This window comes from Falco peregrinus, chromosome 14 (assembly GCF_023634155.1).
Source record: "Falco peregrinus isolate bFalPer1 chromosome 14, bFalPer1.pri, whole genome shotgun sequence".
In the NCBI taxonomy this organism is placed as follows: domain Eukaryota; kingdom Metazoa; phylum Chordata; class Aves; order Falconiformes; family Falconidae; genus Falco; species Falco peregrinus.
In genome coordinates this window covers 17,520,480-17,592,568 of record NC_073734.1, presented here as the reverse complement: position 1 = coordinate 17,592,568, position 72,089 = coordinate 17,520,480, and the positions used below count along the sequence as shown (strand labels likewise).

General features: G+C 37.1%; 1 protein-coding gene across 4 annotated transcripts; it reads left to right on the top strand.

Moving 5' to 3' along the window:
- The first annotated feature begins 26,282 nt into the window (after window positions 1-26,282).
- Window positions 26,283-47,831, top strand: N4BP1 (NEDD4 binding protein 1). Of its 4 annotated transcripts, none has more exons than XM_055818798.1 (7): window positions 26,307-26,568; window positions 29,590-31,352; window positions 38,476-38,606; window positions 39,056-39,152; window positions 40,936-41,043; window positions 42,579-42,686; window positions 44,737-47,831. In XM_055818798.1, the coding sequence occupies exons 1-7, from the start codon at window positions 26,350-26,352 to the stop codon at window positions 45,071-45,073; spliced, it is 2,763 nt and encodes a 920-aa protein (XP_055674773.1). In that variant the 5' UTR covers window positions 26,307-26,349; the 3' UTR covers window positions 45,074-47,831. The 4 variants fall into 4 exon arrangements, with proteins under 4 accessions (XP_055674772.1, XP_055674773.1, XP_055674771.1 ...); XM_055818796.1 differs by having other exon boundaries at window positions 26,308-26,700; XM_027781577.2 differs by lacking the exon at window positions 26,307-26,568 and adding an exon at window positions 26,751-26,971.
- Window positions 47,832-72,089: the final 24,258 nt, after the last annotated feature.

The following is a 72,089-nucleotide window of genomic DNA, read 5'->3' as shown; positions in this document are numbered from 1 at the left end:
TCCCTGCTCTCTCTCTTCTTTTCACCCTAACCTTTTTTCTGTATCAGTGCCAGAAGCACAGTTCTTGCTGCCAGACCTCAGTATTGTTACCTATTCCTATTTTACATTCTATTCATAAAACAGAGGGAGCCCTTCCTTCCTTGAGGAAGGTCTTGAGCTCCCTTTCTTACCATAGCAATTGCAGAGAATCCCAGGATCCAGTATCACCTCCTGTATCCCACTGCTGCCATAGGGCCATATCCTGTACTCTTACTCTTGTCCTCATTGCCCACAGTATTCCTCTAATACTTCAGCTATCAGATTCGCAGCATTCACCTTTCTGTCTCAGATTTCCTAACTCCTCAGTCCAGGATCCTGACCCCCCCAAAACAAGAACTGTACTGAGTCAAACCAAAGATCCATCTATCCCAACACTTTATTTCCAGTGATGACAATAAGCAGATTTTTAATAAAAAATGAGAACAGGGCAAATGTATAAGACAACTCCTAGTCTAACAGCCTCTTAGCCTCCAAATAATTTCAGCTCAGAGGATTTCCTAACCTGATTATCTGATTAGAAGGACCATCCCAAAGGATGTCTCTCTCTCTCCCCTTTTAAGTCCACAAATTCCTGCGATGACAACATAATTTAGACATTTCCCATCTTTCCCATCCCTAAAAAAAACATTTTTTTCAGTCTGAAAAGTTTTAATTTATTCAATCTTTCTTGTACAGAAGAAGAAGAAGCATGGAGAAGTCACTTCCAATTATCCTTGATATCTTTTTCTGAATCTTCACCAATTCTAATATATTGTTTTTTAAATGGATGTTGCATCAACACCAAATCCTCTTTTATTTAACCTTTTCTGTTACTTACGGTGTTGGAGATAAACCACTCTTACACACCAAATTTATTTTAACTATTTATCTCATCTGGAATAACCTGTGTTATTTTGTAACTTATGCTATACGAGTTCCAATGATTCTTCAATGATCCAGACACAGAATTTGCCAAAAATGAAAAATGAAAACCATTTTTCCTCTTTCAGAAAATAGTTTCCTAAGCCAAACCAGGTATCAGCCAAAGCACATCCTTAGGGAACAGCTCTGTGAGATATAAAGCAAATGCAGAAAATGGCTTCCAAGAAAGATATACCTAGAGCAGGGATCCTCAAACTTTTTAAACAGGGGGCCGGCGCACGGATTAAGTGGCAGGCAGTCATCTGCAGCTGCTTGGTTTCCACCCCCCAGCCCCCGGGGGTGGGGGGGGTGGGGGGGTGTTCTGTAAATACCAGGGGGCAGATTGAGGACCCTGGGGGGTCGTATCCAGCCCACAGGCTGTAGTTTGAGGACCCCTGACCTAGAGCAATGATTCCTTGGCCTGAAACACAGAGAACATGGCAACAATTTACTAACAAATCTAATAATAATTGTAACTATAGTAGGTAGTATGTATCAATAGTAACATGTACTTCACCTCTCTTACTTTTTCAGTTTACACCCTGTTTATTACTACCACTTGATGATGCCTACAGCACCCTGTCATCTCAAGTCCTCCTCTGTGATCTCCAAGCATTCATGTGTAAAAGTGTTCTAGTTGGGTCAAAATCTGAGAAGACACAAGGCTCTTGAAGAGGCTTGCATAAGCATATTCTGGAGCAAATCTTACACACAAGCAGGGAGCTACATCATATAATCTTCAAAAAGATCAGATCTTCTTTCAGTTAGTTTTAATTAAACTACATTAAGCAGCAAGAATTTTACCAAAGTCTAAAGATCTGAATTCTACACTAATTTCAGTAAAATCATTCATACTAACTTCAGTGTGATAATGATCAGAATCAAGTATTCAGTATGAAGAAAATGAGATTGTTTAAATAGGTAAGAATTATTTACAATTCTTTATGCTAGATACTTTATAGGTAACTATAAAAACTTCTTAGTAATCAGGAGGAAAGAAAGCTTGCTCAAGCATCATTCTAATCTACCCTATCTGATAATTATTAAATCATTTGTATTTTTGTCAGAAAAAAATATTCATATTGTCTTATTTTAACAACACCCATAGTTTTCTAGCACTTTACTAGTATAAACCAAGCAAAGTTACCAGTACAAAAAAGTTACAGGAAGGAAAATATAAGCAGAGGAAGAAATGAACAAGATAATCTTCTACCTTGCAAACTTCATTCACTTAAACTTAGGAATCTGGATGGGTCCGCTGAGGACACTGACAATACTGAGATATGTAATACCAGAGACAAAATGACTCAAGTGCTAGCTAGCACATCTTGCAAGTTCTTGTTAGATTTCTGTGGTTGATAGATTACTACTAATTTATCAGTGATGCAAAATTATGTCATCAAGCTCAAATCTTTGTTTTGCTAGGTACAATTATAATACACAGTAAAATATGTCCCTGCTCCAACAACTTCACATTAGTAACAGATTATAAAGCTATGGGATTGATTTCCTGAAAAGCACAGGAAACCTTTTAAATTAAACAATCTTTATTTAGAGACACTGATCTGGATCTAAAGCCCACATAGCTTTCAAAAGCTGCTGAACAGAAACTCTAAAGTAGTGCTCTTGGAAGGCTGGTAACAGAAGGGTTGTGAGCGTCATGTGAAAGTAACCCAAGATTTAACCAATGTTAGTCTGACTATTACAGCACTCTAACAACTGAGCAGCAGTAATGTTTGCCTGAAACATTCCTGCTGAGTCTCTTGACTAACTGAAGCAACTAATTTTTTCCCAACTGGATAAAGGCAAAAATAGCTTTAAGGGAGAAAGGACACAGAGCCAAATATTTTTAAGCTAGAATCCCCTCATAAACAGCCACCCCTGTGAGGAACTAAGATTGATTCTGTCTACTTTATTGTTACAAATAAAATGAAACACCAAATAAGAGAGAGACTTTACACAGCATGCGGATTGGATTAGTGGAGCAGGTTAGGAAACGTTCCTGCTTATCATATCTCACAAAATAATGCGGGAGGAGATGGAAACTTCACCTATTTTATTCTTTAATGTAAATTAATTCTTTTCCTTGTCAAAATTATATCAAAACCCCAGTAGAAAGAACAGATTATTCTTTTAAAAAGTAAACAAACAAACAAGACAGCTTTGATTTGAAATGAAAACAAACAGCTATGAAAGGATAGGCTTTCATTATTTTGGAGGCCTTGGCATTCTTGCAGATATATTCATGAATTAATCATTGAAACACTTAAATGCAAATAAATCATGCATTTTCCAATGCCAATATTCTCTAAAGAGTACTAGAAATGTTTATTAAATAATAGTTCTTTAAACTCCTTGCATCAGGAACCTTTTTCACATACAATTAAATGAAAGAAATGTGTGACATTAAAGTCCCTGTAATCTTGCAAAACCAAAGAAAATTGTGAGTAGACACTAGCAGTATGTCACCATGTATTAACAGTACTAAAATCTGCTAACGAAAAGTACTATACATATAGTAAACAGCAGGAGTTTTGGAATGCAATGCAGCTTTTAAATTATTAGCACTAATTAGCCAAATCAAAAAAAGATCAGGAAACACATTAGAAGTGAAGACAAGTCTACCTGTATTGCTGTGTCAAAATTACATTTCCAAACAACCAATTAGTAAAGACGACCTTTCAGCCCAATAAGCCATATGTAAAGTGGGACAGCTTCATTACAGTGGCTCCCTAATTAAAATGTAAAGGCTGCTGATCATAGCATAATTAAACAACATGTCATGTGGTTTCATCTGGCAATTGCAAGCAGCTAGGCCTAAAATCATTAATGACTAAGACGTCGTCTAAATGAGTCCAGAGACTGTAGAACTACATTCTGTCAGAACCAAGAGCATCCTATGGTCATTATGGAGATAATATCCTCCAAAGGGACTGTTATGTACAAAATGTTGAAGTTCTTTCTCTCAAAATGACTTTGACTTTTTTATATCCAGTTTTCTTACTAATTAGCCTAAAAGAAAAAGACTAGCAGGGCTAATTAACTTCCAGCTACTGTAATCTAAATATGAAGCTTCAGAACCAAAGATTTTCCCTGTGGATATTCTTAAAGTTTTTCATAAGTTAAAGCTCTACTATTGAGAAATTATTTGTTAGGTAACCTTATGCCTTGATTGAGAATCCCTTACATGGCTTCTCACTGTACCGAATGCCTGATGAGCAAAATTATTTGCAGCAATAGCTCTCTATGTTCCCTATACCACAGACAGTCCATTCATCTTTCAGTGATGATGCATGTAAATACTAAGAACGAAACTGAATTTGTAGTACTGTGAATTTACTGTTGAATTTTGGGAGTGGGAATTGTTTTGCAAAATAATAATGCCAGTCACAACTACAGCATGTATTGTGACAACATACACACCTCCTCATCTATACTTTCAGAGCTTAAAACAGTAATGGGCAAAAGTAAGACTAGTTCAAGTTCCTTTGAAAAGCAGAGTAGACAGGATCTTTTATAAGCAAACAGAAACAGCATCTGTTCCACATCTCAGACAATGCTTTACAGTTCATCTTCTGCTTTTCTTGCATCTCCCATGTGTATCCTTCACACACACCTTTACTGCAACAGGGAATTCAGATGCCTTCTTTTGATCACTTTGATGCTAAATCTCATTCAAGGGCTTTGCCATTTGGAAGTAAATAACACCGGATCTAATTGAACTTGAAAGAAAACAACTTGGCAGAAAAATTTACAGATTTACAGATAATAAAGAACTTAATTATTTTAGGGGAGAAAATAAAAAAATATAACAACAATAAATATTTGAAAATAGTAAGATGGATAATGATCTGAAACTAAAGGTGAACATTTGATAAAATGCAATGCACATTTTATTTCACAGCTCACAATACCTATTTTAAGTTGTCAGCCTCTCACCAAGGCTTGGTGAATGGAAAAAGAATCAGTTCAAGATCTCCACTTGAATTTAACTTTTGTTTCTTTCTCTTATATGTACAATATGTACATTTTTCTTGTTCCAAAACATCAGACACTGGGCACAAAGTAAACTACCAAGATGAACACTAAAAGTGAGAGAGACAACTCTGAAAAAAATACTACCTCTTCACAAACTTGATAGTGGAAATCCACTTTAAGTGTTATTTCCAGCATTTTTACTGCTGTCTCTCTCTTCAGAAATTCTGTGGACTTACACAGGTCTAAAACTGATACAGCTAAAATAATTCAGCTTCAACCAGTGTAAAGTACATGAGAAAGACAAGAAATTGGCCAAATGCTTCTTCCTGATTACTAGGCTTGTACTTCATACAAGCAATTTGCCTCAAAAAATGCAAACAAGAGTTATTTCCACTCTAATTAAAGGATGCATTTCCTCTCTGAGGTTTCTATATTTCTTCCAGTTTAAATTTTGTTGGTCCTATGGCAAATTGTTATGATTGTTTTGATTACTCCTCTTCATTTCTGGTCTAATAATTGCAATCAACTTGACACCAGGAAATCGCCCTTGGTATTTCTTCTGTTGTCTCTAACATAAATTAAGTTTTGCTCTAGATAGACACAGAACTGTCCTCTTTGAGCTTGCTAGAGAACAGTTATCAACTGTAGTGTAATGCTCTGCAGATCTTCTCTGTGGTAGAAACACAAGTCTGAAAATTAATATAGTAGGAAATCCTACTGTTTCCTCATTAAGCCTCTTATTAAGACAAACTTTTGCCCTTTGTGTCTAATGGCTTTACTCCTCACAAAAACTAGAGACCCCTTTACAGTAGATCAGTTAAACAATGGTGCCATCAGAAATATGGACCACAAGACTTTAAAATACTATGCTATTCATAATGAAGTTTACATACAGTCAAATTTGCCTCTTCTGAAAGAGGAAGTTCATGAAAGAAAGGTCTTATTGGATCTCTCACTACTGGGAAACATTTCCCATGGATAAAATATAAAAGGATGACATCTCTTTTTTTTATTTTGCTAAAAGATAGCACTCTTAATTAAAAGATATATTCATAGTGGAGCCTTTTGATTCAAGAAGAATAAACTTACAGTGAGATTGCCTAATTATTAATGTACTTCCACAAAATAGCTAGTGAATGCTCATAAATTCTTATTTGCATTCATGATCCACCATCAGGTCTGGACTTTCCATTTTCCTTTTAAAAATTCAGTAAAAAAATAATGCCCTTTTATGAAAAGCTAAGTGTATGGGGTCAAGTAGACTATGCACCTGAGAACTCTAAACAGCAAAGGTTTTTAAAGTGCAGACCACTGTTGACTTGTTTAGTTAAAAAGACAACTGCTGCTGACTAGAGTTAACTCCATCGTGGGGCTTACAAAGTATTCAGAATGCCAGTTACCCTGTTTCATCTAAGAAGACATTTTATATTGTATATTCAAATTACCAGTTTACACACACTATAAATGTGAAGTGTCAAATGAGATTCTTACAGCTGTCTTAAGATTTTAATTTTAGAAATATAAAATCATAAAATAAGGTTGATGTTCCCTCAAGAACACACACATCTTTCATGTATCCATCTTTGAACAGGGAGTAACAAGCAGAAAGTTATCCTTAGTCAAACTATTTTGTCTTGTTCTGACAAGGGTGATGATTTTTCCCATTTCTTTGTCCTACCATAAAATAGAACATAGACCCACAAATGTAATCTGACAGGCCACCCACCTCGCCACTTCTGAGTTTCTCTGTTAATTTTTTTTTCCTGTTTTCTAATTGATAAGCAATGAAGACAACAGTTTCAGGAATTCCTGGAATTCCAACAAAAAGTATCAGATGATGACTGTATTATTACGTGTTCTTTGTCCAAACACTTCTATATCATACAGATTTTCAGAGAAGACTCAGGAGGTAGAGAAGGCGCAGGGCATGTCACACAGCTAATCAAACCTTTTATCTCCCCTCTGCATGGTATGAAAAAACAAAGACCTGCATGCACATGATCTAGGGATGGAAAATACATATTTTAAATGTTAGAGCTGAATGAATAAAGTATGAAGTAGGAGTACATACTTCCTTCATTTGAGGATGGAGAGAACCTCAGAAAATCCCAAAATCTTTAACATAGAAGGGAAGAATTTCAGTAAAGGCCAGGAGCATTCAAGGTTTTGAGAATGGTTTTCTAGTAGTTAGTAAGTCAGTAGTTAGCGGTTAGTAGTTAGTACAGAAAATGGCAGAGCTGCCTAATAATACCAGTACATTTATTTATTACCATAGCACTGTCACCATTCCAATATTACGTCTATTACTAACCATGAGACTTTTCAGAAACATATGTTAGCATTGTTACTTCATGATGCTCTGATACTTTCATGTTGTTGCTGTTGTGAAAGATTCAAATGTTATTACCCATCATTTTTCATAAACAAAATAATGCAAAGCTTCTTAAAGCAAAGATTGAAAATGGAAGAAAATAATAACACTAAAGAAGAAAAAGAGCTATCTATTGCAACAAGTACTGTATACCATTTCTGATAAATACATTTTCAAATGATAGCAACAGAGTAGGAATGAAGGAAGCAAGAGAAAGTGAGACAGAGAATAATGACAGCGTATGGGGAGACAGAGAGGAACAAACTGTGAGAAGTTACACAGCAATTGCTGTGGTTCCAGATAAAAAATAACTGGTCTGCGAGTTCAACAATCCATTAGATGTGCTTAGTTTGTAACAGACATATCCTATTATCACTCTCAGTCTCACAGCACAGCTTAAAGTCTGACCCTTAAATTTGGAATTCTTTAAGCTGTTCCCAGAATCAACCAAGATCGCAGCCATTATTTAACATGGAGTTAAATTCCAGACCAGTAAAATTAACTTGCATGTAGTTTTAAATAATAGAATATGATCAAGCATGCTTTTTCTTCTTTATATTATTCACTTTTTTCACCACAATTTACACTGGATTCTTCCTCTGCTAGGAACAATCTGAGAGCTGGCAACATTTCAATAAAACTCTGGCAGACAAGCCTGCCCTTTCCCTGTTCCATGCAAACACTCTTTCAGGTTCGAATACATCAATCGTAGCACAGCTAATTAATGTTATCTTACAAATAGATTAAAAAAATTTAAATATAAAACCACGGTGAACACAGAGATATGCCTCTTTTCCATATAACGTATCACTTGCAGCAAACCCTAGGATTTCTCATGCTTATTAAATGTACCCGAATAAAGTTTTCCTCCATTTATCTGCACTAACTAGATAATGCTTATATGTACTGTGCATAGCTGACTGAAAACAAATGTGTGCTATATGACACTGTGTACATTTCATGATACAAATGCATTCCTTTTCTCATTCTCACTAAAACTATAGCAGGCCAATTCCATTTAATGAACTTTTATAAGGAAAAGGTATGGCCAAATCATTATCCCTTGTGGTGAACATTAGACTCCCATAAGAAACTACCTGTTTCAGAATCTAAACCTTCACAAAGGCAGAGAAACCTGCATGAAACCATTCTGTTACTGGGAAATTGTTAGCACTGGCAACATTGCAAAATGTAAACAATAAATTATAGTGTATAATTTCTCTATAAAACTAAGAATTCTTGAATTCTTGAAGCATATTGAATATAAAAAAAATCCAGAAGGTAAACTTCCAAGAATTTTAGCAATAGCAATTCAAGCTTGTTCTGAGGAAGCTATATATGCTGCAGGGCTGGTAGCATTTTTTCCTATCTACAGTCATTCTTTCTAAATGGCTAGAGTAATTGATCCAAAATCTGTTCAATAAACTCATTGCTGCCCAAGCACTAGATACAGTAACCAAAGAAGATTCCCCTTATAGCTGGATTCTGGAAAATATGTTTAAGGTAAATACCCTAAGTACTCCTTTGCATCTTTCCATCAACCTTTCTCAAACATTATCACAGAAAACAAATCTTAGCCACGCAGTGTGTAAGAAAATAGTGGACTGTTAGAAGGTTAAGTAAATGGGCACTTTACAATATTTCAATATCATAGAATCATCATAAATCATAGAATAGTTTGGGCTGGAAGGAACCTTAAAGATCATCTAGTTCCAACCCCCGTGCCATGGCGGGGGACACCTTCCACTAGACCAGGTTGCTCAAAGCCCCATCCAGCCTGGCCTTGGACACTGCCAGGGATGGGGCATCCACAGCTTCTCTGGGCAACCTCTTCCAGCGTCTCACCACCCTCACAGTAAATAATTTCTTCCTAATAACTGATCTAAATCTACTCTTTTAGTTTAAAGCCGTTCCTCCTTGTCCTATCACTGTATGCCCTTGTAAAAAGTCCCTCTCCAGCTTTGTTGTAGGCCCCTTTAGGTACTGGCAGGCTGCTATAAGGTCTTCCTGGAGCCTCCTCTTCTCCAGGCTGAACAACCCCAACTCTCTCAGGATGTATTCACAGGAGAGCTGCCCCAGCCCTCTGATCATCTTGGTGGCCCTCCTCTGGACTCACTCCAAAGGCTCATGTCCTTCTTACGTTGGGGGCCCCAGAGCTAAACACAATACTGAATGCAATACATTCTTAACAATTATTCTTCTAAAATCAGTCAAGCAGAGTGCATAGTTACAAACTCTTGACAGATCATAGATAATATATGGATGCTGATTGTGTGGGTTTTTGTTAAGGAATAACAAAAATGAAAAAGTAAAAACCTTTCTGCAGCATACCTCAGAGGCAATCTCACAAAATCTAAAGTTTGTAAATAGATGGCTGAAGATTTTCACATAAAATATCTGAAACAAAAGGAACATGAGTTGGGATACTTCCCATCCTTACATGTAATTCTTTGCCACCTCTTGAATGCTAGCTGAAAATATAATAGATATGCATTTGATTGTGACCCATTAAAATATGAAAGAGTAGATACAAATGTTCACAAAAAACTTCCAGCATTTCAACACATCAAAATATCAGAATATTTCTAATGTACATGCAGATTTTATGCTACTGTAATCCCATTATTTTTATGGGGTTTTAATTTTTTGCATAGCAAAAGTTGTAAAAAAAAAACAAAACATTTACTGACAATACTATGGAAAGAGGACAAAAAAAATCCTGAAATTTACTACATAAAATGAACACCCTTTACCCCTGAAAAGACTATTCATCTGAAATAACAGAATTGAGACTGGCAGTGACACTGAAATCATTCATTAAAACTCTTGCAGAGCTCTTGAGGAGACATAGCCACAAACTTTTGAAAGGGGGAATGTTTTATATATGGTCATGTATTTATCTTCCCTGTAAATAACAAGATCCACAAAAGTTTAACTTCAGAGATGTGTACTTAGCTTCCATTTCCTGTAGAACATGGATCATGTGCCTGCTTTACCCAGCCCACAGAAGTGATTGTTTCCAAGACCAGCTTCACCCCCTCTGCTCACATTCCCTCTGTCTTCCACTCCCTGTCCACCCACAGATCACTCAAATTGCTGAATTTGTTTCACCAGAAGTGATGCCTCTTTATAGTCTGAAATTGCAACAAGTTGGGTGTTTTTTTTGCCATCGGAGACACTTCGATTGCCAGCTCCAACCAGGTTCTTGAATGTAGAGATATTACTTTTGTAGCACAGGCTGGACATCCTAGAGAATTACCATGGTTTAACATTGTTACCTCTATGCAAAACATCCAACTCTAGCATGTAATGAAATTAGTGCATTGCAACCACAAAGGGTCACAAGCAGTACTCTAGGATCTAACGGGAGCCTTCTGTTATGCCAGTACTGTCCAAAACATTATTTGTTTTTTTTTGCTAGCACCATGTATCTTCACTTCAGTGCTGCATCCAAACTTAATTACTTGGCTTCCCCCAGGGCTGCAAACTGAGGCAGCTTCAAAATGAGGGTGGCTTATATTAAATATATTTTAATTACTGTCACCTGCATCCGTAACAGTAAAGGTGGTTCTGTTAATCAAGGGGAATGAATTTTCCTTCACTCAGATCAGTAGTAAGTCCATTTTGGACTTTCACAGGGAGAAATACCTGTTCTTTTTTTTAAAAAATGAAATATATAACTGCTTGCTTAAAAATTATTAACACCCATGGAAAGTGGAATCACAGGTCTGTAAAGACAAGTTGCACCCTGATTTTCAACTATCTCCTGGATGGCTTCATTATTATTACAAAATAAGAGCTATTAATTCATTTTGATCTGCAGAAATTCAAGCTTCTGTGCAGAGGACTACTGTTAAAAGCTGAGAAAGGGCACTGTGCTTATTCTTCCAGGTTTTATTTTCAAATCCATTTTCACATTTAAATAAAAATCTTCAATGTACCTAAAGACATACCTATGACTTATTTGACTCCAAATGAAGAACCAGAATGATATCCATACTTCAACTGAATGAAACCTGCCAAGCTTGAGTTTAAATTCATCCCAGCTATCTCAACAAGTAAAATAATTCCTAAATATCAATTTCAGGGTTTGGCAGCTAAAAAACAAATCAAACTGACCTTCATAATGTCATGAAGGTACAGAAGAATGAGTACGAGAATCTGAGAGGTCCAGAACCCTTCAAACAGTGCTGGTTGCTATAAAGCATGACAATATCAGAGAATATTGAGAGACTGATTCTACTGGTCACTCTTCAAATATGCTGGATTGGAGAAGACGAAAGCAGATTTTGCTGTGCTCAATTTAGCGCTCAATGTAAAGCAAATAGTAGTTTAACTGAACTTTCAAACTCTCCTGTTTTAGAAATGAAAAAATATTGTTTGAAGGAAGATAATTGCTTAGTTATTTGTGGAGTTTCTGTAAACTAATATCTGCACTTGTTGCAGCTCTTCATACTGCTATGCAGCATTAGTGCTACATTTCTATCCCTATTTGTAATACTATATACTAGCCTTGGGCCTGACCTTGAGCAAATGACAAGTCACATAGCACTGTCACTCAGAAATTGCTACTCCTAACTAATACAGTTTTTAAAACATGAAAGAGATGAAAGTGACTAATCCAAGGTTTAAAATGTCAACCAAAAGGGAAAGAATGTAAAGGAAAAACCAGTGGAGAAGGCTATTTAAAATTAAAAGTAGAGGCTCCCCAGAGATGGTGGAAGTGGGAGGGACAGCATCATTTCTCTTCTTAAATAATACAGTTTAAAATAAAACAATCATCATGTAGGCATATATCGAGAAAACTCCAGCACTCCACTGGCTAGAAAAACTACTGGGCTTTTTTAGAAAATAGGTTAAGATACTTATGAAGTCTAAAACAATTCCGAAAATTATCACAGACAGAGCTTAAGGCACCTGGACACTTTTTTACATAATTTAGCCAACTCTAAACTTCATTTTCTCCAACGTATTATGTCAACTAACTGGGGGTTTGGAAGCTTGTATATTACCTATCTAAACAGTTTTGTTATTTCAGGATTAACTCATTTTTCCTTAGTAACTTGGGTGATTTTGACTTTTCTTTTTTAAAATAATGTCTTGGAATTGAAACAATTAAAGCAGTAGGGAAAGAGAAAATTCTTGTCCTGGTTTCAGCTGGGATAGAGTTAATATTTTTTCTTAGTAGCTGGCACAGTGCTGACGTTGATAACACACTGATGGTTTAGTTGTTGCTAAGTAGTGCTTACTCTAAGTCAAGGACTTTTCAGTTCCCCATGCTCTGCCGGGGAGCAGGGGCACAAGAAGCCGGGAGGGAGCAGAGCCAGGACAGCTGACCCAAGCTAACCAAAGGGATATTCCATACCATAGAACATCATGCTCAGTATAGAAACTGGGGGGAGTTGGCTGGGGGCCAGTGATCACTGCTCAGGGACTGGCTGGGCATCGGTCTGTGAGTGGTGAGCAACTGCATTGTGCATCACTTGTTTTTTTCCCTTGGGACTTACTCTTCTCTCTCCCCTTCCTCTTCATTACAATTATTATTGGACTGGGGGGTTGGGGTTGTTTTTTTTTTCATTTGGTTGGTTGGTTGGCTCTTTTTTTACTTCAATTATTGAACTGCTCTTATCTCAAACCATGGGGTTTACACATGGAGGGAGGCAGGCACAGCAGGGAAAGAGTGAGCAGCTCCACGGTACTTAGCTGCTGGCTGGAGTCAAACCATGACAATTCTCAAGCTATTCAGATCATGGTCCTTTTATGGAGCTTCTCAATTATATACCATATGTATCTTTTGGTATTCTAGAACTACAGTGGAAAAAAAGCATCAACCTAAAATATCCTACACCTTCTGACAGTAACGTGACACTTAGAACATGATTCAAAGTTCACTGAAATCAATGGCAGTCTTCCTAAAGTTGTAACATTTGTCTTCATGCTCTTCAGTTATTCATCCAATACAAACAAATCAAAGAAAAAAGACAAAATTTGCAATCTTTAGTTAGGAAGGTGCTGCCTGTATACTTATGCTATTTCCAAGTCACCTACCACCATGTTCATCAAACATTTAATTTAAAAAATCATATATACAGCATATTCTTTCAGTTTTGAGCAAGGTGACTGTTCCAAAAAGTCTTGCAGAGATGCATAGAGACTGGCAATTCTTCATACAGCACTGAGACAGTATTAAAGTTTGACATTTCAAATATCATTATTAAAAATGTGTACTAAATTCAGTGGCTAGTTGGATTACAGTTTTACTGACCACATTTAAACTACAGTCCTGACTATGCAGTTATCCTAGATATCAGAAGGTTACCTAAAGTAAACCCACAAACTACAGTGCTCCTGTTCTCCTAATGATATGGTTAGAGGTCTCTGCACAGCACTTAGTAATAAAGAACTTTCTCTTACAGAAAATAGCTGCTGAACAATGACATCTGCTGATATTGCAACCTGTTATACATCTTATTAGAAACCCCCTATTCTCTCCCTCCTTCATATCCCCATAGTATCCTGTAGAGTAACTTCAGTGCATCTAAGAAAGTGTAAAAGCTTTGGGTTAATAATTCATTCTGAATAGTCTACATTTTCATGCAGTGTGTATCCAGGTGATACTACACTTAATATAAATTCAAAATGTCAGCTTTAAAAAAAAAAATAAAAAAGAGAGAAGCATTTCTGCCTTTGTTTTAAGTGTGAACCCTGGAATAATTTATTCGTAGTACCACAATAAACTGTCAGCTATCTTGACAACTAAAAATGAAGTGTACTGTATGCCTTGGAAATTCCCAGAAATATTTTTTTGTGTTACAAAAAGAATGTAGAGAAAAGACAACACATTAAAACCCACAGCCAGACTCCACATGCACAGAAACTTCATTCAGATGCCACTGCATTAGGAACTGTAGAGCCCTTAAGTCATAACAACCTATCAGAAAAAATCAACTGAAGTGATCTCAGCATATCTTAAAATGTCCAACTGTCGTTTTCAAGCAGTAATTCAAGTATTTAAACCCAGAAAAAAAATCTTGACGGAAAATACAAGGAAAAAAGCATGTTAGTGGAAGAGAAACTGCCTTAATTGGGTAGTTAAGAGTATTTCATAGGATTATAAAAAGGCAAAACTGTCAGAATACAATTCTTCTCCTGGCCACTAGCCAAAGCAATGCAGATTTTAGAGAAGAGAATAAACCGCCACAATTACTACAGTGTCTCCCACACAAGATAATTTCAAAACAATTCTCAGCATTTCACTTTTATTTGCAAGAGAGGTAATTTTCACTCATTTTATAGCTTCCCACTGAATTTCTTCAGCATTTCAGGTCTTTGTCCATAAAATGGAACACATCCCAATGAAAAGCCATTGATAGCCAGCAGCACCAACACTTATTTCTAGTGTGAACAAGGAACTATTCTAGTTTCATCAGAATTTATTCTTGTTTGAATCATTCCACTCATGCAAAGTATCTGTACCAGAAGCTGCATCAGCGTAGGTACACCAGTGACTCAGCTGCAGCTGGAGCAAAGGTCCACCACAGAAAAGCTTTGGGAAGATTAGAGGTAAGGGGTCAGCAACAGCTCCCTGCTGTGAGACTTTTATTCATCTTCAGCTACCAAAGTGCTTCTTTTCTCCACATGAGCCACAACTTTCTTTTTCTCCAAATTTTAACCCACAATTTTTAAAGGCTAACCAGTCTTCTGACCTAAAAAAACATGCTATAAGTAAGGAGAAACTCACCAGGAAAGTAAGATAAAATGAAGATCCCAATACCTATTCAGCACTGCTAAGACTGGGGTTTTTTTCAAAAAGAAAAAAACTCTTGATATAAACCCTGCAAAGCTGTCAGAATTACTATCCACCCAGTGGAAAGAGGACATTTCCACTTAGTAAAATGAAGTCTTATGAAAGACTTTCATGTCTGCTGTCTCTGAAAAGTAAGGAAGCTTTCCACCCTTGCATAGGAGACAAACTTATTTCTAAGTATTCTGTGATTACAACTTCTATATCAAAAGGGCACAAAGGAACACATAAGAAAAATTGGGTTGTATATTCACAGGCTTAGAGCTACATTTCGTTTGACCTTAGCCTTTAAATGGCTACCAATACTTTGTTAATTTTGTTTGTTTCTATTTATATATTTAAATAATTTTATGTACGTATGTATTATACATATATATGTCTTACCCACAGCAGACATCACATCATGCAGATAGTTTGCTCATTGTTTTCTCAAATTTTTTCCTTTGTTCAAAGAAAAACATATTTGAATTAAGAAAGAGGCTTCAAAGCTACATTTTTGTAATAGTATCTGCCATTTGTTACAATTCAACACATTCTGAGAAAGGACATGAGGGATGAAAGTCCAGCAATGCACATGTAGGACTAATATCTCCAGATCACTATTCCTCTTTCCATTCCCTTCCCTCCTACTACCATGACTTTCTCAATCAACATGGGAAAGGTACATTGACAGCAAAAGAAGTAGCAATGATGTTCGCAGCATTTCTGTTGGGTACACAGGGACAACTTCTTTCAAGCAGATGAAATACATGGCATTCCTGCATTTCTCATGATCCTCGTAGACAAGGCAGCACTTTTTTAGTAAAGGAGGCATCCAAGACAGACATTTCACAAGAATTATCTGTCTTGTGAAGAGTCCCAGGATTTTTTCCTATATTGTTTTATCATAACTGGACATTAAGTATTAATAACTGCAAATATGACAGAAAAAAAAAAAAAAAGTCTCTTGACTTAATCTGAGGATGGCTGCAAAGTAGGAACCATGGCATTTTGCAGTATATACCTCTCCGTACCACTTTCAGTAGCAGACTAATGCTTTTAAGCAACATGTAGTATCCTTGCATTTTGTGTCCTTTATTGGAGATATTAAATTTCTGGATTGGGATTTCCAAACACAACAGTTCCGATAACATTATCAGATATCCAGAATCCTGGGGAAAATAGCTGCTATGCAAAACCCAATCATCTCTGTATTGTATGTTCATGACTCAAATTCATATGTTCATGGCATGCAAAAACATATCTATCTTTTCAAATTTCAAATTTTCATAGGTATTCTAACAACTGGTCAATAGGCAAAGTTTATTATCATTAGCTGAAGAATTTTCCTTTGGTTCAAGTGGAAGTTACCGTACCTTGATGCTCCAACACTGTGAGGACAATTACCATTCTTAGGTTTTTATATCTATTGCAAATATTTAATTTGATATGGTGTGTTACAGTATGAATAACAGCTTAGTACAATTCATTTTCTTAGTTCACCAACAACTAGCACACCCTTCACTATTCACACAGCTCTTCTGCTTTCACATAGCAGCCCAGCCTATTAAAAAACAAATTAATCTTTTTAATGTCACATGTGACATTTAAAAAAGAGTACTTCTTTTCTTCTTTCCTTTTTCCGTAACTATCACTAGAATAATTTCTACCTCCATAAGTCAAATTTAAGCACATTCTACTCAGCATAGTTGTAGTGTATGAAACTAGCATAAATGATGGCATCTTCCATTCTTACTATTACATCTTCATTATTTAAAATAATTCAAACTTAAGGGAAACTACAAAGTATATCTATGCAATGCAGGCCACAGGAAAACTTTCAAAATTATCCTTCTAAGACTGTAAGGAATGTAATTACTCCGACAATTCATCATTGTCTGTTTTGTGTCATGAGATACAGCTGGTACTGTTGGTTTCACAATCTACCCCTCTCTTACCTATAACTAGCCAGCAAGGGCTGAGCTAATCCACTAACTGCTTTTTGTTGTGAGCAAGCTCAGCCAAAAGACAACTTCTAGAAAATGAACTAGTGAAGATTCAAATACCAGCTGGAAGTTTCTTTAGTTGTTAAGCAATTAAAATCAGAAGCAGGATTGAAACTATCACCAAGTAGCCCTTAGTGTTACGAAGACCATATATAGTGATCATGGGCAGTCCTGCCATGCAAATTATGTGAATGCACATGTATTTGCTATATAGGATTTCATGTGAAGGGCCTATAAACAGTTGGAGGTCTTAAGGCTGCATGATTTAACTTCTTGTTCCTCCCAAAACAATAAATCTAGGCTGAAAAATATATTTTAGAATCCTACCAAACATTAGTACTCTTCAAAAATGGCATTACTTAGCTTTTATTTTATTCAAGTTTTTCTGCCATTTAACTTGCACATACTCCATAAATACTGACAAATACTTCTATGTGATCATTGCTATGATAAAAACAGGTCCTAATATCAAACTATAATAAGGCCTGAGGTGTGGGAAAGAGAGATTCAATGTTCTGGTCTTACTGAGGATCATGAGCCTGAATCATTCTACCTAAATAATCCTACCCTGAAACTGAAACATACTTTATGAAATCAGCATATACCTCACAGCCCACCGCCCACCCAAACATATTTGATGAATCAGCACGTCCTCATCATGGAGAAACAGATTTAGTATTCATAGCACACATAATTACAAAATATATTCTTTTTCTTGCTTGAAGAGCATGATAAATTTGTTCTTCAATTATAAACCAAAAAGCAAAATAAACATTTAATGCAAATTAAAAAACAGTGCCTTAAAACCAAAAATTTAAAACTGTTTCACTTACAATTAAAAAATAATGGGTTTATAAATGATACCTATATAAGTGAATGGCAATGGCTGCAAAACCAATATATTTACATGCTGCTAGTTATATAATCACCTTTACATTGTCTTTGAAATCTAATTTTAAAATGCTTTCCTGATCACAGTTACTTAGCCCATAAATCTTATGAATATGAATACCTTGCTTGCTTTGTTTCCACACTTCATAAACTTCCTATGATTCCAGGATTTATATTTACTGGTTTGAAATTTATGTGAAGGACCAAACATTCTATGAATTACAAAAATTGACTAAGACATCAAACAAAGAAAAAATGTTTGTACTGTTTAAAAGACATAATCAGAGATAAAGAACTAATCTCAGACAATAAGTAAATTAGATTTATGTTTTGCATGTAAAGATCACTGATATCAAGTGCTCACTTGTCTCAATTTATCTTAAGCAGAAGTGAGAGTAATGGCACTTTACAAGAGTCTAGAAATGATAAATTACATCTTATTGTATGAAGTCAAAGGTTAAACTTATTATTGCTTACCATAGGCCAACCTTAACCCCAGGATTAATGCCATAAACAAAACAGAAAATTCAGTTTGCACACATAATGCACTGGGATAATGTCTCTGAAGAACTACAAAAGTGAAATGATGCCCTCTACTGCTCCCAGAAAATGTTCCTGGATAAACAAGGTCTTTTGGTTCAAGGGAAATTATCATGTAAAACCAATGAACATGTATTTTCAAACTAACCAGTGCTCATTAGCATGACATGTGCCAAGGACAATTTATTTCTTCTCTGCGTTTTAATTAAAATATATGAAGGGCCTTGTAGAGGAAACTCAGGGACATAAACAGCTAGAGTGAATATATGTTTCTCAGAAGTTATGTATTTGGGTAAAGAAAGTATGAAGATCTAATTCAATCTTTTTTCTTGATGTATTTCTGAATACATCAAATTTCAAATAATAACTTTTATATAGTAATGATATTTTGCAAATAGTAAAGTTGATAGGATTGATTTTGCTGTCAGGTAGCAAGTGGACACAATTCATTAGCAGCTAAGAGAGATCATACAGTGCCTTTGAGTTGTGGAAGACCACAGTTCAATTCCCAACTCAGTTGTTTAGTTCTGGTATCACAACTACTGTTGTAATGAATTTCTTGATGGACAGGTAAAGCAACAGGGTTATTGTTTGAAACACTTTTCAGGGAAAGAGAACGCTCAAATACTGAAAAGCTATTACCAAAGCCTCTTTTATTTGTTCTGTGTTTAAGCTACAATAGACCTAATGATATCAATACTGTTAACTCTTGATTTCCACCAGTGTAAGTGAAAATTAACCCCCAAATCCTTAAAGGTATTTGGACAGATTGAACTTTTCTATTTCAAGGTAAACTAGATATATAAATATATATTGGGTATGTTATTACCTTTGATGCTCTGATCTCCAGAACCCCTGAGACAATTGTTAAAAATAAATCTTAAAATTGCTATGACCTGTCTTTGTTCAAGGCTTGCATAGTGAAATGGCTACAGTTCACAAGTGTTTATGGCACAAAAATAAACAAAATTAAATCAGTAAGCAATGTTAATCAGCTGACATGAATAGGCATACTTTTTTATTACAAAGTCCTATTTTTTCACAATTCCTACCATGTGTTCTGAATTTATTTAGACAATATTTCTATGATATTACATTGGTCATTTTCAGCTCAAAGCACAACGATACACTGATACAAGAGGACCAAATTTTACTTGATTCATATGTGGGTGCTCCTGCAGTAGAATGTGAGAAACCAAGAAACTACCCCATTCATTGTCAGAATATAAGAAATTGAAATTGCAGCACCTGTATTTTGGAAAACATTTAGATAGAACAATTTCTGCTCATTTATGGGAACTTTACAACTTTCCATCAGCAACAAGAAAAAAAATCATGATGGTTTACCCTTTAAACATTAAACAGACCCAAGACTGGCTCAGTGATGAGGTTTAGCAAAATATAAATTCTATTCAAACTTGAAAGATTTGTATGTCATAAACATACGTATCATGTGTCTTCAAGAGCATATTTTCTAAATAAGCTCAGAAACCAGATTTTGTCCACCTTTTTTTCTTTTTTCTCCTGACAGTTTCTGGCAAAAAGCTTGGCCCTCACAGCACTAGCTGAATAATACTAGTTCAAGAGATTGCAATGTAACTATCCTCTTCCAATCCTCACGTAAAATAAATCACTATGGAATAATTAGATTTAGAAGTATATACAAATTTAAATAAAAATGAAATGTTTTAAGTTATAGGAGATTACTCTGAACCACTCAAGAGTAGACATTGACCAGGCAGGAAATTCTAATAATTACATTTTATTTCCATAGCAAAATTGCGTTTATCTGTGCTCAAATACAGCTCAGATGCAATTGAAGATAGTCCTGACTGATATGTATTCCTACATGTATGATAAAAGTGTATTGTTTTAGGATTTAATAGTCTAGAGATGATTGGAGACTGACAGGACATCAGTATGAGAAAGTGGTTAACGTAACTGAGAGAAGTCTCAGAAATGTCATCTATCATATAAAGCAAATTACTTCCAAGTTATTTTTTCCCAGATTTTGATGTAGAAGTCTTTACCACAAAACAAAACTTAAGAGATTATTTCTATTACTTCTAGTGGAATAGGCTGAAATGGGATGGTATCTTCCTGAAATCGTTTTACTATTTTTTCTACTACTGTGAAAGCAAGCATATAAAAGGAGGCATCCCATTTCTCTAAATATGCTTTCTAAATGTTAAAGGGTTAAAGCAATTTCCAGAGGTCTCTGTCTAGAAAAAGCCCTCCACTGATATTTAATTGAACTGCCTTTGCTCTGAGGCATGCAGTAAAATACACTGGAAATCAAATGTAAATGCATCATTGTCCTTTATGTAAAAAAATTCAGCTTAATTTGCTTTTTTCACCATTAGCCACACCTAGTATGCCCAGTTGGTGTAAATAAAATTTAATTGAAATTGGTGGAAATACTCTGATTTACAACAACTGATGATTAATCCCACTGATTTTAGTATGATTATATTACACCCTAGTCTCACAGAAAGTCTGCAAGACTGATTTTTGACTGCAGTGTTTTTATTCATATGTATCTCTCAAGAGAGGATCAGTTACAATGTAAATATATGAGAAACATTCTCACACACTTGGACCAAATAGAAGTCATTGTATTAAGTGAAATGCACTGAGTCTGGCCTGGCCTACACTTCATACAGAAAAAGTTTTACAAATATGCTGTATTCAAAGGGAAAAAAATACTCTTCTTTAACTGAAGGAAAAAATATTGTTCTGTACAAGAAAACCTAAGCATTCCTTTTTAAACATTAAAATAAGATTAAAACTTAGGATGAGATTCTGGAAAACTTTACTAAAGTAAATCAGCACCTATTCAAAAGTCCAGCCAGTAGGAATAATTTTATTCACTTGAAGACCATATTGCATAGCCAGACAGGTACTTCTTTTTACACCTGTAATAATAATCTTCGATGACAATTCACTCAATTAATTTTGCTCTTTTATTTGTTGTTACTACTTGGCTTTCAATTTAACTAGAACTTCGCAATTTTATCTGTTCCTGTACATATGATTGTCCATAATGATTACATATGTCCCCAAAATACTATCCCATTTCACTGCTCTTCACTCATTCAGATGAAAAACATTTAGTCAGTTTAGCAGTCTTGTTGAAGTAAACAGGAACAAACATAAAGATGAATAATATTAATTTATATTAGTCTTAACATTGTAACAGATTTTGTGTAAACTCTCTGCAAACCGGTATCATTCAGATATGGAAGTTTTTACACCTATTCTTCTCTTGCTTTGCATGAATTTAAATAACAAAACAAAACGCAAATCACCTAACAGTTAGGTTTAACATGCTGCATCTCTTCAAATCATTAAAAAGCCATTGTCAGCCTATCTTTCCAGCTTATTGCACCCCTTGTACCTTTCAACTATTTGTGCCACTTATCAACACTTTATATACTAAACCTCCCAGAACAAACAGAGACCAGTTGTAAGATCCTATTCTATCAGCAGGCAGCTACCAAACAGGTACAGTGTATCAGGTACAGTACAAATAGGTAAAATGTTACTCGGTAACTATAGCTAGTGCTTTACAAAAAGGATTTAAATTCCTGAAGTCAAACTAGAAGCAAAATCTTTGCTTATAAAAATTAAAAACAAACAAAAAACCTCTTGGCTGCAAAAGTCATAAAACATTGATGGCACTCAAAAGACCAAGCCTATGTTTTTGATAAACTATAAAAAAAATACTTGAAAGAGCTTTATAAAATCCCTAGTTAAAAGATTAGCAAAACTACTGCATTAATTTTTGCAGTTGCAGAAACTTTGATAAAGTGCACCAATTTTAAACTGACTTACAGAGTGGCAATTGAGCATGGCACACTGTTTGTGGCATTTCAACTGAAGCTGGACTACATAGTCCTCAGGGACAGCTACATGATGCCGACACCCCTTCAAATACCACTTGTCATTTTTGCAAGTAATTCAGTGGTGTTCAATCCCTTCTCACAATAAAGATTATATTCTTATATTATCATTTGTTCTGTCAGTCATTCAAGTGAAGCTTGTGTCAAAGTACACAGCAGGCACAGAGTGTGGAGCCTTTACAGTGACTAGTAATAGTATAGCTAAATATTTACAATAAAAAAACCACAAAACTGTCTTCTGGAACATTTCCCAGGCTAAATAATAGTCTTTGCCAACAAACCTGCCACTTTTTGTAACTAATTAAGAAACTTGAGCAAACACACTCAAAAAGCTTCAAAACCAAATGTAGACACCATTACACAAAAAGAAAAATATTGCCTACTCAACAACTGACGTATGTATAATTGCAATGCTTTTGCCTTTTCTTCCTTTTATAATGATTCAATTATTTACAACAGATTCTTTTGCAAGGAATTTGGAATAAAGAAAAGTAATTAATTCTAATTTTAAGGGACTGAATAAGTTTCATTAATAGAAAATACTAATTATAGAATCTATACCTTGGATTATTTTTAAAAAGTTTGCCTCTTGATACTAAAGAAATAAGACCAAAGCTTTGATCTATAAGTTCATTAAGATGTCAGCATTGCAATAACGTCTCCAAAAGGGAAATCTTCTTAATCACAAGTCACCAGGGTTTTAAGCAAATATAAATGTCTGTCACTGCACAACTGGAGACTTGAACAAGATCTAGAAGTTTGTCTTTATAAAGCACTGTGAAGTCATTTCATTTCAAACCATTTTTGGCTTTTTGCTTTGTAGTTCTTTAAATGAAAAAACTTTTAATTAAAGCATATACCAAAATCTCCTAATGAGATCTTGATACTATCAGAGGCAGTCTTAAATTTTAGGATTATATTATATGCAAAGATTTGAAAGCTTTAGCCAAGGCTCCTTCTCCTTTCTGAAATATATGGAATTCATTTGAGGTATTACTTTTAGAAAAAATATGCTACTGTTTGTGTTATGACTACAAATTAAAGTTTCTGCTATTCAACTTCATGTCAGATACTTTCTATACCCTAGTATTTTAGGTCCCTATCCTGCAAAGAACACTTAAATAAATATTGTTTAATTATACATGTATTTAAAGTTATGCACGTGAATAACCCCACTGGAGACCATAATACTAATAACGAGGATCAGAGCTCCATCTGTAAAGTGCACCATTTTAGACTGTATAGATCATTTAACCAACAGGGATCTGAAAAAGAATTTTAAGATTTGATTTCCATTTTGTTTTCCATTTGAATGGAAAAATCCATTTGATTTTTCAGCCAGCACAACTCCTAGTTGAAGTACACAACTCAAGACCAAACACTTCACAAAGGCCCAGTTTCACAAAACCATTTATGCAACCAATTTTCAATTGCAGAAATTTTAATAACAAGCTAGAAGTTGCACAAGGCAGCTGAAGCAAGCTATTATAAAACATGAAAGAAAAAACCCCATGTATTTACACACTACTATTACTCCAACAGTAATACAAAGAATAAACTTGGCAACAACTCACATTCAGGACAATCTGTAAAATATCACACTGGTGTTCCAAGTTAAACTGCAAAGGCAGGCATTGGGTGTAATCAATTCCTTTGATTGCTACCAGCTAAACTTCCCTTCCTTAAAAAAAGCTTACAAGATGCAACCAAAGATTCAGGAAAATGAAATTTCCTCTCTAATTAAACAGGGCCTATCACTTTGGATATTTTACTGTGAAAAGCCCATAGGCTCAAAAGACAAATCCTCTTTGTAAGCAGCCTATTATAAAACCTAAAAGGATTTCTAGTGTTCTCAACCTAGCTTACATTTGGTGTTTGCACACCTGAATATCCGCTTGTGACAAATGGCTTGCAATTTCTCCTAAGCATGGGGAAGATTAAGTTCAGGATGCAGTTTCAAATGGTCACTGAAAAAAAAAAAAAAAATATCACTGTAATTTAAATATTTTTTTCTATTCTGAGTCACAGCAATGCAGGGAGAAAGACACAACTTGTTTTAATAATTGACCCATGTTTGTAAACATAAGTAAACCTTTTAAATGGCACTGGTCTCTTTCACTTCAAAAGGGCTTTAGTTTGTTTTATGAATGTTACAATGTCATGTACTATTTCACCTTAGCAGACTGGGTCACAGTCTTACAGAACCATTCATGCTCACGACCTCCCGGAGAGCAGTTTCAGACCATTATAATGCTGTAAATGACCTTTGAATACAGATTTGTAGAGAATACATATAAAATTATAAAGGTAGTAATAAATTCAGCACTGAGACCAAGTTTTATAACATACAGTATGGCAAAATAGACCACAAGAAAATATACACAGCATGAACCATTCCAAACGGCTGTGTTGACATGGTAGGCAAAAAAAAAAAAAAAAAAAAGTATTTTTTCCCAGGTTTTTAATGATACTTTGTATCCCGAATTTCTGGTAATTTCGTTTTTATTATAAAGTTCCTTGCTTAACAATTTAATTTGCAATTAGTGACTACAATGCAACCGTGGCTGCAGTGACTATGTTTTAACAGCTGATGGCACCAATCACCTCAAGAAATTGCTTAAGTGTTAAGTTACATTCTTATCTGTGAATATGTAGACTGATGGGAAAGCAAAATACAAATGTCTAAATAACAAAAATAGAAAAATTTTATCTTCAGGAAAGTACAGGATCTTTCTCCATTATGACACCAGCGTCAAAACCCTGTCCTGTTTAGAATGCACATATGTGTGTAAACACTGTGTGTGTGTGTGTTTGTGTACACAGATGTCACGGACAAAATTTATATTGGACTCAAAAATATAACACTTCAAATTCAGATAGGAAAACATATATAGCTATACCTGGATGTAAACATTTGGTGTGATTTTCTGATGTACTAAGAGCTGCAAACTCTTGTTTAGTTATAAAGTTCCTGAACAGGGATACAAGTGCCTTTATAAAAATGGTATTTTGTATTCATCCTTTCCTGGTGTAACATATAAGTATATTAAAAGAGACTATGTGCCTTTAGATACAGAACCATAAAATATTTTTACTCTTTGAAGAGATTATATTTAATGAACAACTACTAAAAAACCTAACTTCTCAGTGATGCTAAAGAAATGGACAAAACAAGTGGGAATCAAGACTAGGGCAAACTTGGAAGATATTTACATGGGTCCGAGATGGGAAGAGATGGAAGAGACCAAGATATTTACTTTGTACAACAGTTGGGTAGCATTGCCAGCTCTAGGCATTCAAAAGCCTAGTGAAGTCCTAGAGCTACTTTTTAAGAATTAATCTTATCCTTCACGACTCTTTGGTTTTGGTGGTTTTGGTTGTTGGTTTAAGTAAAACATGTGCCCCCTTTGTTTTCTGAGCTACCAGAGCTAAGGATTTGGGGATGGGGGCTATACTTCTGTCCCCTGCAACCCTGAGGTAAAAAACTTACGTTTCTTTTAAAACGAAATCCAGGACGATACCAGAACATTACTATGCCAACGGTATCTTAAAACCAAAGTGCTGGGGCTGTGGAACCGTGAAGGAAGAAGGCTTCCCCCCGGGCGGGAGGCGTCCGCCGCCTGAGGGGAGAGGCTGCGCTGGGGGCGCTGCGCGGAGAGGGCTGCGCCGCGCGCTAACGGCCGCGGGCGGTGCGCGGGCCGCTGTGAGGAGCCGCCCGCCTCTCCTCAGGGCAGCGGGGAGACGGCCGCGGGCACCCGCCAGCCTACAGCGGGAGCGGCGAGCCGGAGCGAGGAAATGAGGCTCTGGGCTCTCCCCCGAGCGGCCCGCCCCGTGACAAAACGGGAAGCAGCGCAGCCGAGGGAGGAGCGCTTCCCGCGGCCTTGCTAACGATGGCTCCGCGGCTGTGCAGCGGCACTGCCCGCCTCCTGGCGCGGGTCGATGACGTCAGCAGACTGTGGTTGGGAGCCCGGGGATTCCCCGTGTTGTTGTCCCGGGGCCCGGTGCGATGGGCGGCCGGAGCGTGGGGCGGCGCTGATGGCGGCTCGCTGGGCTGCCCGCGGCTCCCAGCCGGAGCGGGGGGTGGACGAGTTCACCGTCCCTGCGGAAAAGAGCCGCCTCCTGGAGGGGAGCCGAGGCCGCATCGAAAGCTTGTTTGAGGTGCGGCTGGCCGTGCTGAGGGCGCAGGGGGACTGGCGGTCCGCGATCCGGCCGCCGGGCCAGCCGCTGCCCGCCGCCTCCAGGATCTGGGTGCAGCTGGCGGGCGGCGGGAAGGCCGTGCGCAGCGCCAAGGTACGGGGGGGCGGGGGCCGGGCGGGAAGTTGCGCCTTGGCGGCCTCGGTCGCCCGGAGGAGGGTCGAGGCCGTGCCTGCGTACGGAGGCCCCCCGGCCGGGGCAGGGCTGGGGGCCGTTGCGTGCAGGAAGGAGGAAGAAAGGGTGGGGAGAAAGGCTGCGCTCCGCGGGGAAACCGAAACGGTCCCGCCTTGGCCACGGGTGCGTTCAGGTGCCAGGGTGTCTGCCGTAGTGTCGACGCAAGCGTAGAGAATAAAGGGAAACAATTCAGGTGAGAAGCCGGCACTGCGGAGCGCAGCGCGTTGCGGTCGCCCCGCTGGAGCGTTCCCGGCTGCGGGAGGGGCTTTAACGCCTGCGGGAGCGGGCCGGGGTCTGGCCTACAGCGCCGTTGAGGTGTATCGCTCTCCGTTTGCTCCCCAAAGTCAAGAAATTCTTCGGGGTTGCCTGCGTGTTGCCGCGCCCCACAGTTGCTTTGCAGACGTGACTTGCCTCTGTGGCGTTTAGCGGCCTGCTAGCGAAGCTGTCGCAAACAGCCGCGCAGAGCCAGCGTTTCCTTCGCGTAAAAGTTGGCAGATCCAGACTGCTTCGCGGGTCTGTGGCTGGAGCAGGTTAAGTTGGCTCTTTCACCCAGCACTAAACGCGTTAAAAGAGAGCTGGTTGTGCTGCTGGCTGTGCCAGTGGTTGCTGTGAAAGGATCTTGACAGGACTGTTTTGTTAAATCTCCTGTATAGCTAACCTTTGGAGAGGCTCAGCAGCGGTGATGAAATGGGCATTACGTGAGTAATGAGTGGACCTGGCAGCTCTAGCTGTGTGAGTCATGTGCTGAGCACTGGCTGGGCCGAGGGTGGCTTTCCACACCAACATCTTGATAAGTGGGCGTTTGTGTCTGTTTGTTTAAATACACGTATTTAGCAAGGGTCCTTAGAATGTGTTTTGTAACTCGGCTTGGCAGTCCACTTTCAAAAGCCTGATTCCTCAACGATGTACTGCATAAAACTCAGAAGGAAAATACTATTAGTGTTGAGGGGGTTGAATTATCTGACTCTGACATTGACTCTGGCGAATTTGCTTGTATCCTTGGGCTCAGAGACTCTAGAAACTGTTAGAAGTAGTATAAACAGCTACCCTCCAGGCAGCTGCAGTGCAGCTTCCCCCCCCCCCCCCCCCCCCCGAAAATTAAAGCCTGAAACAAACAGCACAAGATTTCCATTTTCCAATTCATGCATTTCCTAATGACATAGAAAGTTTGCTTCCTGTTCCAAATAACTTAAAGGGTATGGGAGACTTGACTTCCCTTATGTGTAAAGCAGTTTTCAACCCTATCTGGAGGGATTATTGACTAGAAAGTACAAACAATTGCATGTCTTTACTGTCTCCCTTCAAAAAGTTTAGTGATAGCACTTTGTGTTTTAATTCACCAGTTACATGCAATGTATTAATTCTTCAGTGCTGCTTAGTAAATGTAAAAGAAAAAAAAGGGAGTTCCCTGATATTGAGTATTATTTTTTCTGATGTCCTGTTGCTCTGCAACAGCAGTCATGTGATGACTAAAGCATGAAAAGTAATCCTATGGATTTTGTTGCAGAAGCAGTTTTGTGCTAATATAGTCTTGAAGCAGTCTGCCTTGGTATCTGTGGTGACGTAACTCAAGAGGTGATAGGAAGTGGTGTTAACGTTATTCATTACCTCGTATTGGTTTTCAGTTCCATTAAGAGAGAAGTTTAATTTCTGACAGTAAAGATGGATAATAAAACTTGTTATGCTTGGGAGTCTGCATATGCAAGGACTGCTGCTTAGAAACTGGTTTCACTATGTCACAGAATTTTAAGCACAGAAAGACACAGTTCGGGGAAGAATAATGCTACCTGAAAGAAGAAATAGTATACTATATTGGCAGAGTTCTGAACTCTTGACACATTAAAAAAAGGTAGTATAGTGAATTTACCTATAGTAACTCCTAGGTGGCAGAAATACAATGGGATTACTTTTTTTTTTTTTTAAATCTGTTAAAAACCTGAACTTCTGGAACCCAACTATCTGGAGCCTGGAGTTTTCTCAGCCATTTGTCATTATAATCTTTTTCAAAATACTGGGTTTCAAAGCTTCCTGTGGAAAGTTGGCTTGCTGTTGAGCCTTTTGGGTGTGATTTTTTTTTTTTTTTTGGTGTCAAATACCCATTATAAGTAGGTGCTCTGGCAGTAGTAGTTTTAAAATAAAAATGTTTTGTTTGGTTAGTAAGGGATTCTATCAGAGCTCAGTAGTTTTGTCATTTGTTTTTAGCATATTTTTTTTTCCATACAGTCTCTTAATGGATACTGCTGTGTCTACTAGTTATATTGTGCCATGCCACAGGATCGGTGTCCCTGATTCATCAGTATAGAATAAGTAACACATCAGAACAACTTAAAATTACAGGATAGCTAGTGCTGTGATGAGCCTTTGGAAATTTTCTTTAGAAACTGTTTTTAGAAGCTCAGTTTTATGGACTAGGTAGAATTCTCTAGTGCAAGGCATTTGTTCATGAAGCATATGGTCTCTGACCAAGGAATGGGTGTGGGAAAATAAATCTCCTTTTACTTGTCTTTTAAACTGTTTGAGCTACAACTTAAATACTCTGTTACTATCAGTTTCAAGTAATTTTTTTTTTTTATAAATGGTAGGGTATAAAAGTTAGCTTTCTATGAGATCTAATTAAAGTCACTTCAAATGTTTGTATTTTATATCTTTTATCCAGTTTACTGGCAGTATTTACTTTCTTACATTTCTAACACTAAGTTGGCTTTAATTTCTAATGTGCTTGTCCATTACTGATTTAACCAACATAACTGACCTAACTTAATATGTTAGCTTTTCACAAGTATTCACTTTGCTGTCTTTTTCTCCTTCTAGGAGTATATTAAGGGACTTTGTGAACCTGAGCTAGAAGAAAAGGAGTACTACCCAAAGGACATGCACTGCATCTTTGTTGGTGCACAGAGCCTGTTTCTCAACAGTCTTATTCAGGATACCTGTGCAGATATAATGGTGCTGGAAATAGGATTGCTCAGTATTAAGGGGGTGACAGAAGCTGTTGTTATGGCTCAAAGTCATGTTCAGCAGTTTGTGAAGCTTTTTGAGAATAATGAAAGCTTATTAAGTGACAACGAATCAGAGATTAAAAAGCAATTCAGACAATTTGTGGAATCACATGCAGATAAGTATACAATGGATTTACTGATTTTGCCTAGCTCACTAAAAAGAGAACTCCTAATTCTCACACAAACTGAATGTTGTGAAGTGGAGAGTGAGATCATAGATCTTACAGGTTCTGAAAGCCCAACAGAGTTTTTACAGAATGAAGCCTCCAAGGTAATCGCTACAAACGGAGATGGAAGAGCAGGTAGTGAGGAAGCAAGAAACAGTGCTGGGACACCTGTAACTGAGCTTACAAAGCAAATGGACACTGTGTTTTCTGATGCTCCTGAAACAGGTTTTAGTCCCATAAATGTTATGCCTCTGTCAGAGGCAGTGGTGCCTAAAGAAAGGCAGTCATGTAAAAGAAGATCTTCGCACGATGAGGAAAGACTCCCTAAAAAGCCGTTCTCTTTGGAAAATGATCAGGAAGTGAAACCTGCCTCACACAGTAATCCTTCAGACAGCAAGGCAATTACTGATCTGTTTTCAGATAGCTACAGTGAATCAGATGATCCTAGTTATTGCCTTAAAGAAGCTGGTGATACCAGTGAGGAAATGGAATATACGATTCTTGTGAACTTTTTCAGAACAATGGGATATTCCCAAAATATTGTAGAAAAAGTTATTGGTATCCTGGGACAATCTGTGGAACCATTAACATTGCTAGAAGAAATTGAAAAGGAAAATATAAAATTTCAAAAAGAACATGAGCAGTCATCTCAAAAGCCTAGAACTATCAATCCTCCTTTAGGGAGTAATGCAAATAATTCACAAAAGCTAGAAGACAAAGGCATTTCTAGCAATAGAAGTCCACTTAAATCGAGTCATACTTCAAATGAAACAAAAAATGAACATCACAAAATAAGAGATTCACCAAGCATACAAGTCAACGCAGAAGGTAAAACGCATATGTTAGTACGCAAACCTGCTTCTCCTTCCAATAAAAATTCAACTGTATGCTATAAACAAAGAGGCATTTATTGTCCTGATAAGAATCGCAGTTCAAGGTCGGGTGATGTAGAAACTGATGGTGTAAATTCTGGCGTTACACAAGCTCTAAAAGACGCTGATTTTGTAGCCAGAGGGAGCTCAGATGTGCAGCATTCCTCAACTAAGACTAAAACTGCAGTTCAGCAAAAATCTGCAGGGCCCTCAATTGTACAGAATAGTCATCCTGTTTTTGAGGACCAATTTGGACACTGCAGCTCTTCTCCAGTGAGATTTCAGAACCAACGCCTTTCCCAAACCTCAGATTCTGAAAATCTTACCCCAGACCATGTATTGTCTACACAAATACATCCTTCAGATTCTGATAGAGAGACAGTGGGACCACGCAGACATCATTCTGATCCTTCAATTACTGGAGTCCAAAGATTTTTGGATTCTCTGAAAAAGCCATACAAACTGGAGTTGAAAAATGAACCTGGGAATCCATATTTAAAACATATCATTATTGATGGAAGCAATGTTGCAATTTCGTAAGTATTGTTCTTTTCGTCTCTCCATTAAAAGCTCAATGAACTTTCAGATTAAATAGGGACTAAGAGGTTGCTGTGGCATGTGTAAAGTTTTTGCTAGTTAGTTTTTTGGTGTCCAGCAGTCCATGTACACAGTAAGATCTTTCAGCTACTGTTAATGGATGCATTGGTGAGTTTTGGTAAGGCTTGATAATGAAAAATTAGATGAGATTGACATTGGCCATTTCAATTTCCAGTGCCTAGCAATTTTGGTAGTTTTTACTCTCCATTTAGTGACAGCATGCATTTTTATGACTGACTTGTTTGGAGTTACTATTCTTTGTTGAGATGCTGTGCATAGAAGGAAATTCAGAAGTTTTTAGCAAGTGTGCTCTGTGACAAATCTAGCTAGAACAGTGTGGTTGTGTGATATTCTATCATGAAACAATACTTGTAGAATTTACTTCTGGTTTAAAAAGATTACATAGTCTGAAGTTGAACAAATGCAGTAAGTGGTTAAAATAGAATAAGGAAAATCCTTGATGATATTGACTTAAATGCAATACTCTGGAAAATACTCTGTAAAGCTTTCTAAGACGTAGCTTTCCTGCTGTAGTAGAAATTTATGGATTTGTGAAAATGGGTAGCTTACATTTATGTAGGCCAAATACTAATTTGAAAAAAACAGAATAGGGAAAGGAAACTAAAACTAGATACATATTAGAGGTATAAGAGATCCTTTTTGATAACAAGATATTTCAAAATGAAAAGTGAATTAATTCTACAGCATTTCTTACTAGGCAATGGTCAGATTTGAAGTCTGATTTGTCCCATTTCAGAGCAACGTACTTTGAATTATCAGTGCTCCAGCCTGATGTAATATTTCAGTGAGCTCTGCTCTGTTGCAAAGAATTTTATGCATGAAACTGAATTTGCTTTGCACACATCAACGAAGTTGAGTTACCATCACTTAAGCGTTTTGGTTTTTTACTTTTGCTCTTAATTTCTTATAATTTTAAAGTGAAGGTTCTAATATAGTAGGAACATATTTGTCCTTTAACAAATTTACATTACACATTATGCTTGGGGTCCTGTTACTTTCTGCAGACATAGGCATGCAACAAAAATATTCCATCCTTCTCCTTAAAACTTGCAGAACTGTGTGTATGTGTGCACACACCTCGTCTTCCTGATACCTGAAAGAATGAATGTAAATGATAGTAGACATTTATAGGGCTGTTTGGATAATTTTGATGGGTTGACAAGGCACCATGCAAACAAACCCTATGGAATGGGCACAGTTAATACTGAAAAGATCAAGAAAACTCTTTCATTGACAATGATGCAGGGATTTTCCATTATTACACATATTTTCTAATTCCTCTTACTTTTTTTTCTCACTGTTTCTATTTGTAGATGACTTTGGAGAGCATTGCCAAGTACAATTTTCTTTTTTTTTATTTTTTTTTTAAGTTTGTTATCACTAACTGGAATAGGAAAAATCAGTTAGAATTATATCTCTTTAAAATGTTGTGCTTCACTTGGTTCATTTAACATTTGGCTCATCAAAACTATCCTTGAATTGGTTGCTGTTCTGTAGTCAGGAAGAGACTTGGATTTCTTTTCATACAAAGTAATTTTGGCAAGCACACGTGTCAGAAGGTTTTGTTGATGTTTGCTATGGGTTCACACATGTCAGAAGGTTTTGTTGATGTTTGCTATGGGGTTTTTTGTAGTTTTGGAATGTAAAAGTGAGTAATGACAAATGCAAGATCTCCTCCTCTTAAGGAGGATATCCCCTCTTAATGAGGAAGTGGTAGTTTTTAAAGAACAAACTGACTGTTCTCCTGCTTGGCTTATCAATCTAACAATAAATAATAGTAAACTTACTACAAGAACTTGCTAGTGAAGATTTTTTTTTGGTGCATTCAGAGTTCCCCTGCTGAATGTGCATGAGCCCTTCTAAGTATAGAAATTAGTTTTCATTCTGAAACCATGCTGCCAGAACCAAAATGGAGTACATTTAGCGAAACGATAGTAATTCTGATAAAGATCATCTGTATCCCCAGACAAAGCGGGGAAAAGATTAGGCTATTTAAGTGTTTCTTAAACACTTAAACTATTTTAAAATACAGATTTTAGTATTCCAATCTCTTGGGAGATTGGAAATCCTGAAGAGCCTCATATCAGCTATATTATCTTGTGTTTAGTTGTAGCTAATTCCTGAATATGATGTTTTTTTGAAGAATAGGCCAGAGTACTACCAGTGATCCAATGAATTCTGTAGGATGCTCTTAGGCTGAGAAAAACACGTATGACTAGTTAAGATACGTGTCATATGCCATGTACTTCCAGCTATTAGATGAGAGAGGCCTCCCAAAAGAATGGGCCTAAAGGCTGTTTAGGGGAAGGAAATAAACTTTTCCAGGGAAAAAATTACAATGTTATGTGCCGTAATAAAATCAGGTCAAGTGTGTCTTAAAACGAATTTAATGTTTCAGACAGTTGACAGCTGGTAGTTTCCTGGAAGTAACTATGTAAACACAGATCTGCCTGTGCATGTACACACAGTTGTGTTAATGGGGGGGAAATGGATGCATGCTTCTAGTTTCAGATACTGTTCTTTTGTGGTTGTGAAAGATCTACTTTAGGTCCTAAACATTTCATCAAAATCCATGGAATAGCAAAACTTCCTCAACTGTTAGGGATAATAAATACTTATAATTTCCTTTTCTCTGTAATATGTATGAACTTTGCTTAAGAACAGGAATGACAAATTATGTTGTTACTGTTGTGGAGTGCTAGTAGAATTATTAATATTACTTTAGCAAATTAGGGAATCATTCTTCACTTCTTCTCTTTATGTGCAATCCTAGCCTTATGTTTTCAGTTTTGATACCTTGGTATTTGCTGATAACTTACATAAACTACCAGATGACATCTTGAAATTCCTAGATGTATAGTTCATTCAGAAATATTTCTGCTGATGTCTTAAACTTAATTCATATAATAATATATCTCACTTCACCTGGTTTATTGACAGGCCTCTTATGTATTTGCACATGTTCCTGCTAGATTGCTGTTTTTCCCCATTCAGAGCAAAACATACATTTTTAAAAGATTATTAGCTTCAAATGCAGTTTAAGGACCAAGAGTGTAGTAATACAGAAATGTTTGCGATTAGTCCAGAAAGTCTCTATAGCACAGAGGAGGAGTCAAAAGTAAATCTAAGTAACAACTTCTATTTATGAGCAGGAATGTTGGAAGATTTCTTAATGTGTAACCTTACCTACCAAGAGATTATTAATTAAAGAAGGTGATGATCATCCTCATAACTTGGTTTCCCCAGGTTGAAGAGCCCAGAGCTAGTTCCTTATGACTGGCAGCAGTAAAACTTTCCAGGTCAATCACTGGAGAATAACAGATTAATGTTTTCTGTTATTTTATAGTCTTAACTTTAAAGGGGAAGCCTGACATGATCAGTAACTCTTGACATTCCTTTAATTCAAGTATGGTGTTTGATTATAGTAAATAGTTTTTAAAGCAGACATTTCCTCATTGTTCAGACTGTTAACTTAGAAAATAGTGATGTAGAAGTGCAAGTCACGATTGAGTCATAAGGTACCTTGAACTTTTAAAAATAATTTCCCAAGTGTGTATTAGTGGAAGAGAAATGCAGATTGATGGGATCATGTAGAAAATAACAGATACACCACATCCTCTTTGTCTATGTTTTTTTTTTTTTTTAACAGGAAGATATTTTTTTTCATCTGCGTTTTTCCTCTGTGGGGTTTTATGTCTTTGTTTTGTTGTTTTTGGTTTTTTTAAGAGCAACCAAATACGTCTGAAACCAGTTAATTAAAAGATAGTGAATAAACATCTCATTTTTCGGATGGCTGCAAGACTACTGTAGGCAGAGGTGTCCCAGCCTTTTTTGATTGAGCACCCTATCAGTAAAAAAAAGTCTTTGAGCATGCACCCCCAATATATGTATATTTATCAAGTATATATGGGCATTACTGAAGTCGTAATATATCTTCCATGCACCCCAATGGATTGTCTTGTGCACCAGCTGGGATGCTGGTGTAGTAGCATAGTAGCTGGGTACCATTGACATAGTCCCCAAATATGGCTATATAACAGCTGCTACTCAACTAAATGACAACTCTGCTTGTGAAAAGCAAAGCACAGAGAACTGCCTCAAAATAGCAGAACATCAAGTTATTTAAATGTCCTACTAAATAGTCAGTGCGTGGGAGCCTGGGTTTTTTGGTTGTTTTTTTTTAGTGTAGGTGTTCTGCAGCTTCCTTCTGGCTAAATAAAGCCTTGTTATTTTGTTCCATCTTAGAAAGTGAAGAATAGTTTTCAGCATTGGTTTGTTTTCAGTTTTACTTCTCGGTACCTTGAGGTTATGGGCATCTGCTTCCAGGCCTGTGTTGGTTTTTTTTGGTTGTTGGGGGGTTTTTTGACCCCTGAGTGTCATGTGTTTTGGAGGATTATTAATGTATTGACCACATGCTTAACTATGGCTGAATGGGCTTCTGAATCACTACTTGCCTTGTTAAGTCTGGAAGATTGCAAGAAGCTGAAGGTTTTTTCCTCTTGACATGTGCAGCGTAGTAAAAATGGTACATTGATCTTACTAATGCTAGCTGTACTTCCAATGTGCTTGTGGAATGAGAGAAACCCAGAGTTTACTCTAGCTGCTAGCAGGTATTTTTAAAAATTGCCTGTTTGTGTGCTGAAAACAGCCCTTCTGGGGCAGACTGAAATATCCAGATAGTTGTCAGGTAATTTTAAATTATTTTTAAAAAATGTGCAAGAAACTCAGTATGAAGGAATAATTGGATGGCATTAGACCTTGCTAGAACTGTTTGTAAATAATGGTACATAATTTCCTTAATTTAATTACAAAACCAAAGGGAAAATGTTACATGTCCCAGACAGCAACCTGCTGTTTGCGATCATGTCTTGTTTAACTTAAGAAATACCTTTGTAGGGTTTTACAGTTTTTTAAAGAATGGGGACAGCCAAAACCAGTATTACAATGGCAATTGGAGAACAGATGCAGTCTTTAAGATGGATGCTTGAGAAGACCACCTTGCTGTGCTACTTTGCTGTCCCTCAGATGTTTACGTAGGTCCAAGAAAGCATTTCATATTTCTGTGTATCTAGCAGTGACATATTTGTTCATATTATAGCTCACCTTAATTCTACATCTTATTTGATAAAGATATTGCTTCTATTTGCATGCTTCCCCCCCCTCCCCCCAAAGTCGCTACAGAGCAGGAGGTTTTGACCATGCAGGACAAATCAAGAGGTGCTGTTCTAGGCCTTAAAATACTTAAATAACAGAGTACTCTGTGTAGTTCAGCAGGTTTAAAGTTCTAAAACAGGAGAGCAGACAAGTAACAAAGTCATAATTTTCAACAGGAACATGGAGACCTTGACTTCTCTTGAAGTCCAGTTGAGAGCCATGAATACAGTGGAAGTATTTAATGGATTTTTCCAGTTCATTGAATAGGATACCTAACTTAAAGTGGGGGGATGAGAACTGCATTTTACTTTTATGACCTAGAAGGTTTAGGAGGGATAACTCTTCTGTGACAGTTGCATTCCTTTATTTGACTGCTCTTGACATTGAAAATACTTAATTTTATTAGGGCAAGTGTGGCATAGGATATTTTTTTTTTTCCTCCAGAAACTTTAATAAGTCAAATTTTTTTGCCATTTATAGTTCAGATGTAGCTTACTCATTTTTCTGCTCTTCTACGTATCTCAATTTCATAGAACCTTAATAGCTTTTATATTTTGATGCATTTATTTTAAAATGAGTTTACAGAATTGGAAAAGGATTCATGAATGCTACTAAAGGCTGAGTTTCACTGGAAACTGTTTCCATGGAGATGTTTTAAAGAACTCTGTTCAGAAGATTTCCTGATAGGTTAAACAAGGGGTTTAAAGATAAGATTCCATTCAAAACTAATAAGGCTTACTATTAGGCTTATGATATACTATTGCACATTTAACTAGGAGAGTGGTTTAAAATATGAATACCGCTTGGTCACTATATTGTTATGAGAAGCACTTTGGAGTGACTTAACATCAACTCAGAACATAGAATATGTACTACTTTGTAAGGCATGCTTTGTCTATTGATGCTGTCTGTTCTGAATCAGTGTGTCTTTTTTTAACCAAGTATATCTTTGTTTTGTCTAAGTGTAGCTTATGTAGCACCTTATGTAACGTGCTAATAGGTGCTTTTTAGGAATTTGTTTGAGCGGTATTTTTTTATTGCCTTCTGTGCTTTATGTTAAGATTCTTCTTCCATTATTCTCCTGAAGCTCAGTTCCCAGAATCTGGTTAGACAGTTAATTGCTAAAGGAGGGCTTCCTGCCGTGTCTTAAATGGGCATATAGGATCATTTGGATAATTCAGATTGGGATGGACCTCACAAGGTTATAAACTCCAATTTCTGTATCACCCATATTAGGCTGTTGCTAATTTTTCTGGAAAGTCACTTAAGTGACTGAGTTAGAAAAACAGGTAATGAACATAACTATATTTTTAAATGGACAGGGGGGAAAAGTTTACTACTGTAATAGTGTTTTGAAAATCTTTCTTGAAAGCAGTTTCATTATTTTACTTGAAAACAGTAGTTCAGGTTGTTGAAATTAAGGAAAAAGAGGCCCTAATATCTTAGATCATCAGAGAACTTCTCAGATGTAATCCTTAGGACCCAGTTGAACTACAGGTGTTCCATTTTTGTAGTAGGGCTATATTTGGAACTACCACAATATTGGATTATGATCATTTTAATCTATAATAAATAGATTTTGGGAAATGTCACTATTGGCCTCTTTTTAAAGCTAAACCCACTCCTCATTACCCAGATATTGTTGGGCCCGTAAAACTGAGAGGGAGCTATAAAGCTGCAAAGTAATGTTTCTATTCTCTTATTTTGCTGAAAATCTCTTTCCATTTATAAGGTTCTTTACCTGCAACATCCATCCACCTTTTCTTTTGGTGAGGCTGTATATGTAACTTCCAGCTTCACTTTGCAAGGTTTTGTTCAGTTTTCTTTATATTGGTAGTAGTAAAACTCTAGTGAATTTAATCTCCCTTCTCATTCTTTCACCCCCAGTCATGGTCTAAGGAAATTCTTCTCCTGTCGAGGAATTGCAATAGCTGTTGACTACTTTTGGAAACGTGGCCATAGAAATATTACTGTATTTGTTCCACAGTGGAGAACAAGACGTGATCCTTCCACTACAGGTGAGGGAAATAGTTTCCTAATGTTTGCTTTATTAAACTACATTGTAACTATTTCTTTGGGTACTTCTGGGAAGAGTGAATGGTGCAGGAATACTTCATAAGACGTGAAGCAGGAAGAGTCTGGCTGCTCAGCATGAGTAATTGGGTTTCAACATACAGTAGTCTGAGACACCTGGAAATGCTGTTTAGGCTAACTGACGTGCTCTAAGTGGAGGCCTTTTTGTTTGGTTTGTGTTTTGTTTGCTCTTTAATTCCCAGTTTCAACCTTTTCCTCCCTGTTTTTGTAATATTAGTAATTCGTCAACTATCAATATGTCATTTCTTTAGATTAATAAGTACAAAAGTAGCCAATTTTCTCTGCTAATTATCTCTCACACTAACTGTCAAGTCTATAAATAGCCTAGAAGAAAGCTTTTGTTTTTAAGAACAGTTGTTTCATGTTTTAACAGAGCAGGATTTCTTAACGCAGCTCCAAGATGTTGGAATATTGTCTTTAACCCCTGCAAGGATGGTTTTAGGAACAAGAATTGCTTCTCATGACGACAGGTACAGAATATACATAGTTTTAAAGTCCTTTTAAACATCTGACTAACGGTTGTAAAAAAGCTTAATACTTCATGAGTGGTTGTATTAGCTAGTTCTTCAGTCTGTCTAAAACTGAGCTCTACATCTGTTATGTTATTTTAGTGTCCTAAGAAACTTTTATATATGTAACTCTTTAATAATATTATACATACTCTTTTCAGAAATTCCTGGGAAATGGCAAATTTTCCTGGCAATTTTAATAAAGCAGTTTTGTAAAACAATCCATTTCAAATGTCATCACTTGCATTGAGGAAGAAATTAGTCTCCTAGTAATATTTTTATGCTTTCCTTATCATCAGTCTATCCCTGAATTGTCTTTTAAGTTTGGAGAGCACTAGTATAAATCAGCTACTGATCAGGTACTATTTTCTTCTAGTTTTATTTTCTTGGTGCCATTGTGGTGTACAGACAGATGTGTATTTGGAGCAATGTATTTGTAACAATACGTGGGCTAGTCAATTTCTAAGTTAATTAGAGCACCTAAGTTCAACTTCAAAATGTGGGGATCATATTTCAGTGAACAAGACAACAGTAAGGTTTAGGGGGTTTTTTTGTGGGGGGTTGAGGGGTTCTTTGCCAGATTTACAGTCTTGAAACACAGTAAAAAGTACATGCTGCTTAAGTTTGGGGTTTTTTTTTTTCTACAACCAGCTTTCCTAATTCTGCATGGATGAGTATATTGGCAGCTTTGAATTTGTTTTGCAGCTAGCTACAGTTGCCTGGATTTTGGTTTCTTCCTTCCTACAAATAATCATTCATACTTTTATTTTTCTGACAAAATTGTTGAGGTTTTGCATCATGGGCATGCCTGGTTTTGTTAGATTGCACAGTCACGTACCTGATTGCAAAACTTGATACATATAATAGACAAATTAAGTGCAGTCTATATATCCTCCTTGTTAAGATACAGTAACTCTAATCTCTTAAATAATAATGTTGTAGCAAGAAAAATGTACAAGGCAGCCAAGTTGGAGCTGCTTACACACTAATGGTTTGTATACAGCAAGCATTTCATATAAAATGCTGTGTAGGTGCAGTATTTACAGTTGAGGTTACTGTGGAAATGAATGTTGTGCTAACATATTTGCACTTTTTTCGGAAGCGTACACTTGTCTTTACAAGGACACTATCCATTATCTCTTTGCTAAAGTAGTTTCAAATGGCAAAAAGCCTGTTTTCCAACAGGTAAAAAAAAAAAAAAAACAAACAAGCCAGCCATGGGATTTTCTTGATAAATAAGTAGTTAACTTTTGTCATAATTTATTTAACAACAAAATGGTAGCAGCACTCTTTGTTAAAAAGTGTTGACAGAACAAACAACTAACATGCATAACACTATCTCACAGAACGTGGACATTAATGCTAAGCAAAAAAGTATAGGGAAATAAGTTTGTGTTGACATGTGAACTGAATACTGTGCTCTTTTAGTAAAGCAAACTACTTACCTCTACGGTTATTTAGAGTCTAATAATCTCCTGGGGTTTGGGGGTTTTTTTTGCCTGTTTATTTTTTTAATGGGGAAAAAAGCTTCCCATAAAGACTCTGCTGCACTAAATAAATGCATGCTACCTAAAACATTGCTTAAAGTTTATATGGTGGGTCAAAATAGAATAATTTCCTGGTAATCAGAGTGCTTGTTTTCATGTAAATAGGTTACTCTTAGTGAAATATTTAGTTTTCTAGATCTTTGGACAATTTTCAGCAAAGCAGACTGTCTTAACAGTCTTTTAAATGAATTTTACAGGTTTTTGTTACACCTTGCTGATAAAACTGGAGGTGTTATTGTGACTAATGATAACTTCAGAGAATTTGTGACAGAATCACTTGCCTGGAGAGACATTATTCAAAAAAGGTAATTACTCAGTTTCTGTGAAAGCTTAAAAGAATGTCTGTCCTTACAGTCGGTGGCACCATCTTCTTGTGGGATTTTTTTATCTTTAATTAATCTGTCATGCAGTTTGGGTAGAACCCAACCCGAAGTACTGGCTGTGTTTCCCCACTTGATTGATGTCCTTGTAATTATGTGTTGAATAGTCATGTCCCTGTTATTCATGTATTCACTAATGTATGTCTATCAATTGCTCACATAAATAGGAGCTTGGTGTAGCCGCCAAGCATTGTCACTACTGAAGCTGGGTGTTAGATCCTGTTAGTATGAGCTTTGTGGTTCTTTCTCACAGTCTTCCTTCTTTTACCTTTCATTTCTTCAAGGAGACATAATAGCTGATGCAGACATATAGTGTTACTTTTAAGGCTTCAGAATCAATCACTCTTTACTGTAGTACAACAAATCAGCATATGAAATAATGAACACTTGCAGCATATCCCAGTAGCCATTTCCCTGCAATTACTGAGTGTCCTTCAGGTTTAGATGAGTTCTCTTAGCTATCAAATATCCCTGCTTCAGTTTGTGAGTTCTCTGTGAATTACAGTTTTTGCTGTGCAACTGGGGTTTTTTTTGTTTGGCTTGGGTTTTTTCCCCTCCAATTAAATCAGGTCATTTTACTATTAAGATATGATCTTCTGTTGCCCAAATTTCCCACTAATCCCTTGGAGTCTCCCTGACATCTTCTGAAGGTACATCTGCTGCAGTGACTGGGGTCAGTATAAGTCTAAATAAATAAATAACTGAAAACTGTCCCGGGTTCTCAGGTATAGCTGGGAGAGCATGGAATTGATGTTGGCTAATCATGTGGGTATTTATGCTATCTCTTGAGTGAATTCTACCCGAGACAGGTTCTGTTCTACAGAAAATTAGCAGGAATACTTAGCATGTCATTCTCAGTCTGTGGGGTTTTAAGAGCTTGTGTTAACGTCTGCTATTAGTTTTAATTCTGGGGAAATTCCACTGTACCAAATTCTCTCCTTGCAGACAAATTTTGGTTAAACTGGGTTCCTTCAATGCAGATTTCCCCATCCCAAAATGATTCCAGAAAAAAGCTTCTTTGTCTTAACTGTAAACAGCTAATGCTATGTTTACTAGTTGTGTGGCTTTCTGGTAACATATGCATTTTAGCTACATGGTTGAAGATCCTTACAAGGAAGAGGAGTTTGGACAACCAGAAAATCTTCTCTAATCACCTAGAAATTTCCGCTGTGGTCTCATTGCAAAAATTTGCAGTCATCCAACACTTGCTATTTTAAAAAACCACCAAAACCACCTCGGTGTTCTGCAGCATAATGAGAATGGTTCACAGAAGTTCCCATTAAATTATTTTGGCAGTGAGTGCTGGTTGTATCTAAAATGGACTACTAGTTAAGCTTCAGCAAGTCCTGATGTGGTTTGAAGTGTTTGCTTTAAGGCAACTTGCCTTGTGCTACAGAGGTGAAGGGCAGTGAGGCTGTAATACATTGCTGTTAAATAATATTGAAAGAACTGTCTTGCAGGTTGCTGCAGTACACTTTTGCTGGTGACATATTTATGGTTCCTGATGATCCTTTGGGAAGAAATGGGCCTAGATTAGATGACTTCCTTCGGAGTGAAGGCTGTTCTAGGTATAAGCACTGTTTTCACTTCTGTTTTGAGACAGTTATGATTTTACATTTGAAATAAACTGGGTTTGATTCACTTGAACACCTCTTTATAGTAAAGGTACAGTGAAACTAAGCAAGAACACTGTAGGATGTAGTAGCTTAACAAAAACATTTTTTTCTTGTTACTTCAGTCTGTTCAGAAACTGTTGGTGACATTTGCATCTAACCAGGATCTCTCAGAACTAAGATAAGAATGACAATAATTTCCTTTGAGATCTGGTTGTCATGGCTTTCATGCAAATGTGGACCAAACTGTTTTAACATTACACAAAGCTGCCAGTGATTTGGGTATATGGTAGCCTGGTATCCTGTTAATTACAGTGACATTATTTCAAACACCTTGGTTGATTGCTTACTCATTCAGAGTGGGACAATAGGTGCTACAAGAGAAACCCTCTAAAGTGGCATTCTTTGTCACAGGAGAGGCATTTCACTTCACACTTGAGGGTACTGTAAATAAAACGTTTTTTGAGAGGCATTGTTATTTTAAACGCATTTGTATTTGATTCTTAATTTTAAATTATTAATAATCATATATTGTTACTTTTAAATCCTTGTACTTTTAAAATGTGCATATATTCAAAGTATGAATTTATTTTGTACTAACTACCAAGACTTGAGAATGGGTTTGCCCTTCTGTATAAGAAAACAAGCTGCTCTTTTCTTTCACCAGCTTAGACATTATAAATGCTAATGATAGTGAGGAGTATTGAGAGAGCTTTTAGAAACAAGTGCTTAAAAAATCAGCAATACGAAAGGCAAGCTGTACTCAAGGATTAATACAAAGAATAAACAGGAATCTCTGCTATTGGAAACAATTGAGGAAAGTGAGACCTGTATACCTGTAAGTCACAGGTTGATTTGAAAATAGGCATGTAATAGTGACGTGAAAAAAGCGAGTGCAGTTCTAGAACTCCAGTAGGAAAGGCGAAGTATTCAAGCTCTAATATAAAACCCTTACTGGATGTCACTTGGAACACTGTGGTTTAGCTGCCTGCATCTGAGAGAAATAAAGTGAAAATAGAGTGTGTTCTGAGAGCTGACTGTGATGATTGCAGAAATGGAAAGGGATTCTTCTGAGAGGGCTTGGAACTGGAAGTAGGCTTTGGTTTTTGCAGGGGGTGTGATGGGGTTTTCAAAGAAAGAGAAAAGGTGCCAGCAGAAAGAGTTAATCTTGTTCCTTCCCTGAGACTTTTCTACTTGAGTTAAATGATGCAGAAAGTATAAATGGCACTAAGAATAACATTAGAAACTGGAAGGATCTCGAGCAATTAGAGTGCCTTTCCATGTTGAGTAATGGGAGGTGTTATAACTTTTAAAATAGAGCTCTGTAATTGTCTCACCATGGTGGTAGGAAACTAGACTGTAACATGAGTTGTAGTTCACAATTCTGTGGTGTGTGAAGTAGGCCCTAAATTCTGTGGTGCTGGTAATTTAGAGTAGCAGCAGGTCCTCAAAGTCTGAGATAAAATCTCAGTAATTAAGGAAGAATATTCAGATCCTGGAATTGCTGAAAACCTTCGTATCTCCATTAAGGACATCATATGAGGGAAACAAGGCTTTGATCTGTATGTGAGCAAGCTCAGTCATGAGCCAAAGTAGGTGAGGAACAGTCTTGTAAAGCTTCTGAAAGCACCTTCGGTCTGTCAGTATTTTCACGTTCTGAGTTGGTGTACTTGTGTTCAGGGTACCTTTTTATCCATTTAGCTCAATAGTACTGATGTTAAAACTTCCATAAAATAAGCTTTGACTGTTCTGTATTCTGTCAAGGAAAGTACTTGCAACGCATTGGAAATAGTCATAGATGATGTTAATGTCCTTAGTTTTGTCAGATTCAAATACTATTTTGTTTCACTCTGGAAAAAATGCTTACCATTTGATTCTGATCAGTAACTAGCTGAGCAGCAGTGAAGTATAGGAGTTACACACATTTTTCTATTTTGTGTTTGACAGAGACAGCTAGCATTTCCTTTACCTTAATTTAATAAATTTTTTCTATTTTGTTCCATAGAGATTTTTGGTCAGCACAAAACGCTTTACAGAGAAGCGGACAACATTATTCTGAGACATCCTTCTCCGTACCAGTCCTCAAACCAACTAGTAGCAGTCAACAGTCTAAAAACAGAGTACATGATGATCACTCATCAACGTGGCTTCCACTGGAAACAAACACACAGGCTTGCCTAGCAGGGCCACCACAGAGATCTGCCTCAGAAACAGTACAGCTAAGAGAAGCTCTGATAAAAATTTTTCCTGACTATGAGCAAAGACAGAAGATTGATAAAATACTAGCTGATCATCCATTCATGAGAGATCTTAATGCACTGTCTGCCATGGTGCTTGACTGAATATTATACAGGGATTTTGATATCGCAACTGATCTGACTAACTTGGAGTATCAATGTGAAGAAGAATGTTGCTCTTCTATGTTACTTTGTGAATATTCGAAACCTAATTTTATTTGTATAAACAGATACTTTTTGTGTGTTCTGTTGCTAGTAGATGCCATTTTTTAGTAAATTAAAAACTGCTGCTACTACACATTCGTAGTAATATTTTCTATGAAAAAACCAAATCTTATACTTCACTTGAATTGCTTATTAAAGCAATGGCAGTTCTAAAGAACTGTTATCACTTTAAATATGTGTGTTAGCACTTTTTAAAAAATCCTTTCCTCAAGAGGGAAATGTCTTGTCAAAGTGACTGTTACAGCTTCAGATATATTTTCCAGATGCATGTGTAACATAAGCCATGCACCTGTCAGGTACCATTGTTGGTGTTTTATCTAGAGCATAGGTTTTCTAAGAATATCTATACTCTACTAGTACCTCCTTCACTTACAAACTTTGCAGTATTTTTCTATGGAAGTAAAACAGACCCTTTTAATATTTTCAGATATGAAGACTTCTACGTAGTGTATATGTGAACCTGCTTTCCTTAAACCTGCGTCGTGGATTTTGGAAATAGGCTATGCTCCTGTGGGTCTATGGAAAGCAGCTTGAAGATCACTGTATGGGAGCACTGGATGTTTGTTGTATTGTTGAAGTACTGTCACAAGGTGGCATTATGCATCTGCTGGATTGTAAAGAGGAAGGTTTCTGATATTCTGAAGTGCTTATTCTTATATAAAGATAGATTAAATGCAAGACAGATAACTGAGAGTGTTATGGATAAAATTGTATATGAACAACTTATGGATACTGATCAGCATTCTGATATTATGAGCAGCTATACCCTTTGTATAAATGGGTAAAATCTTAGTGTCCATTGAATGAAAACCAAGAAAATCCATTTGCCTGGTCGTCCAGGCTGAGAGATACTAGACTAGAGTAGTTAAGAGAGGGAAGGTTTCAATTAGAAAGTAAATTCAGAACTCTCCTCAATAGAAGGTATTTCTAATGCTTTAAAAGATCTGATACCAACATTGGTTTCTAAGTTGGAAATTCTTTTGACCATCAATACTCTTTTCAGAATAATTTAGTTTCTTTAACAATCTGCGCTATTACCTGGGTGTATTTGCCCTGCCTGTTCTAAATCTGAATGTTGTGATAAGCTATTAATAGAATGTGATGCTGTTTATATAGTAAGTGGCATGCTGTCTTGTGCAGAGCTAATACACTGCAGTTAACATTAAATCTGTTCTGCGTTCTATACCAAAAGTGAGATGGAAAAAAGGAAAAATCTATCAAAGCTGACCAGTAGTACCACTTTCAAGAACAGGAGCAAAATGAAGATTACTACGTGCCTATGTCTCTGTACATGATTAAGTCTGTTATGCCTTCCTTTCAACCAATTCCTTGTGCTAACTGTTCACATTGGTTAAATCAAATTAGATTGTAAAGAAAACGTGGGCTACAGAGCCCGTGTTAAATCTCTGACATACTGAACCTTGCCCTAAAGCATAAATATAGTGGCTTTCTCTCCAGTTCCCTGAGTTCTGAAATCATGCTTTACTTAGATGCGGAAGAGCTGCAATATACTGAGGAAATGAGGGTGTTGAAAGTCTGTCGTCTTGCATGGCCCCTTCGCATATGTTGTGAAGTCAGAAACAAAACAAAAGGCAAAGACAGGAGCAAACTGAAAGATGATTGCAGCAAAAGAAAATAGTATTAGAAACTGGTTTTACAGCATCTCAAAAATACAAGTGAGGATGAAGAAAGGTTTTTGATGTGTTTCTAGTAGTCTGTGTTCCAAACAGATGAATCTTAATTCTTTTTTTGGGCAATTCATTGGTCAAATGGGCAAAGTCATTCTGACCAGCGCATTGTCCAAGAAACAGTGCTTACCTACTAAGTGGTATGTGATTACTGCGTTCTGTCCCCATAAAAACTAGGCAGGTTCCTAAAGTCACTGATGGGAGTTGGTATCATTTTAATAAGTAGTAAGGGCATAAACTATGACTAGTAAAGGGCTTTGCCTTAACAGGGATAGGATCCCAAGGAGCACAGTGGTGGTAAATTGGATAGTTCTGCTTAGTTCTACATTTGAGTGAGATACAGGAACTGTGGCTCAGCTTCTTAATTCCCAAATAAGCTCTTCTAGAGGCAATCAGGAGAATCAAGGAAATGGGCCAAAAGTGATACAAACTGTTCCATGTCTCCTTTGCATATTAGTATACTCAGAACTGAAGCCCAACTGTGCAGGTAAAGAAGTGCAGATAAAGAAATACGGTTTTGTTTTCATTTGTTACAAGGAAGGAAAAAGGTAATAATTGAAGTATGATACCATACAGGCAGAAAACACACACAGCAGAAAAGTACCGTGTTGATTACTGTCTAGTGTGGGAAGACATGGTAAAGTATGTAAACTCTTCACTAGCTAGCAGTGGATTAGGGAACTATATTAATGCTAGTAAATGCTGATGTGCCATTCACTTCTGTGTTAAATGTCTAATTTGAAAGGAATTAAAGAGGAATGTGGCATCAGGTGTTCATAGTAGTAGCTGATTCCTTTTGCATGACACAAAAAAACTAGCTGGGAATAGTAGCCGTCCAAACTGTAATCTTACCACTTTTTCCAGACAGAGGACAGACTTGACAAATTCATTGATTTTGATGGCAGAAGTTTATTGCTGGACATTAAAGCTGAAATTCATGTGCAATGATATCAAGTGCGGCCAAAGATTCTTTGTTTTCTATTTTTCGTTTTTTAGGTTCCATTGTCTCTTCAGCTTTGAGTTTTAAATGCTGCATCTCTTTTAACTGGGAAAATGACAAACAACCAGTATGGTCTGAATTTTCCTTGAGGGAAATGGGTGGAGCTGTTGCAATGCTGTGCCATATGGTGGAGGAACACCCAGGGTGACATGTCAACTGCACTTAGAACAAAACCATCAGTGTCTTTAAGTTTTGTTTTCACTTGCTCTTAGTTCCCTGTTAACCTACTTACTGTTCATAAAATCCATAAACTGCCTCTTTCAGTGCACAACAGAACGAGGATTGCATGAAACACAGCAACCTGGAAAGCTTTCTTGCACCCAACAGAACAAGTGGAGTTGGAGATTTATTTAATGGCAAAGAAAATACACTTTTTTTATACAAGGAAGTTGGCCTGTGATTCTCCTTCATCAACTGTACAAGGTGCTTAGGTAGAATGAGCAGAAGAAAAGGTCAAGTCTGAGTCCAAACGTAACCAGAATGTTCCTAATCCCTAGAATAAACTAATTTTCTGTGACATGGTATATACTGCTAATACAACTTTCAGTTTCTTGGTATTTCCACTGAAATGGGAAGATAAAGGAATATTTCTTTGATCTTGCTCAGAAGTTCCCTATTGTCTGGGATAAGATAATTCCAGGTAGATAAAATTGCTTTTACCTGAACAGAACAGCCGTGAGTTTGCCTGTGATAGTAAAAAAGTACCAAGACCCAGCACTGAGCAGCAAAACCCTCCAAAATCCTGGATATATGTATAATCTTGCCTCATACTAAAACAATAAAATACCATAAATGCCAGAGTGCATTCAGGTAGTTGTCTATGTGATAAATAATGTGTAACTGTGGTTTAGTTCTGCTGTGATCCTTGTCTAGCAAGCAGTGCAGTTCAGATACCCAGGGCACTCTGGATTTGTTGGTTTGGGACCAGCAGGATCCAGCCCTAAGCAATGATCTTGGAGCTGTCTACTCTGCTTCCTGCATTGCTCCCGGTCTTAGAAGCTCACATACCAGATATATTATTGGGTTCTGTGGTGGCAAAAGAAGTGTACAGTGAGTGATATGGTTTTGCAAATCCTGCACTGATGGTGAGCATGAGTTTGTCATTCCTGCTGAGCATGAACTAATGCCAAGATACGTTTTCATACTGTGTTTCCCAGCACATCCCATAATGTGGTATTTGAGCTTTCTTTTCCTACCAGTGTTAATGCCTTGTATGTTCCAGGCACCTTTCCCATCACTGGAAGACACGAATCTAAAAGAAAAAGCACATCAGTTCAAAAATAGGAAATATACTGTTGTATTTATTGCAAAATATTATATCCTAATGCTAACTTGTATGAAGAAAGAAAAACATGAAAAACTGTCAAAATACTGTGACATGTGGGAAAGCCTTTCTTCACTGAAAAATGTTGAGATGAAAACATGAATACAAATAGGTAAAAATCTCTGGGAAGGGACTTGTTACAGAAGTGAAGAAGTTTTTTCCACAGAGTTACATGGGAGCATTACGCAGGCCCATTCACAAGTCTTCTGAGCACAAGAGTACCTACTGGCAGCAGGTAGCCCTCTGGGTACAAGGCAAGTGCCTGCGTGTTCTTTTTGCTTATGAAAAGTACTAATTAATTAATGATAAATGCAGATGCCCACATGTTCATGCAGAGGGTCAATTTGTAGCACATGTATTACTACATAATCCCGTTCTTTTTATAGATAGGTCTGAGGCAATGCTTAGATTTTAATGGATGGAAAACGGGGAAGACAAAGGCTTTGACATGAGGAACTACAGAATTGCTGAGTGTATTTGATGAGTTACCTTTTTTCTTACAACTGAAGCATTCCACACAGATAGCCAACATAATCATTCCCATTTTTCAGAGACACTGAGGCACAAGAAAGAACCAGCTTGCCTAAAACCGCTCAGTATGGTGGATGGAAGTGGTGACCAAGCTCCTAAGCCTTACCCCAGCAACAAGCTCCCTTGGTAAATCCTCATCCCATCGTGACACGTATCCTGCCTAGGCAGATGTCCAGGGCTGATGTGAAGATTTTTCTCAGCTGGCCTCAGCACCATCCACCCTGCACCCAGCACCACAACAGCCCTGCTGCTGTGGAAAGCCAGGCCTCTGGTGGCGTCCATCTTGTTTCACCTCAGGTGAGCGGGGGTGCGAGGGGGGGAGAAGGGTTGTGAGGAAACAGCTGGGAGGGTCGTTCTTCATGTCTGATACAGTGCTTAAGGGAAGGCTTTGCCAGTTTGTACAGCACCTGAGGCAGCAGCTGTGCTGGTTTCGTGTGCCTTGGCCTGATTTTGCAGCTGAGGCCAGCAGGCTGGGAGCGCGGGGACGTGAGGTGCTGAGGGGAGACAGGCCGGTGGGAAGGTGTGAGCCGAACCCCTGCTCAGTGCCAGACCGTCTGGTAACAGCAAAGCCCTCAGGGGGCTACAGGGCAATTCTGCAGTAGGTTTGTGTTTTAGGTGAGCTTAAATCTTACTGTTCTACCTGCTAGGTTGGACAAAATATAGTAATGTCAGTATTAAACTGAGATGGTAAATGCAGGTAGCCCATGGTGTTGAAAAACCTGCATACAAAGTGAGGGGTGTCAGAGGGGTAAAGACTGTACTTTTATTTTTAAATAATTACTGAAAGATACAATCAAATGGGTTTCCTGTTAGGGTATGATTTAATGGTGCGAATGCTGTGTAAACACTGTAGCTAGCTGGAGTAAAGGAGTTGGAATTCAGTCTTTTTACCTCAGTATATAGCAAGGCGTCTATTCATGTGAATTGGTTTGCCACAACCGATGGCAGAGATTTTTGGGGTTTGTTGTTGTCCTGAATGATTGAACTACGCCTGAAAAATGTTAAGTATTATGTTCTTATGCCAAAATAAATATTCATGCTTGGACTTAATCAGGAACAGATGAATCACTTCAAAGTCATGCAATTACTTAATCAAGCGAAGGCAGAACCCCAGTGTGATTTTTTGGGCTTGCTTTGTTTGTTCTCGGTTTTAAAGGGAAACGGCCTTTTCTCTTTGTGCTCAGTCTGATATTAGCTATAGGCTCCTTTAAACTGCCTGGAGCTTGCATGCATGTGTAAACATGCTTCTTGAACAACTTACCTTCTTTCACTTATGTGTGTCCTGGTTGCATACATGTTCATTTTTCTGATGCTGGTGTAAGAATATGCGTACATTGTAATCTATCTTTCTTTCTCTAAAGTCTGTTCCTGAAGCACGCTTTATGCTGTTCAACCTTTGGTTGCTGAAAAAAACACAATAAAGCAGTGTTTTGAGTGGAAAATAATAGGGACCATCCCTTGTGAGTGAGGCAGTGTTCCCCTCTTCCTCCCTTGAACATTTTATAGAGCATCTGTCTGCAGGATAAATTCTTGAGACTTTGACTCTGATTCCTGGTGTGAGGACGAGTACAAGATTTTTGTGACAAATTCAAGTTTACTGTTGGAAGGAATTTTTTCTCTAAGTTTTAAGATAGGCATTATGGAGTATAAATAACTTTACACCAGCTCTAAACAAGCAAAGCTACAAATAAGTCCTAGTATTCAGTGCTAGTGCTGCTGGTTTTCCTGCTCTTTTAGTGCCATATTAGGGTACTTTGTGTTTTGGAAGAGCACTTCTGACCTGCCTTTTGCAACAACAGAGAAAGTGCCTGAGAAAGTTCCATGAAAAACAGCAGATCATACAGTGTCTTTCTAATACTGACAGTGTTTCCTTCTGGTTTGCAAGCTTGCAGGCTGTGTTTGGCATTAATGCTTTTCTTGCTGGAATTTTTTGCGGCTGCATCCAACGCTATTTTTAGATCTGGGCCTGATTTATGTTCTGGATGGCTCTGTTTTATTGGGAAGCTTGTAGCTCTGCTAAAATCCATGTATAGGGCCTGTTATTTTAATAAATATTTAAAATAGTAATTACTTTGCAGATTCAAAGAGTACCTAATCTGCTGTGTGAAGCAGTGTAAACTGTAGTAGGGTATTGTGGTATTTGGATGAGTCTGGTTACAAAACTAGGTGTGTCTCTGACGTGTTCAGTTTCTTTTATCACAGAATGTAAACTCAAGGGCCTTACAGCAGTGCAACTAATTGTGTTCAAAATATTTTAGTGCCCCTGACTGTTACTCGGTGTGCTCAGTTTTGTACATATATGTTGGTATGTAATTCTGTGCATACAGTGGAAATACTGCAATGCTCAAGTAGAAGGAAAAGACAATTGATAAATTTTAGAAAGCAGGTGAATTTTAGCTATGTACAATTTTCATATGTGTGTGTATGCACTTAAGTTTAAGAATGTGGTTCCACTGTACTGTTGAAACTAAGCAGCTGACAAACTAAGTTTTTCTGTCTGCCTTACGGCTAGTTAAATTCTGTAAGATTGCATTATATCATTTTAAATTGCTAATTCAAAAGAAGCATTTTTCAAGAGGAAACTGGTTATGAATTCATCGGTTCCCCCACGAGTATATTTTTAACTGTTTCAGGAATTATATTTTCAATTTACATAAGGGAACTGAAATATTACACATTTTTAATTTGAAAAAATAGAAACTATGGTCCAAAGACATCAGAGTTCTGCAGAAATATACCAACTAAGTTTTATTTTCTTATCATTTGTCACTAAGTATAGGAATCATTGTGATTCAAACCCAAAGTAACGTATAATTTTTCTCCCTGGCTGTTGAATGAGCATATGATTTTCAAAGTATTGAGTCTTAGTATTAATTTTAAGAGAAAATTTTGCTGGGCAAAATACTGTTCAGAAGCTATTAGTAAAAAGTAAAAGGTTGATTTGCATGTATTTTGATGTAGAAACACACACACGCACGCACGTTTTAAAACAAAGGTTAAAGATTAATCCATACTGTGAGCTTTCCTGTTCTTTACTTTTATGTAATGCTTTTTGATGGTTTAAAACAGTTTCTGGAAAGAAATAGCAGTACTGACATTCTTGTAACAGTAGAGGGAGCCACTTGTTAACGCTTGAGTGTAAACCTGAACAGTCGCATGCTTGTCCTCCAAAGGAAATATAGAATGTTATGGGATGATGTATGAACATAGTAAGTATTTGCACGGTTACCCTGTCTTAGTGCAAAAGTTCACTTGTATGTCTTATGGTATTGTTTTAGACTTTCATTGGTATCCTTACTGCTGTATGTTAGGTTTCATTTGCTTCTTGGCTCAGGGACTGTACTTTTCTTTTGTCTGCTAATTGTTTAGGTTTGAGATGCACATGAAATTAGTAGTAATATATTTACCTTTGACATAAGTTCTTTGAATTCAAAACTGCAACCAAAAATCTGCTGTGTGGACAATTCTGATTGCCAAAAGTTACAATATCAGTGCATGAGAAATTATATTTTAAAAAAATAATAATCAGAGGTATTACATTAAAAATCAGAGAAGATATTACAGAGACTCACATACCAGGACAAGAGCTGGTTGCCTAGTTTTGCCAAAACTTGGTGGGCAGTAAAGTGGAATCCAAATGCAGAGGCAGGAAGGGGCCAGCTCCTTCGCTGGGACAGTGACTTATGAGCATATGGTACTAAATGATACTGAAGCCACTTTGAGCCTGACTCCTTTATGTGAGGAGCATTACTGCACTTTGAATCTAAATGAACACAAGTCAGTTGTTTTGCAGAGACAGAAGAAAATTGGGAATATCTGAAAGGCAGAACATGAAGGTTTGGCAGTATTTTCTGAGAGGAGGAGGAGATATATTGTGGTTTATAAATACTTTTCTGTGGGAGATCTTTGCAGCAGAGGGCCTTGAATTAAAAAAAAAGCACATCAGAGTCCTTCGCTATATCTCCTACTGGCAGAACACCAATAATATGGATAAGGACATTCTTGACATTCTGAAGTGAAGGGGCATTAAAATAGTAATATTTGACATTCTCTGTGAACAAATGAATGATTTATGTTGCATTTATAGGTAGCCAAGGATTCTTTACATTAGGAAAATAGAATTTGCTATATTTTAACTTTTAACCAATTTTTTATTCTCTTGGCATGCATGTCTATCAGCTGCTGGCACCTAATCTAAAGAGAAATTTCCAGAGGTGAATGTAATTTAGTGTGAAACATGTAACATCAACACTCAGCTTCATAATGTTCAGACTTGTTTCCCTTCCAGAGTTGAGCCAGACACTGACTTTTGAGTAAATGAATAAAGAGATAGCACCAAAATTTAAATGGATTAAGACAATGCTAGTGTGATCATGAAGTTAACGTGTGGAGTCTGTACTGATTCATTGTGTGCACACAATTATTTTTGTTGCAAACCATTCAATACATTAATTTTGACTAAAAGTTTTTACTGCTCTGATTCATAAGTGGTATGTGCTGTAGTGGCCTAAAACATTACCAGTGGTATTTGCAGGAGATTCACTTAAGCTACCCTTGCTACTGCAGGACTGCTGTGTGTTGGTTTCTCAGTTGTCACAGCTGGTGTATTGGTTTAAACTGCTGTAGGTCATGAGTCAGAGCCCTCAGTTTTCTGCTGTCAACAAAAATGCAGAGAAGATATAGTAGCTAGATGGTTATCCTTTGTTTTAGAGCATCCATCAAAGCCCTACTTTATAAATGGAAATCAAATTAAGCTTTCCAGTATTACAGCAGCTATGAGTTTTCCAAATTATGATGGATTGAAATAATTCATGCAAAAGCCCAGCATATCTCATCTGTCCCATCTGGTGGGCTTAGTCTCTGGGCCTTTCAGGGACATAATTCAAATGTTTCTGGTAGGAGATGAATGTAATTGCTGCTTGAAGAGCTGTTTGGGAGGGGAGGTTATGATTTCTTTTAATATGATATTTAATTATATACAAATAATAAAGCAGCTTCAATAAGTTTGTAATGCTCCTGTAAAAATGTTATGGCCCTTTATTTCTTTCCTCACTGATAGGCTCTTGCTTGTCTCTTCTTTGTACCATAATGCACTAATGGGGAGTGATACATGGTGAGAAGGACGTAATTGGAGTCTGCCTTAAATTGTGTGTATCTGTTCATAAGCCCTTAGGTGGGAGGAGAAGTAGTGGAGAGTTAGAAGAGTTGCTAATGGTTAGTCAGTGCTGTAGTGGCAGTGACAGAAATAGAATCTCGTTCTTTTTTCCGCCATCTAAAGTATACATGACACCTTCTTGTTACTAGGACTGCTATTTAGTTGTGGTGGCTATGGATTAAATACTAATGTTGCATGCACGTATTCTCTCCCTCCTATGATATAAAGGGTAGGTGTACTTTGAGAGTTTTTTTAACATAGTATCTCCTAATGCTGTAAACATACAGTAACACTCATAGACAAAATGAATTCAGCTAAATTAAAGAAGGCAAACCGCTGGGCAAGGAGATCAAAACAGGCAGTAAAGTTGTGTGCTGTTCTACTTAGAAAGGTCTTTCCAGTCCAAAGGATGACATCCTTACACAGTAAATTGAATAGTTCTGTACTCTGCTATAAAACTATTCTTTAAAAAAGTATGAAAATTTGAAGTTATGAAGGTTTCTTGCTGGGCAAAACAAGCACAAAGTCTGTCTGTTAGAATCTTGTTGTTAGTGAATGCAGACATGGAGCAGAATGTCTGATGAGATATCAGTGTGCAGAAGGGTGGGAAATACGATAAGCAGCGTTTAGCAGAAGTCTGAAACAGAGTGACTTGGTATATGGAGCAAGTTCTGTTCTACCAGTTTATTTGAAAAATGTATTTGTATTTTAGAATATGTTGTGTCCTTGAGTTATAACAACTTGCCATAGACAATGCTATTGTCTCACTCTGTACAGACTGTACTTGTGGAAGGAGCTGGGTGTCCTACCGCACAAGTTTAACAGGCTTAAAATTTTACACTACCTTTTGATCTGAGTAAACTCCTTTCTGAGAATTGTCTGTTCTACTAATTGATTTGACACTACGCTACTGAACAATCTTGGAAATAAGTGCACATTTTCTGTTGTACATATTTTAGGGGAAAAAATGGCATATATACTGTGCGGTTCTTATTTTATGCGGCTATTGGCTTTAGAGCGTGTGAAGGTCTGTATCAGGACTTATCATCATGCAGCTCATCAGGGTAACATTTGCAATCCCTGCACTTGCAAAAAGGTGAAGCTGCTTCCAAGACTTCCCTGCTAAGACAGGAAAAAAAAGAGTAGAAAGTATTTCACCATCTCTTTACGGAGTTGTAGGGGAGAAAATATAGAGATGCTGTGAAAGGCTGCAACCTTATTTGTGTTCCCCCTTCAACCAGCTTGTTCCCTGAAGTTTTCTGCAAGCGTTCTATTGAAGACATCTGTGATACCACACTCCTCCTTGACTCCTAAAGCAAGACTATGCACTGACAAGGTAATTTAACTCACAGGTGAGCAGAATATATACTGCAATGATTGGCAAGTGTTATGATGGAAACACCTGACAGACCCAGCTGAATTAAGGTTGTGCTACGCCATGTAGAAGTAGTGAAGTAGAAAAGTAAAAGACAAGCCATGTCATGAAGACTCACCATTCTGAATTGAAAATTTAAAGAAGTGGGAGGATCATGCAGGTGTATGAAGAGTTTGATAGCTGTTTTTTCATGTAAGGTTTGGGGTTTTCCCTCTAATTTCCTAGTCATCTTGTAGTTTTGATTGTTGTTTTTTATCACTTTCTTCTTGTTTTAGTGATCTGTGTAAGCCTATGATGTTTTATGTTTGATTCTAGTGTACCAGTGACTGATTAGCAGGGAAAGAAACTAAGCCAGTAATGGAAAACCAGAATTTTGAGCTTGAAAACGTACAACCAACTCTTAATTTATAAGGACAATTTTTAATGGAATGTTTTTGTATACCTATGCAAGTCCATTTTCATGTTGGCTTTAGTCATCTTGCTGTATCTTAAATAGCGAGCTATACCATAACATTTTAGTGGGGAAAAGAAGTAGATATTTATGGTTTATTTATAAATAAGCTAGCAGGTGGTTGTTTAGACCAATTATTCCATTATGTTGGTCTGATTCCCCATGAGAACTCTGTTTCAGAGTAGAATTCATTTAAAAATACCTACTGAAAGTTTTGCTATGATTCTCATTGGTATCTTCAGGTGCCTAAATACCATTTGTGCTTGTTAGATGTAATATTTCTTTCCAAGCCAGATATAACCTATTAGCACACTTACTTGAATGAACTTTTGCCTGTGTATGTTTTTCTGAAGACTTAAGTAGACTGCCATCAAGGAGCCCTAAAACTGTTCCTTTATCAAAATGTGGTGCCATGAACTGCAGTGATGGGTTACTGTTAAACTATTTACAAAAGCTCTTTGTAGGTAGAAAACTATTTAAAGGTGCTGTAGAGCAAAATATTTACAGACTAATGATAATTCTTGTGACATTCAGAGGATTCTTCACCTGTAAACTCTAGAGAATTATTACTGAGAAGTACATATTGTTACTTCCATTGATGGATAGAGGAATTAAAGGGCAAAAAAGTCAAGGGTTTTGCAGAAACAGGTCTGCTTAGGCAGTATGGAAAACCTGCAGTTTGAATCAGTAATAAAGAAAATAACAGGAAAAAAATTTTGTAGAGAAAATACAGTTTGTACTGTTGGGGTTATCTTCACAATATTTCCAAAACTTTGTAGGGTGAAAAAAAAAGTGTCTGCATCACTATATATAATATACATGTAGTTGTTGCCTGGTAATATATAGACACTCTCTAAGTGAGTAATACACTATGCATTTTCTTTCCCTGTTGTGATTTTGTGTTTAATCAATATAATAAACCTGTTTAATAATTTTTAAGGAGGACTTTTATGTGCATTTGAGGAAATCAAACCAGCTGAGCTTAATTTTCTTACCCTTCTCTTTTCTGCTTTTCAGTAGGGATGATATTCATTCAGCTATTAGTCATGGTTGGTTGAGGTTTTTTCCAGTTTGTTTTTTTAATCTAGAATAATTTTGTGCACAACATAAATATTTCCTTACTGCCAACTCATCCAATTTTAATGGACAGTGCTCCAGGAGTTTCAGCTTCTTTCAGTCTCCCTGACTCTCTGTCCTTAAGATACAGAAGAAAGCACTACAGAATTTTCAGAAGTGTATGGGTACATAAGAACCTCTGAAAGACCACAGTGCTTCAAGAACTTTAGAAAGTGTGACTTTAGTACCTAAGTACTTAGGTTTTTGAAAAGCCCATCTTTTGCATTCGTATAGTATCATGAAAATGTGACTACCTCTGGCAAGGAAAATCAGATGTAGATTTACAGTAGGAGGAAAATGTACTTTAGGTCCATGCCATTAGCACCATCTGGAGCAGTACTTGCTACAGGAATACAGAACTGCAGCCACGTGGCTGTGAAACATTTGCATGTAAACTGTCCCAAATGTGGCTACGGGTTGTTGCAATATCTACTGTACTCTGAGACAGTGGAAAAACAGGGCTGATTTCGCAGTAATGAAACCACGGACCTGCTAAACTTCCTGGATGTAGTTCCAGTTCTGATCATTATTAAACTTGCTTTAATGAAGCTTCAAAGCTTGAAGGCATAAACACGAAGTAGGTTGTACTACAGCAGCTGCAAAGGAACAAGCAGTCTAGGTATGGGGGGAATGCTCTGATGGTTTCATTGCAATTGTTCATGCAGGCCAAGATTGTTTTTAGAGGGTTCATCGTGTGTTTGGTGTTTAAACAAATGAGCCCGTGAGAAAGTTATGAGTCCTAAGATACTGAGCATCAGGACTAGTAGTTGTCACTTGCTGGCATTAAAGGTAGTGAGTTCAGTATCTTGTTGCAGAGACCGACACTGAAATGCTTTCACAGAAAGCACTTTCAAAGTGTCTGGTTTTATCTAAACCTAGCACAGGATGATACTTTTCCAAAGCAGAAAGAGCATTTCCAGTATGAAGCATGCCATAGCGCTGTTCCGAATGTCTTTGGCACATTAAATATACTGATGCTTTGATCTTAGATTAGTATGAAATTGGAGCCCTCTTGGCCTGAAAGAGCTTCTTGACAAACTACTTATCACCTTCATGTACTTTTGTTTTGCTGATGGTTTCCAGGCCCTTAGTTCATCCTCTACCATAACTCCTTTTACCTACCACTGCTGTTCAATGCAAAAGTGAGCATAAATGTTTACTTGAAACTTTGATACAAAGCTTTTTTTTTTTTTTTTTTTTTAATAAAGTGTTCTGGTTTTAAAATACAAAACGAGCAAGCAACAGTGCTTGCATAAAAGTGAAGTAACAACCATGGTGATTTGGTGTGACTGACAGTGCCATTAATCTGCCTAGCCTGGCAGTTGGGAGGTAAACTGCTTCCAAGTGTCTCTTTAGGAATTCCCCTCTGCTTAACCAGTGACAAAGAAATGATGGTCCATTTAACTATGAAGGTTTCTCTACCAGCTGCCTCTGTATTTATTAGCACAGTTTCTATTACACAAAAATAATTTATAGTAAGTTGTATCTGATTACAGAAGTGTTTTGTGATATTTTCTGTTTCTTGTGAATTGTTTAATATGAGGCAACCATGCAGAAATGCTTGGATGTTTGAAGTTAGTGAGGCATTTAATTAAGTTGCAAGAGCCATTGCACTTGCAAATGAGATATTGAACATGCCACTTATTTCATCGTGAAACAAAATCAGTTGTGGATTTAAAGAAGAAAAGACTTGCAGACAAGCATGTCCTAAATTCTAGAGGCATCGTAACTGATCTACTGTTTTGGTTTATTTTGGAAATGCCCTAATATGAGTTTTTATGTTTTAACCAGTGTAGTAAAACAAATCTTTTTAAGTATTTCCACCCTTGATTCCGCTTCACTTGGACCAAAAAAACCCCATCTCTTCCTTTTTCTATGTAATGAAAGCCTGTAATACATTTTTAAGAAAGAAAATAAAAATGTTTTGTAGGGGGTGTCTTGTTTTCTGGTGCAAGGTGCATTTTGGAGGAGGTAATTTGGGGTTTTTTAGGGCTTGTTTTTTGGTCTGGTGGGGATGGGGTGGTGTTTTTTTCTTTTGAGAGAATGAGAGAAGGGATCTCTGTGCGTTATTCCTGTGGCCTACAAAAGTGCCATGTGTGGGTTTTGAGTTCACACAAACTGGGTTAATCTGGGACTCGCAAAGGGCATATGGCCTTGGCAGGAGCATATGGTCTGGAAGAGGACATTCATTGTAGTGCTGCTGAACCTTCCCAGCTGGTTTATCTACGGGAGTTCACTGGGGAAGACTGCATATATACCTGAGGAGTCAGTATAAGGTTTCATTATTTGAGCCAGGACACTCAGCTCCTGTTGTAATCTATTTACTGGAACTATTTTTTCTCAAAAAATAGGTCATAAATTAAAGAAAAACGCTGGCCACAAAGGCAATCCTCAGAATTAATCCACATGACAGTGAAATTGCTATTTGGGAAGCTTATAGCCTTGTGAATTTCATTAACAATGTCTGTTAAATACTCTAAAATGTCACTTTAATATCATAGATAGCTGCCCAGTCCTGCAGTTTTTATTCACCTGACTTGAATAGGACTACATTCTTGTTTGTTTTTTTTTTCTTTAAGCTTGGAAAAGATTGTCCCAATGACTGAATTTTTTCCAGTAAATGTATTATTGGAGAGGCTGATGATGCTTGTGATGATTCTGTACGTTAGTTCTGTTTGGCCCACTGTTTGTCTGTCTACTCAGTGGCAAACCTAAGGTCTTGAAATAGAAAATAAAAAACCCCCGAATTTAATTTATAGAATGAAGGCATCCATCTGAAAGAGCCATGTTTGTTCACTCCTTATAACATTCTAAGCATGAAAAAAAAAATATTACCCTTAGATAATTTTTTTCCAACCTATAGTAACTTCTGCTTAACTTCAAATACTTATGTAGAGGGTTTGAATATTCATGTATCTAAGTAAATAAAACAGTGTAGCTTTAGGGATCCTTCTGTACTGGTACACTTTGTAGCTGTATATATGCAAGTTAGAATTCAAGATTCCCCATGGAACACAGTAACTGCAAAATCTTACTGTTATTGAAATCAAAATAAGGCTCCAAGCTTGTGTTTCAGACCCCAAGATGATTTTCCAGAACCTCCCTTTGATGAGGGACATAGAAGAAAGAGAATTCCTCGTGTATAAATACAAGAATTTTCATACCTAAATTCTTGTTTCCATGAATATCACAATAATATGTCTATACAGCTCTTTCTTTTTTTTTTTTTTTTTTTAAATGATCTTAATGCCTGTTTTCATTTATTTTGCTTTTATCAGTACTCATGTTCCTTACGTTCTCTGTAGTAAATGCTTTTGTGAGGTCTAAGCATGTTTGGTGAAAGATCTTAACTGTCTTTCATTCTCCCAGCTGTTGAATTTGGTTAACAATTAGTGTGAGATAGGGCCCAATTTTGCTTACTAAGTCAATATAATAATAGATTAATTCAGGTTGGGAAGGACCTCAGAACATCACCTAGTCCAACCTCTTACTGGAAGTAGGGTCAACTGCAAGATCAGGCTGCCCAGGGCCTTATCCTGTTGGGTCTTGAAAACCTCCAAGAACTGAGACTAGGCAATTTGTTCCACTGTTTGGCTGTCCTCCTCAAGCTCAAAAGATTAATACTTTTTTTCCTCTATCTGACCCTTTCCTGATTCAATTTGTCTTTTATCTCCCATTCTTCCTCCATACATTACTGTGAGGGGCCTGCTTCTGTCTCCTTGATAACCTCCTTGTGGGTACTGGGGGACTGCTATCAGGTTCCATCAAAGCCTTCCCTTCTCCTCCAGGCTGTGTCAGTGCTCTTTCATCTGCCTTTCCTCACAGCATGAGTACTCCAGGTCCTGGCTGTCTTGGTGGTCCTCTGCTGAACTCTCTCTCTCCAGTTTATCAATGTCTTGCTTGCTTGGAGAACCCACAATGGGTCACAGTATTTTGGATGCAGCCTAATGAATGCCAAGCACAGGGGAGACAATCACTTCCTTCAGTCTGTGAGCCTGTTCCTGTTAATGCAGCTCAGGATGCTGTTGACCATCTTGGCTGCTACAGCACACCATAGGCTTATGTTCAGCTTGCTGTTAAGCAGGATCCCCAGCTCCTTTTCAGCACAGCTGCTCACAGCCAGACAGTCCTCAGCTTGTATTCTTGCCCAGGGTTGTTCCATCCCAAATGTAGGGACCCTTCACTTGTCCTTGTTGAATTTCTATAAGGTTCCTGCTGACCCAAGCCTCCAGCCCAAGTCTCTCTGGATGAGAATCTTGCCCTCAAGGCTGTTGACTGTTTTCCCCCAATTCAGAGACACCAACCAAGCTGCAAAGTTGGTTCTTTTGGGGGTTCACACTGACATTTTTTAAGCTAAGCTTACAGTACAGTTGAAAATATTGAAGAGATTTCTCATTGTTATTTTAGTCTATGGAACTGCCTGTTTGGATGTGATTGAAGAATTTCAGAAAACATTTTCACAAGGAAGTTTCTTGTGAAGCAAAACTTCAATTGAGAAGCGTGACGTGTTTCTATGCAGAAACAATTGAACAAGCTTTTTTTTATTAGTAGGATCATCTTTGCATGTTGTTTTTACATATGTAAAAATTAGTTGGTAGACACAGTTGCAGACACAGCATATCCTATATGTTATCAAAAGGAAATAATCTTCATTTGCAGCATTTTAATTTGATTTGGTGTTTTCAGAACAGCCAGGACATGCAAAACCGGGAGGTCACACACACAGAAAACCTGCATGTCAATGTAAAAGCTTCAGCATTCCAGTCCTTTGGCAACAGCAAATCCTGCCAATGAAAACTAGCTAGATACAGAAGTAGAACAAATCAACAGGAAATAGCCCATGAAAAAGTTTCCAACAGAAAGCCATTGGGATTTTTCAGCACAGTGAGTATAAATTTTACTGATTATATGCTTGTTTCGTCATCAAGGTAGATCTGGGGAAGACAAGATCTGCTTAATGGTAACACAATTAGCAAATGGTATGGAAATGATCAATGTTCCATGTATTACCATTTTGCTTTTAACTCAGACTTTTTGAGACATTCTTTGCCTGCCTTGTGTGCTGCATTTGTTAATTAACTCCATCTGCTGAAAGTCTGGTCTGGCAGTTTAATAATATAATGAGTTGCTTTATTAAAGAACTGTGCTTGAAAGTGCTACTGTTGGTCATAACAGAGAATTTAAGGCAAATATACTGGGGAAATATCCTCATTTTGCTGGTGATGTCTAAATCTTAACCTATTATAGCTATAGTTCTCCACATTTGAGATTTAAAGGAAATGGTATGCCATGCATTTCACTTTGCAAAATACTGTGTTTAACAGAGTAATCTCAATCAAACTAGCCTTGTTCCCTAGGTCATGTTATGGAATGTAAAGAAATCCACTGAAAGCGTGAAAGGGCTTGAATTCTGCACCTTTGAAACTGCAACTGAAAGAGAAAACTGCTAATAACAAACTTCCCAGCTCCTTGGTGAATTCTTTGAACATGATAATAGAGACATTGGTGTTCTATTTATTAGGCCTTATTCAATATGCATATTCTTCACCACTAAATGCAGAAGGTTTGCCTGGCAGACTTATGAGCATACTGTTACATTCTCAATGAATATGGGGAAGAAAAGGTGGTAATATTCATGTTCATTGGATCCATATGTTTTAATTTGGTTTAGGGTATATATTGCTGGGGCGGGGGGAATATGCACTATTTGATGTACATCCTGAGGCAAAATGATACCTTGATATAACAACTTAATTATTCTTATAGAATATCAAGCAAATTTCTGACTTGCTTTTTAGCTGAGGCTTCTTCATTAGGTGTAGTTAATTGTTATTATTAATATCTTTTTAAATACTTAATGTTTGCTCTTCAATGAATCGCTGTGTCTGGTTCTCTAGAAGGCACCAGCATTCTGCTGTGTTCATAATTAGCCTGCATGCTATTATGTAGTTAGTAAAGATAGTTGTACTGTACTTTCATAGAGTTTGTAGCCAAACAGCCAATAGATTATTTATATATCCTGACGTGTAGATGACAGGCAATTATAGTTCACCTAATAATTTGGATGGTTGTCCTAGGGTCCAGCTTTTTGCATTTGGGACATGAAATGCTGCAAGCAGTGAATTAGGAAAGCATATGCCATTAAGACCCATCTATTAATAAGTAAACGGCTAGGTGGGAGGTTCCTCTGCCACCTACAGTGATAAAAAAAAGTGTATCAAAAATAGTGGAACCTCACTGGTAGGAAATATTAACATTGACTTTCTCTTGCATCCATTTCCATTTATCAGAAAAATTGAAAACCTTTTTTAATGTGTAAATACCTGTGCTTAGTAGCGGTCACCTACCAAAATTTTCTGTGACAAAGTTGAGCTTTGTTAACCTCCGATCCCCTGCGTCACTGTTGGAGCCTCTGTCCTTTAAGCTTTCCAAAACATTTTCATTCTTGGAGTATGGTTATCAGAACTGAAGAAAAGCTTCCTTTCCAAAGATGTGCACACATTTCTACTTGATATTATTGTTTACGATGGATTTTTGCATATTTGTAGAGAACTACTGAAGTAATACAATTAAAGCTAGATATTGCTGACCTTTTTTATTACAAGGTTGCACATAGAGCTGATTGTGTTAGTCAATGATTTTTAGGTCCTTCTGAGAATTTCTACTTTTCAGGCTGGTTTCCATCTCAAGACACAAAACCATACATTTATCTTCTTTCTTCCTAGATCTATTGTAATACACTCAAATATATTAGTATTCAATATGACCATAAAACCATGTGTTTAACATCATTAATGTAAGTTGCCATCCTATAAAGATTTTGGCAGTAAAGATTTTGCACAACTGTCTAGATTGCATATAAATGGCACAGTCCAAGAACGGATTATCTAGTAACCTGTGAATGTTGACAGCTAGTTATGTGTAAAGATCTATTGTCAGCCTGCTCTTAGTCTTTTTAGTACTGTACCTGGTATTTATATATATACACACATACATATTTGTATATGATAATAAATTAAATGCTCTGGTACATGCAGGGTAAAATACAGTAGCCTTATCTGCTGATCTTTTCCCCTATAAATTACGCAAACTTTGTTTGTCAAGGTCTACTCTGTATGCAGCTGGACGGGTAACTTGAGACTTTGTCAGGGTTTTGTGAAGACTAGCAACCCTTGCAACAAAGTAAGTTGTAGTTGGTGAGAAGCACACAGAATTCCCTCCCTCACAAATTCTTATCTACTCTGAGGCCACAGATTATTCATAGTTATAAACTCCTAATTCAAATTGCTCCTTAATTGCTGCCAGAGAACACTTGATTACGAACATACACTGAAAAAAAATTCGATTTGCAGTCATTTAATAATAAAATAACTGTCTTGAGAAGTTGACCTGGACTATAACCATTAAGCAAATCCTGTCTGTAAATAGATGCAGCTGTCATTTTTTTTTTATTTCACTTAAAAGTGCCTAGATGGAAACTAAACTTGGCCTACGTAATTGAGTTTGTAGAGAAAATTAGGTTAAGAATTATATTGCAGATTAAAAATAAGGTCCACAGGTTGCTTATTTATGACATAGCCTGACTGTACTGTATCTATAGATATCTACCCTAATGTCTTTTTGATTTCTGGGAATATAATACTTTGTATCAAAAATGTGATTAATTTATATGTTTTAATCTTTACTGACTTCTTTAAATTTATATGAAGAATACATTTGGATATCCCTTACTTCAGAAGACGCCTGTCTCTTCTTAAAAGTATAATCTATGTCATTAGCTACCATAATGGATCATAAATAAGCAACTTATCCAGACCCCTATAGTTCACTGAAAATTCTGGCTAAAATGATATTTTTGGTAATTGAATATTCAGATATACACCTAATGGTATTTTCAGAACTGCCTAATTGACTCCTTCCCATTGATTCCAAGGAAAAAATAAGTGCTTTTGGAACACTACCCTCTGCCAAAAGTTTGTTGGGTTTTGGTTTTTTTTTCAATTGAAGAGTTCAGGTTTATATATTATGGACACATTTTACTTTGGCTACTCCAAGTGTCTCCATAATGTCAAGGCAATATTTATCTGGCTTGACAGAGTTAAAAGGGATTGTACAACTTGACTAATTTACTGACTGAAGTTTTAACGGATGCTTAACTAAGGGTGTATTGTTTGGCATGGATTCAAACATAGTAACTAACTGGAAAACAATGTGAGGGCTAAGGTGATGACTGAAAAGGCCTTCGTTCTCTAGGCTCTGTTCAATCAATCATGTATTACTTAATTTTCTCAGCGTTTAAAGTGACTTCTAGGATGCCACAGGAACATGTATGGCCAAAATGGCCTTTCAGGGGGATTTTAACATCACAAAGCAAAGCAGCTAGATTTTTAAGCAATTGGGAAGAAAAGAGAGTAGTCATCTTGATAAAGCACAAAGCAAGGGAAATTCTATGTATACCTACAGTAACTAATAGGTTCTGATTAATGATTATTATTTTAATAGGAAAATTAATTGTGAAGGGGAAAAAGTTACCTACTTGGAGCTGGTTTGCATGTAGATGCTCAGTAATGACATTTGATAGTTCCTGTAGCTAGCCTGTGCCTTGTTATCATGTGGAATAACACTCCTGTTAATGTATCTTGTATTATAATTTTTATCTTTGCATTTAGTTATCTACTTGTTTATAATAAAGTCCACACGGCCATGGCCAGGATAATTGAACCTATCTCAAAGGTAACTACTATATGTTGCTCAATCACTTGTGTTGTGCAATCTGAATCATGGGAGAGAGGGGTTTGTGCTGACTGAACATCAGTTTTAATCTTAGGAATCGCATGTAAGGAATCCTGGAAACTGAAAACTTACAAGGCCTTTCTTCGAGTGCTCCCTGTTCGTGCACAGATCTTTAGTTATAACAAACTGCAACATTGCTTTGCTTTTTATATTTAATTGCTTATAGAGACTTAGAAATATTGGGCAAAATTTTTAGCATGGTGGCTAATTTTTTCAAGTTAAATGTGACAGATAATGGTAAGAATGGTGAGTAAATTTTTCTTTCAGGTGACCGTGCAGATGCTTTCTTCACACATGGGTATTTTTTTCTATACTTCAGTCTCTTTGTAAATCTATGAAGGAAATGTAACTGAGGTCTTTCAGTTCTGCTGAATACTTTGCAAGAAAATGACTGACAAAAAAAAAAAGTTTTATGAATAATGAGATTTTCTTCCAGGAGATATTGTTTGAAAAACCACTGCTGTAGGGAAATTGTCAATTTACATGCTGTTCTACAAAAATTCTTTAACCAGTAATCAACAGATCTGGTGTTTAGAAAAATGTACCACCAGCTGTAAGAATTCTGTTTTTAAAATCAAGGGTAAAACAAAATAACAAAATTACGTGCTAAACTAAACCTAAGCAAAATGTATCTGTCAGTTCCAATACTTGCTGTTCTTAATTCCAGCCTGGTGTCTGAGTGAAACCTCTAGTCATCCCTTCCAAGCTGAATGAGATTGGAAGGACCAGGGAAGAAGAAATAAGGGGGGGGGGGGGGTGGGTAGGGGGGGGAAGTGCTTATAAATGACAATATTCATATGAGTCCTTAATGGGGTTTTGGCTGGAGAAAATGTCATCCCTTGCCCAGGCTTGCCCAGGGGGCTATCAAGACTCAGATAGGCTTTGTATCTTTTTTTCTCCTTTTGCTTTTTACTCTAGTGGAAGAGCAACAGGGTGGCATCCTACATGTTAAATCAGTTCATAGACCAGTAAGAATGAGAACAATATGCATGCAGTACTAACAATAAAGAATAATACTAATACTGATCAAGGCTCAGTGCAGGTGTACATGGGAAATGAAAGTTGTGTTGTTATTTTCAGCTATAATTCTGCGTAACAGTTTTACCTGTACAAACCTAGCAAAACAGTTTGGCTTAGGACTGAGTTAGAATCTAGAAAGAACAGTACAGCAAAAACATGGTAACTGAATGGTTAAGGTGTCTCTTGACCCGTAGTGAAGCATGATATTTTCTTAATGTCTGTATAAAACAGCCCTATATTTTTTTGTAGTGGTTTCAGTTGTTAAGGATGAGATCAGCAGGTCTTGTCCCACACTTAAGGAATTTAAATATTGGTTGAAATACTTGGTTTTCTTTAGTGCATTCCATTGCAGAGCATCTTGTTTTGCTTTTGCCTTTCCCACTTCCTTTCAGATTTGTATGAGCGGCCTACAGGCTTGTTCAGCATTTCAAAGGGGCAATATGATTCCCAGATCAGAATGGTGTCAACAGGAGACAGTCTGCCTAGTGTGATTTTTTTGTAAGTTGTTTCTTTGTTTACACTGTTAAGTGAGAAGGGGGGGAGGAGGGGGGGGATCCAATTGCACACAATTGGCTCCAGTAAATACCAAGTGACAGTAAATGCCTTGTTTATTGCCTGAGGAAGGCTGGTAACTTGCTGAATTTCCATCGAGGCTCCTTCATAAAGGAGCAGGGCTCAGATCTCCCTTGGAGCTGGTTATGCAATTGATGGGGCAGGGTTTTGGCTTCTGGAGCAGCAGGCTTGCATAACATGGTTTATAATCCAGCGCTCCCTTCCCAGCCTGAAAGGACATTTTTCATAAGGCTTTTTCTATAACAAAAACTGGTTCCAGATTTTTACACAATTACTGAAATAATGGTACCCTAACTCTTAAAAAAACCTCTTGTACAAGAGATTCTTGACCTGAACTTTCTGTATATGGAGCACCTCTTTTTTTCAAATAATGAATCATAAGATGATTTTTTTTTCATACCATGAAGGCAACTTTGTCTTTTATTAGCAGACAACTTCTTGATACAACACTGAAGAAATTTAATTGCACCAACTAAACATTTACTGGCGGTCTTAACACAAGCTGGTTTCTGAGAGTTTAATTTTTCTTATATATCCTATATATGAAAGCACAGGTGACCAAACCTGCAACTAGAAGGTTTAGTCTGTGTGCTTGGAAGAGGAAGGCCTGAATTACAGTATGATATTAATGCCACAAAGATGTTTGTGGAGATGGCTGCAGTGGTTACTTAAGGACAATGGGAATTGGGATGTCTTGGTCTTTATTGCAGCCTAAGGGCATGCATTCTTCTTGCTTTAACAAGAAACTTCCATCTATTCTTCTTCAACTCCCCTCAAAACATATGCTACCCATCTCCAGATGCTTGATTACTCTCTGCATGTTTCTGCCTTTACAGAAATGTATGCATCTCCCTTGTAGCTTGGTCAAAAATTCTAGAGCAGCCAGTGGGTGGTATTTACGTGTTGCTGTCCAGGTTCTACACTGCTGTGTGGCCTGTCTGTGCAAATTTATATTGAGAGTCTTTAGGATCAATATGAGGACTCATGCAGCATAAGGTGGCATAAATGATTATATTATTATTTTATCTTCCATTTTATAGAGTAGAAGACAGACCTGTAGGAAAAAATGTGTAGAAAAAATCTCTCTGGGAACTGGAAGCAGGCAATCTAATATTCTTTCCCTCCTGTTCCTGAACTGCCTTACTGAATCTTTGTGCCCAGCAAGAACAATGTTCCCAGTTTGTTACAAATCTGGGGGTTCTCTGGGTACTCTTCAGTTAGGAGCTGGTGACTTGGAAAGAGCTAAAGTTACATGTGCATCTGCCATCGTTGTCAGCTGTAATTGCAGACAATGGGGCTTTCTGGAAATAACTTCAGTGGTGAAGAGGTGATGCTCTTCTATTTCATAAGGCAGTAATCAGAATGACTTATGTGAGATCACATTAAGTCTGCTATTATGATGTCTGTTGGCAGTCCTTACTTGCTTTCCTTTCACTAAAGAAGATGTGAAAAGTGAAACAAAGAAATGCATTTATTTAAATATTCTCTAAATTGTTGGAGAAAATTACTAAGAACTCTAAATGTGATTGCCGAGCTCCTACTCTTATTCACGGTATGGACAGCAGTACTGAAAACTTCATCACTGTTGCACAAATTTGATTTATCATATATTTATGCATTGTTTGCCCACTATCTTCAGGAACTGGACTCTGTGCCAGCAATATTAACAAGGAAGGGTTTCTACCAGAAAGTGCTCGCTATAGGAAAATTATTTCTCAGTTCTTACTCTCTCCATCATTTCTCTGCTGCCACTAACATTGTCATGATCATCTCTGCTGTTTCATTACATAAACTATGGATCACTTTTTGATCCCTTTCCCAATATCTGGATTGTGCCTGAATCTTGAGGTGGTAATCAGAGGGACTGCTGTTTTTATCTAGTGGATTCTCTGACACTCGAGGAGATGATTATTGGATTAAACACAGTGTCATAATAATTCCATTTATGTGTCTCATATTCACTAAAGGATGATGTTCAGTTTGGATTTGAATGGCCAGAATATTATTGTCTTTCTGAATCAGTTTCTTTCAGCTCCCTAAAATGGCTGACAAAAATAACACTAAACCTCTGGCAGGAATGGTTCAGATTCATATTTTGAAAAGTCAGTTGTTTGGTTGTAGCAAACAATGAAATGTGGGATCAGCAAACTGAAGTAAGTTCTCAGCTTATTTTGGATTTTATTATTTAAATGCAAAGGCCTTTGTAATATTAGTGGAATGTAAATTGGAAGGTAAGTTTAGGGGTTATTAACAACAGCTAAATCTTTTGTGAGAAAATGCACATCTTTGATTTGTGGCTACCTAAAAGGCAAAATACATGTCATTGCACACAACCTGGCTAATCTCCACTGAGCAGCCCTAGTGTTTCATCTATGAGAAACTGGAACCCAGTCAAACATTCTGTTTATGCAATCTATGTTATTTAATGAACTACTAACTCTAGGGTTATTTGATCTTTGACAGTTTGGGGACAGGGACAGGAGGTAAAGTTGCACCCTCACTGGCAAAATCCACGTTAATTTCAGTTTCTAATTGAAAAAAGTGTAGGGTCAAGTCTGTTGTATAGCAACATATTCACTAAATTGTGTATGATTGCTAGTCCAGTTATTACAGCAAAACCAGTTTTAAGTAAAGTTATGTGAATTAAATTTTAAATTCAGTCTTTCAAGTTCTGAAAGAGTCTGCCATGACTGATAATGAAACCAAAACCTAAATCTGAAATTTTGAATTGCCAAATAAGTTTCTGTGTACTCACTGGACAAGGGAACTCTCCCTTTTACTCCTTGAAAAGTCGACAGCTCTATTTGACTGGTTCCTTAAGCATAAAATGAAAAAAATTCCCCTATCTCTCCTTGAAGCTGTTTCATTGAGCTCAGGAGCAAGTCCAGGATTCCAGGGTGGGACAGAATGTGTACAGCTCTAGGGCTCTTAAAGTTGTGACTTAAACTAGAAGCATATTTATTGATACTGGAATATTTGTATGCTGTACTAGCATGCATATTCTTTTTTTAAGGACACTAATATTTACAACTGCAAAGTTTGGATTTTTTTTCCTTAGCAATAAGAAAATGTCTTCATGTAGACCAAGTAAATATGTCTATATCAGTAACGCTAATCTAGAACAACTACACGCACACAATGAGCTTGCATCAATGTGTCCCTGAGCATTCCGCTGCCCAGCGAACAGTGTCATGTCTGTGCTATAGATTTATGTCAGTGTAGCCCCCTGAGCATACACACCTCCTCTTTTGATACCTGAAATAGATTACTGTCATATAGATCAGTCAAAAGTATAAGGTATGTTTATTAAAAAATCATTGTATTCTCACTTTACATTCAACATTGTATGTAGTGGATGCTTTGAATAAAGGTTATTTGAAACAAACAAAATTTGGTTTATCAGATTATCTAGTTGTGCAGCAATCTGGAGTGATTCATTGCAAGCAGAAAAGCCACATAATGGTTTATATAATGGGGAAAGTTTTCTGTTTATTGGAAAAAAATCAAATTAGCAGTTTCAGAAATAGCCCTGAGTCAGACAGCTAGCTCTATTATTATATTACTTAGAAGCTAATGTATTATGAACAAGTGCCAAATATTTCTGTGTAATGCAGAGGAGATTAAATGGAAGCTTCTATTTTTGAGATCTGCTTTGTAGCATACATGTAATCAACAGAAAGTCCTAGATAACAAGTAGTACACAGATAGCCCCCCTAATTATGTGATTATGTAAATGGTCCTAATCTGAGCATTGTATTTATCTGAGGGATTAAGAATGCATAAAAATCAACATAAAAGTTTTGAAAACGAATCTTCAAAAAGTAAATTATGAGTCTATTTTTAAATTATGATGTGGGAGCATAACTCAGC

Bases quoted from the DNA above. Each gene is read 5' to 3' on its own strand.
- N4BP1 (XM_055818796.1), top strand. From the start codon at position 26,350: ATGACGTCAGCAGACTGTGGTTGGGAGCCCGGGGATTCCCCGTGTTGT. The intron at 26,701-29,589 runs GTACGGGGGGGC...TTCTCCTTCTAG, and splicing joins AGGCCGTGCGCAGCGCCAAG to GAGTATATTAAGGGACTTTG. The intron at 38,607-39,055 runs GTGAGGGAAATA...ATGTTTTAACAG, and splicing joins ACGTGATCCTTCCACTACAG to AGCAGGATTTCTTAACGCAG.